Genomic DNA, 72,089 nt, shown 5'->3' with positions numbered 1-72,089 from the left:
CTGGCTCCCTTTCTGCTTGTCTGCATGTCTCTTTATTTGCTTGTCTTTCTGTCTACTTGTCTGTGTGCCTCTCTGCTTGTCAACCTGTCTGTGTGCCATTCTACTTGTCTGTCTATATGTGTTTGTGTGTCAGTTAGAATGACAAACTCAATTAACTGCCGAATATTTTCTTTTCTTTTCAAAAACTTTGATTTACAAGAAAGAGTCACTTCTGCTTTTCTCAGGAAATCAGCTTCTGAATTTGTATTGAAGTCAATGGGAGAGGTGGAGGGTACTCCCATCATTTTGAGGCTGACTGTACAAATTCTGTATGTATCTGTGCTTAGTTAGACATTTTCTACGAAAAAGCACAAATTTGTCTACTAAATAGGAAGCCATGATGTGTGACGACTGAAGTATGTGGCCAGAAAGACGAGTTACCCAGAATTTTTTTATGTGTTCTAGAGCTTTTCCCACCTAGCGATGATTATATCCACTTTAGCCTGGAACATTTGGCACAATATACACCCATTATAAACTCAAAAATGATCTGAAAAAAGCATGAAACTAAAACTGTCATAATTCAAAAACTGTTCAAGATATCAAAATGTTGAATACAAGTTTAATAGCTGAAAGGCTTGAATACAGTTTAAAGTTTGAATGAAGTCTGTTGCTGAAAGTATGCTGTATTAGTTGAAGTCCAAAGAGGCTGAAGTTTTCAGGGATTTGAACATCATCTTAATTCATTTGAATGGCAAAAACGTCACAAAAAGCTTAATATTTCAAAAATGATTAATAATACAAATGAGAAAGGAATAGCACGTTTTGATATTTGAATGGTCCTTGTAGCACAAAGTATGAACGACTAATTAGAGGCCAAACAAAGGCAGAAGATACATAAGAATAATAAAGATTTGAATAACAATAGTGTGAATGCAGACTTAGTATTCACACTAATAAGTATGCAGGATAGTAATATATGCCTTCGATGCTATTGCATTGCAGGCACATAATAATATAATATAATATAATAAAACTGTATACAGCAGTATTTACAAAAATGGCAATTTATGTTTTAAAGCAATTATAACATTGATGTTAGTTTAGGAAGTTCCCTAGAAAGAATTATGCAATGTTTATATTATAGATATGTTTAGATTTATATTATATTTAGACATCTATCTAAAACATTATAAATGTATATATATATATATGTGTGTGTGTGTGTACATGTATACGGGCTATACATACAGATTATATATAGCCCATTTCCCACTGAATATATTTATATGTATATATATATGTATATAATTAATTTACAGATTTATAAAACAACTGATGACATACAGCAGAAAGAGCTTTGATTACAGTTGTGTTATAGTTAAGTTGAACAAACAGACAAACAAAGAGAAAACCCACAGTATCCCTGAGGTGGCTGCCACAGATACAGTTTGTATCTGTAGTAAAGTCCATTAAACAGATCATTATTCACATTTTACTTTTATGTTGTAACAAAATATTAATTAAACTATTGTTTTCTCCTCCATATCTCTCCATGCAGATATTCTGGTACAACACATTACAATATAGTTACTATGAATACATTCAGCTTTCTCTCTGACTGATACACAGAAGACTCTGTCAACAGTTTCTCCAGAACAAAGTGTCTCTGAAGAGAAAAGTTGACATGATCCAGAGGGTTTCTATAAGTTTTCTATTTTTTAACCACAAACACACATGTGATGTGAGAGGAGGGTGGCGCTCTCACTGCTGCTGCATATAAGGACTGATTGTCATTCATGAATACTTATAAATCTCTCATGCATGTGTCCAACCCTTCCAAGATGCTGGGGAGTCATCTGCCCTATACGCCCTCTGCTGTGAGGAGGAGCAGGTCTCCATGCTGCCATCACACAGACACACAAAGGAGAAGTTGCTCCATACCTGGGTGTGTTAAAGACACAGGGTTCATTGTGGAGGGGCGGGGGGTGACTGTGACCCTTATTTACCACTTCTTCTTGGCGCAACCTTAGTGCATGGGCTAGCCAGGGTTGTCTCGTGAGGCTCGTTGGTTGGAGGCTCAACCAGGTTTGACCAGCAGTATTGTTGGTTTTCACAGCACCTCAGCCTAACTGATCTGGACTAGAACAGGTGACTGTTTCTTGACTTAATTTAGGAGATCAGGTGGTGTTAAGATGAAGGAAATCTGTTTTAAATTAAAGTAATATTGTTTTCAGGACCCACTGACCCCACCCCCTGCTACTTATGTATCTTTCCATGTTTGTTCCCCCATGACAAAACATAACGTAAGCGTCATCTACTGAGCAAAGGTTCTAACTTAACAGAACTTCACTGTGCATCACTTCACCGCAGTAAACTGTGAACTAGTAGAAACACTGTAGAAACAGAGCAGTAACACTGATAACTGTGTAATATCTGTGATGATTTAAAACACAATTAACGAATGTTCATCAATACATGATTTTTGTGGGTGCTCTTGTGTTGTTGTCATTTAGCCTCTTTGTGGTTATTATGTACCTGCAATACAATAGCATTGAAGGCACATATTATTAATCTGCATACTTACTGTAAATGCTGAGGCAGTCACACTATTGTTATTCAAATCTTTATTATTATTATGTGCATGCAATGCAATAGCATTGAAGGCATATATCATTATTCTGCATACTTATTATGTGCCTGCAATGTAATAGCATTGAAGGCATATATTATTATTCTGCATACTTATTATATTATATAGTTATTCAAATCTTTATATTTTCATATTATTATTCTTACTTCTTCCGCCTTTCTACAGTCTCTAACTACTCCTTCATACTGCAGCATACTTTCAGCTACAGACTTCATTCAAACTTTAAAATGTTCACAAGACATTCAGCTATTAAACTTGTATTCAACATTTTGATGTCTTGTAAAGTTTTTGAATGATCAGTTTTAGTTTCATGCTTTTTAAGATCATTCTTAAGTTTATAATGGGTGTGTATTGCACAAAATGTTCAGGGCTAGAGTGGATCACATCATCGCTAGAGTGGGAGAAGCTCTAAAATTTGTCTGAAAAAATCTGTGTAACTCTTCCTTACGGCCACATATTTCGAGCTTGACACATCATTTCTTCCTCATTAGTCGACAAATTCATCCTGTTTCATATAAAGTGACTACCTAAGCACAATGACTAATAGAATTTAAACACAATCTGCTGGGAGTACCCTCCAACTGTCCTGCAATACAAATCAGGAGCTTATTTAGGGAGAAAACCAGAACTGACCGTTTTTTGAAAGACGCTCATATTTCAACATTTTTGGCTCTAGAAACACTCCACACCACATAGAGGTGTGCAGTGGAGTCTTGTGGCACTGACCATGTGATAAGTTTGCTGATTTTATGCACCGTTCTGTATCAAATGGTAGGAGTTTGATAGGTTCGCTGACCCTTTTCTCCCATTTGCTCACAGAGCAAATGGGAGAAAACAGCCAAACTCTCTCTCTCTTACACCCCCCCCCCACACACACACACACACACACACACACACACAAACACAAGCGCACATAGAAAGTGCTACAAACTGCTCCAACAGTAAATAAAGAAAATGTTTTACTGAAATGTTTTAATAAGGAAGCAGACAGCAGTTAATTTCAGTTTGTCATTCTAACAGACACAGACACACACATACACAAATACAGACACACAGAGAGGCACACTGACAGACAGATTGGCATTCAAACACACACACACAGACACAGACACATGCACACAAACAGATACACACGCGCACACACACACACACACACACAGAAAGCTTTTTACAAATTAGTAGTCATAGAGGGAGATACCAGATCAGACTGGACAGAACAGTAAATACAACAGCAGACATACTGAATTTAACCTCCAGGAGCTGATTTCAGGAGAAAACCAGAGCTATTTCTTGTAACTCCCTCCTCTTTCTACATTTTTGGCTCTGAAAACACCAAAACCACATAGAGATGTTCAGGAGAATCTTGTAGAGCTGACCATGGGATGATTTTGCTGATATTATGTACCATTTTGTATTAAATGGCAGGAGTTTAGATAGATAGATAGATAGATAGATAGATAGATAGATAGATAGATAGATAGATAGATAGATAGATAGATAGATAGATAGATAGATAGATAGATAGATAGATAGATAGATAGATAGATAGAATGATACTTTATTTATCCCCTAAGGGAAATTCATGTGTCCATTAGTTCATTGTTGATAATAATAAAAATAATAAGACTGCAGCATAAAAAAGTACACTGGCGAACACTGACTGATTTTTTCACATCATTGCGGTGACTGTGTACATCCCCCCCTCAGCCGTCGCCGCTGCAGCCACAGAACAGATCCATAGTGTTGTCTCTCAACTCCTAAACCAGCACCCCCATTCCCTCCTCCTCATCTCTGGGGACTTCAACCACAGGTCCCTGTCCTCTGCTCTTCCTACCTTCACCCAGTATGTGGATTGTCACACCAGAGACAATAAAACTTTGGACTTGTTGTATGCTAATATCAGGAATGCATACACCTCATCCCCCTCCCCCCGCTGGGACGCTCAGATCACAACCTTGTCCATCTGATCACAGACTACACCCCTCTGGTGAATAAACAACCACCTGAGAAGAGGTCTGTGAAGGTGTGGTTTGAGCAGACCAGTGCCAGACTCAGAGATTGCTTTGAAATAACAGACTGGGAAGCACTCTGCAGCCCCCACGATGGCGACATCGACACCATGACCCACTGCATCACAGACTATATTAACTTCTGTGTGGAGAACACTGTGCCCTCCAAGTCAGTACACTGTTTCACCAACAATAAACCCTGGGTGACCTCCGAGATTATGGCCCTGCTGAACGAGAGGAAGAGGGTCTTTAGATCAGGGGACAAGGAGGAGCTGCACAGAGTCCAGAAGGAACTCAAACAGAAAATCAGGAAAGGGAAGGACTGTTACAGACAGAAACTGGAAGAGCGGCTGGTGCAGAATAACACCAGAGATGTCTGGAGTGGACTGCAGAACATCTCTGGCCACGGAAAAGGAGTGAGGAGAGACCTGAGCTGCGGCGACAAGAACTGGGCCAATGAACTGAATCTATTCTTCAACAGAATTGATTCTCCCCCCACTGGTGAGCACACAGCTGGACCCCCTGCAGTTTGCCTACCGGCCTAGTGTTTGAGGGTGGCCTCTTTGTGGTTATTATAGGGTGGACGATGCAGTGATCTACCTACTGCATAGATCACTGCTACACCTGGAGGACAGTGGGTGCACTGTGAGGGTCATGTTTTTTGACTTTTCTAGTGCTTTCAACACGATCCTGCTGCCACTGCTCAGAGTGAAGTTGGAAAGTGTGGGAGTGGACCACCACCTGGCTGCATGGATGATAGGCTACCTCACCAACAGACCACAATATGTGAGGCTTCGTCACAGTGTGTCTGATGTGGTGCTCTGCAGTACAGGTGCCCCCCAGGGTACGGTGCTCTCCCCTTTTCTCTTCACCCTGTACACCTCGGACTTCACACACAACAACAACACAGCCATTGTTGGGTGTGTTTCGGAGGGAAATGAACTGGAATATAGAACAGTCATCAGGGACTTTGTCAGCTGGTGCAAGATCAACCAGCTTCAGCTTAATGCCAGCAAAACAAAGGAGATGATTGTGAACTCCAGGCGGAAGACATCCCACTTCACACCAGTGAACATCCAGGGACTGGACATCGAGGTGGTGGAGAACTACAAGTTCCTGGTCAGAGTTGCCTTCACCTGCTGAAGAGACTGAGGTCCTTTGGCGTGTGTGCGGCTCTCCTCAGGACCTTCTACGACTCTGTGGTGGCCTCAGCCATCTACTTCACTGTGGTCTCACTGTGGCCTATCCCTGTCACTTCACTGACAAGGATAGGCAGAGGCTCAACAAACTGATCCGGAAAGCGAGCTCTGTCCTGGGCTGCCCCCTAGACTCCATTGAGGAAGTAGGTGACAGGAGGATGTTAGCTAAGCTGCATCATGAACAATACCTCTCACCCTCTGTATGACACTGTAGGGTCTCTGAGTAGCTTCTTCAGCAGCAGACTTTTACATCCTCGCTGTAAGAAGGAGAGGTTCTGCAGGTCCTTCATTCCAGCAGCTGTCAGACTCCACAACTCCTGCTCTTCCTGACCATGTGCAAACTTGCACTTTTTCATGTACATATCGTGTGTATTGTGTATATTGTATTTATTAGTGTATATTTGGTGTATTTTTGATGTATATTTCCATAGATGTTTATTCTATAGATGTTTATTTTTCTGCTGTGGTAAATGAATTTCCCAGTTGTGGGATTAATAAAGTTAATATAATCTAATCTAATCTAAACATGTGCAGCATTTCACTGCAGACATCAAAGGACCTGAGCCTCCTGAGGAAAAAGAGCTGGCTTCTCTCCTTCCGGTATATGGCATCTGTGTTCAGGGACCAGTCCAGTTTACTATCCAGGTACACACCTAGGTATTTATAAGTGTGTACCACCTCAATGTCCTTTCCTCAAATATTGACTGGCTGAAGAGTGGGCCTAGACCTCCAAAAGTCCATGACCATCTCCTTGGTCTTGGAAGTGTTCAGAAGGGGGCAGTTCTTGTCGCTCCATTCACTGAAGGCCATCATCAGATCCCTGTGATCCTCTTCCTGCCTGTTCCTGACATGCGCCACAATAGCTGTGTCATCCGATTATTTCTGGAGGTGGCAGGACTCAGAGTTGTATTTAAAGACTGCCGTATACAGGGTGAACAGGAACAGAACCAGAACAGTCCCCTGTGGAGCCTCAGTGCTGCTCATCACTGTCGCTGAGACAGTTACCAGGCCTGATGTACTGCAGTCGTCTTGTCAGGTAATCCACAATCCAGGACGTGAAGCAGGGATCCACCCCCATCCCTTCCAGCTTGTCTTTAAGGATGGGGGGTTGGATGGTGTTAAATGCACTTGAAAAATCAAAGAATATAATCCTCATGTAACTACCTGGCTCATCCATGTAAGAATGAGTCTGTTGGAGCATGTAAAGGACGGCATCATCCACTCTGATATGTTCTTTGTAAGCGAACTGTAGGGGGTTTAGTGCATGTTCAACCTGTCGCCTCAGAAGGTGGGGAAAGCAGCCGCTCCAGGGTCTTCATGATGTGTGATGTGAGGGCTACCGGTCTGTAGTCATTTATCTCAGCTGATCATCCTACTTTAGGTATCGGAACAGGACATGATGTTTTCCACTCCCTGTTTGAAGGCTTTGGTTGAAGATCCTCTGGGGAAGCTCACCCAGCTGGGCTGCACAGTCCTTTAACAGCCTCAGACACACACCGTCCGGGCCTGTTGCCCTTCCAGGACGTAGCCTCTTGAGCTCCACCCTCACCTCCTCCGCTGTAAAGGACAGGAGAATTGACCCCAGTGAGGAGGGAGTTGCAGCTTCAATGTCAGGTTGTAGAGGAGATACTGTAGGAGAAGCTGCAGCTGAAGCAGTGGGAGAGAGAACAGGTGAGGCTGTGTCAAACCTGTTGTAGAACAGGTTGAACTCATTGGCCTTGTCCACATCACCTGATGAGTTTGAGTTTGTGAGGTTCGCTAAACTCTTTCTCCCATAGAATTGTGTGACCACTGTGTCTTCCACAGCGAGACTCTCTCTCTCTCTTCTACACACACGTACACACATACACACACACACACACACACACACACACACACACACACACGAACACACACACACACACACACCCCCAGACACCCACACACAGAGACACACAGAAGCAGCCACACACAAATACACACACACACACACACACCTACCGACAGACAAACACAGACACAGCTGCACTCACACACAAATACATACACAGACACACATGCACACACAAATGCACAAAGCAATGTTCTGAAACCCACACTCACACAGACATACACACACTAACCAACACACCGACACACACACACACACACACACACACACACACACACACACAGAGACACATACACAAACACAGACAGACAGAAAGCTGTTTACAGGTTAGTACTCATAGAGAGAGATAACAGTTCAGACTGGACAGAACAACAGTAAATACAACAGCAGACATATTGAATTTATTCTGTTCCACTGGTGTTATACTCCAGATTCTCCTTTTACTTTCCTTTGGTTGTGAACTACTCCTGTATACTTTGTGCTACGTAAATCGTTCAACTATCAAAACATTCGGCTTCTTCAGGAGATGTATCCTGCCCTTCAAGTTTTAATAGTATTCATCATTTTTGAAATACTAAGCTTTTCCTGCAATTTTTTGTGAATGGACATGATGTGCAAATCCTTCAAAACTTCAACATCTTCTTCAAATTCAATTACTTGAGAATACTTTCAGCTACAGACTTTATTCAAACTTTAAACTATTCATAACACTTCGAGGTTTTCAGCGATTTTTTATCTTATTCATATCTTAAATTAAAATTCCTACTATTTAGGATGCAGTTCATCTTTCTGTTACTACAAATGATTACTTCTTCACATTTTTAAGGCATTTTATTCCTACTTCCACCTATGGCGCTAAAGAATTTGGCTTTCAAGCGTTTCAAAAACATGTTTCAGCTATCAGCTTTTACAATTATAAGCTGATAGCTGCTGATTTTATTTAGATAATGATACTTTACTGTCGGGATTGACCGGGAGATGGTTTTCTAATGTTAGCCAGCTAAAAGCTGATAGTTGACTTCAGCTCCCCTAGTTTAACATTTTGGCATTTTTAAAAATTTTTCTTTTCACTAATATTAGGGAAGCCGTTCACATGTTGATGTACTGACTTGCTGACATTAGTGTGGTGTCCCATCTCAGTTTCTGTTACAGGTAGAGTATATTGCTGCTCTGTATGAACACAGTTAATGTTGCTGTTTTCTAGAGTCTAACTATCTGCTGTACTCTGCTCCTTTCAGCGACTTTCACTAACTCAGCAGTTGTTTACATGCTGTTCAGATCTGCTAGTTACTTTAGCTTTGCAGTTAGCACTAGTTTCTCTCTCTCTCCCTCTCTGTTGCTAGCTCGTTGTGGTGTTGTTGTAACTTCCCTGTAGAGGATTGTGATATTTAGTACATCTTCAGAAATGTCTGTTGTCTTTAGGGCTAGCTCAATTCGCTAACCAAACCAAAATTTACTATAATTAATATAATTATTAATGTTATTAGCTGTCATTTCTATTTTTATCAGTAGGAACACTACAGTTGCCATTACATTACTATTGCTGTTATTGCCGTTACTATCACTATTATTAATATTGCTATTATTGCATTCTTGTTCTTTTCCTCTGTGCTCTGTCTTGCTCTCTATCTTGCTCTCTATTTCTCTCTCTATCTCTCCAACTCAACCGATCGAGGCAGATGGCCGCCCACCCTGAGTCCGGTTCTGCTCAAGGTTTCTGTCTCTTAAAAGGAAGTCTTTCCTTGCCATTGTCGCCTAGTGCTTTCTCTTGGTGGGAATTGTTGGGTCTCTGTAAATAATATTACAAAGAGAAGGTCTAGACCTGCTCTATTTGGAAAGCCTTGAGATAACTTATGTTGTTAGTTGGCGCTATACGAACTCTGTCCTGCATCACCCAGTTTTGGTCTCATTCTGACATCTTTTACAGTTTTTGAGGAAGTGATGGGATTACCCTTCACTTCTCCCATTGACTGCAATACAATTTCAGGAGAAGGTGTTACTGGGCAGAAATAGACAAAGCTGATTCTGGCTAATTAAACTCATTAATTCTTAGCCTTTTAGCTCAGGTATGAGAGCAACTCTACAATAAATCAGCACGGTGTATTTGCGTGTACTTGTGTGTGCGTGTTGATGTGTGGTTCTTTGCATGTGTGTACATGTCTTTCTATAATTGTGAGGACAATTTTGGTTAAAAAACAACTTCAAAGAAAACTTAAAAGGGCTGTTTGTGTTAAAAGACACAAACTCCATCACCATCATATGGATATTAACTGTATAAATGTCTCAACCTGGTAACACAAGCATTTTGGAGGGTCTATGGTAGACAGCTCTACTGCCACACACAACAATACACACGCACATTGACAGACACACAGAAACAAAATCTTACTTTTTTAATATTCACCTTAAAAAGAACTTACTGGAGGTTCTGTTGTGCAGCTCAACTGCTACACACAAACACACACACACACACACACACATATATATACATATATATATGTTGACAGAAAGATACAAACTCCATCTCCACAAATTGGATTAACCTTCAAAATAAAAGTCTCAACATGGTAAGAGAGAATTATTGGCTCTTTTGAACAAAACCTTATGCAATTTACGCTGCTAAACACAGAAGCATGGACACTTTCAAAATAAGAGTCTCAAAAAGTTGAGAGTTAAGGTAGGTCATAAAAGTTCAATTTTAGAAGCTATCATCTATATGGGGATATAGTGGTATAGCTTAATTTCAGATCAACTTCTGTACATGTGTGTATACATGGCTTGCTATGGTTGTGGGGGACATATTTGGGTTTGAAAAGATCAGTGTGAGGTTATTTTGGCCAGTCGTGACAGCTTCAAAAGGCTTTTTGAGGGACACCTGCAGTGACTGAGGTCAGTGTCAGGATACGTCTCTACGTCATAAATGAAACTGAAAGTAACGTCCAAGCAGCAGGCACATTCCAAATGTCTCCAGGAATTTTCTAGTTAGATATACATCCTGTGCTGCCATCAGGACAGTCACCGTGGAGCTCTCCATGGTGCTGGACATCTGCTCCTGACAGGTGTAACTGTCAGAACACAGTGACAATGAATGGAGCAAGCTCTGACTGAACTGGACTGAAATTCTAGAGAGAGTGTTTGTTTAATTATTCTGTCACCTGACCCAGTTAATGGAGAAAAAAGGAGCTGACTCTGTTCAACCTGTCACTTCCTAGATGTGCAGAGCAGATCATCTGAATCATCTGAAATGAATTTCCCAGTTGTGGGATTAATAAAGTTAATCTAATCTAGTCTAATCTAATCTAGGGCTGGGTATCTCCATCAGGCCAGTGAGGGGAGGAGCTAAGGGGGCTCTCAGGGGTGTAGCTTAGTATTCTTGACCCCTTTGTGGCAGGTAGATCGATCACTTGTTCCCCAGTCAACATTACCCCGTGTGGTTGATTTGGCACATGTGCAGCCCAGAAAGAGGGGGGAGGACACTGTCTCCAGTGGAGTTTGGGAGAAGGTAAACAGTGACGCCTGCCAAGAGGGCCCAAGGGAACAGGCCTAATGTGGCCGGGGTGGTGGAGCAGGGAGATCCTGTTCTGTCCCTGGGGGATATGAATGTTGATTAAACATGTGCTCAGCCTTAGATATTGAGTAATTGGACATGGAGCAAATGTCAATTGTTTGTTCATTTTAGTGTCGTGGGGGTTTATAGTCTGTGATCAGTGAATTGAGCCAGGCCGGGGGCTGATGAGGCATGACACACACACCCTGGCTTTTATAAGGCCACCTTCTGTGTCCTTGGTGGTGGTTAAAATTCAACAACAATGTAACAATATTCTGAGTAAGAAGTGCTTGGTGTGTGTCTGTCTGCTACACCTCCAGAACTGAAGCAGCTCCCACATTTGTAGCTGATAGGTGAGAGGATCAGTGTCAATAATTTTTACTTGAGGATGAACTCAGATGAACAGCTCACAAACACCTGAACGTCAGCACCAAAGTTATTTGTCAGAGAAGGGTGATGGTCATGGTTAAATAATCCAAATTTGGTTGTGGCTAGGAAACGTGAGTCTCCAGTGTTAATGTCATATGGCATCATCTCTGTAATGACACAGTATTTCCACTCCTGCCACACGTACACACATACACACACACACACACACAACACACACACACACACACACACACACACACACACACCCCCAGACACCCACACACAGAGACACACAGAAGCAGCCACACACAAATACACACACACACACACACACCTACCGACAGACAAACACAGACACAGCTGCACTCACACACAAATACATACACAGACACACATGCACACACAAATGCACAAAGCAATGTTCTGAAACCCACACTCACACAGACATACACACACTAACCAACACACCGACACACACACACACACACACACACACACACACACACACACACACAGAGACACATACAGAAACACAGACAGACAGAAAGCTGTTTACAGGTTAGTACTCATAGAGAGAGATAACAGTTCAGACTGGACAGAACAACAGTAAATACAACAGCAGACATATTGAATTTATTCTGTTCAACTGGTGTTATACTCCAGATTCTCCTTTTACTTTCCTTTGGTTGTGAACTACTCCTGTATACTTTGTGCTACGTAAATCGTTCAACTATCAAAACATTCGGCTTCTTCAGGAGATGTATCCTGCCCTTCAAGTTTTAATAGTATTCATCATTTTTGAAATACTAAGCTTTTCCTGCAATTTTTTGTGAATGGACATGATGTGCAAATCCTTCAAAACTTCAACATCTTCTTCAAATTCAATTACTTGAGAATACTTTCAGCTACAGACTTTATTCAAACTTTAAACTATTCATAACACTTCGAGGTTTTCAGCGATTTTTTATCTTATTCATATCTTAAATTAAAATTCCTACTATTTAGGATGCAGTTCATCTTTCTGTTACTACAAATGATTACTTCTTCACATTTTTAAGGCATTTTATTCCTACTTCCACATATGGCGCTAAAGAATTTGGCTTTCAAGCGTTTCAAAAACATGTTTCAGCTATCAGCTTTTACAATTATAAGCTGATAGCTGCTGATTTTATTTAGATAATGATACTTTACTGTCGGGATTGACCGGGAGATGGTTTTCTAATGTTAGCCAGCTAAAAGCTGATAGTTGACTTCAGCTCCCCTAGTTTAACATTTTGGCATTTTTAAAAATTTTTCTTTTCACTAATATTAGGGAAGCCGTTCACATGTTGATGTACTGACTTGCTGACATTAGTGTGGTGTCCCATCTCAGTTTCTGTTACAGGTAGAGTATATTGCTGCTCTGTATGAACACAGTTAATGTTGCTGTTTTCTAGAGTCTAACTATCTGCTGTACTCTGCTCCTTTCAGCGACTTTCACTAACTCAGCAGTTGTTTACATGCTGTTCAGATCTGCTAGTTACTTTAGCTTTGCAGTTAGCACTAGTTTCTCTCTCTCTCCCTCTCTGTTGCTAGCTCGTTGTGGTGTTGTTGTAACTTCCCTGTAGAGGATTGTGATATTTAGTACATCTTCAGAAATGTCTGTTGTCTTTAGGGCTAGCTCAATTCGCTAACCAAACCAAAATTTACTATAATTAATATAATTATTAATGTTATTAGCTGTCATTTCTATTTTTATCAGTAGGAACACTACAGTTGCCATTACATTACTATTGCTGTTATTGCCGTTACTATCACTATTATTAATATTGCTATTATTGCATTCTTGTTCTTTTCCTCTGTGCTCTGTCTTGCTCTCTATCTTGCTCTCTATTTCTCTCTCTATCTCTCCAACTCAACCGATCGAGGCAGATGGCCGCCCACCCTGAGTCCGGTTCTGCTCAAGGTTTCTGTCTCTTAAAAGGAAGTCTTTCCTTGCCATTGTCGCCTAGTGCTTTCTCTTGGTGGGAATTGTTGGGTCTCTGTAAATAATATTACAAAGAGAAGGTCTAGACCTGCTCTATTTGGAAAGCCTTGAGATAACTTATGTTGTTAGTTGGCGCTATACGAACTCTGTCCTGCATCACCCAGTTTTGGTCTCATTCTGACATCTTTTACAGTTTTTGAGGAAGTGATGGGATTACCCTTCACTTCTCCCATTGACTGCAATACAATTTCAGGAGAAGGTGTTACTGGGCAGAAATAGACAAAGCTGATTCTGGCTAATTAAACTCATTAATTCTTAGCCTTTTAGCTCAGGTATGAGAGCAACTCTACAATAAATCAGCACGGTGTATTTGCGTGTACTTGTGTGTGCGTGTTGATGTGTGGTTCTTTGCATGTGTGTACATGTCTTTCTATAATTGTGAGGACAATTTTGGTTAAAAAACAACTTCAAAGAAAACTTAAAAGGGCTGTTTGTGTTAAAAGACACAAACTCCATCACCATCATATGGATATTAACTGTATAAATGTCTCAACCTGGTAACACAAGCATTTTGGAGGGTCTATGGTAGACAGCTCTACTGCCACACACAACAATACACACGCACATTGACAGACACACAGAAACAAAATCTTACTTTTTTAATATTCACCTTAAAAAGAACTTACTGGAGGTTCTGTTGTGCAGCTCAACTGCTACACACAAACACACACACACACACACACACATATATATACATATATATATGTTGACAGAAAGATACAAACTCCATCTCCACAAATTGGATTAACCTTCAAAATAAAAGTCTCAACATGGTAAGAGAGAATTATTGGCTCTTTTGAACAAAACCTTATGCAATTTACGCTGCTAAACACAGAAGCATGGACACTTTCAAAATAAGAGTCTCAAAAAGTTGAGAGTTAAGGTAGGTCATAAAAGTTCAATTTTAGAAGCTATCATCTATATGGGGATATAGTGGTATAGCTTAATTTCAGATCAACTTCTGTACATGTGTGTATACATGGCTTGCTATGGTTGTGGGGGACATATTTGGGTTTGAAAAGATCAGTGTGAGGTTATTTTGGCCAGTCGTGACAGCTTCAAAAGGCTTTTTGAGGGACACCTGCAGTGACTGAGGTCAGTGTCAGGATACGTCTCTACGTCATAAATGAAACTGAAAGTAACGTCCAAGCAGCAGGCACATTCCAAATGTCTCCAGGAATTTTCTAGTTAGATATACATCCTGTGCTGCCATCAGGACAGTCACCGTGGAGCTCTCCATGGTGCTGGACATCTGCTCCTGACAGGTGTAACTGTCAGAACACAGTGACAATGAATGGAGCAAGCTCTGACTGAACTGGACTGAAATTCTAGAGAGAGTGTTTGTTTAATTATTCTGTCACCTGACCCAGTTAATGGAGAAAAAAGGAGCTGACTCTGTTCAACCTGTCACTTCCTAGATGTGCAGAGCAGATCATCTGAATCATCTGAAATGAATTTCCCAGTTGTGGGATTAATAAAATTAATCTAATCTAATCTAATCTAATCTAGGGCTGGGTATCTCCATCAGGCCAGTGAGGGGAGGAGCTAAGGGGGCTCTCAGGGGTGTAGCTTAGTATTCTTGACCCCTTTGTGGCAGGTAGATCGATCACTTGTTCCCCAGTCAACATTACCCCGTGTGGTTGATTTGGCACATGTGCAGCCCAGAAAGAGGGGGGAGGACACTGTCTCCAGTGGAGTTTGGGAGAAGGTAAACAGTGACGCCTGCCAAGAGGGCCCAAGGGAACAGGCCTAATGTGGCCGGGGTGGTGGAGCAGGGAGATCCTGTTCTGTCCCTGGGGGATATGAATGTTGATTAAACATGTGCTCAGCCTTAGATATTGAGTAATTGGACATGGAGCAAATGTCAATCGTTTGTTCATTTTAGTGTCGTGGGGGTTTATAGTCTGTGATCAGTGAATTGAGCCAGGCCGGGGGCTGATGAGGCATGACACACACACCCTTGCTTTTATAAGGCCACCTTCTGTGTCCTTGGTGGTGGTTAAAATTCAACAACAATGTAACAATATTCTGACTAAGAAGTGCTTGGTGTGTGTCTGTCTGCTACACCTCCAGAACTGAAGCAGCTCCCACATTTGTAGCTGATAGGTGAGAGGATCAGTGTCAATAATTTTTACTTGAGGATGAACTCAGATGAACAGCTCACAAACACCTGAACGTCAGCACCAAAGTTATTTGTCAGAGAAGGGTGATGGTCATGGTTAAATAATCCAAATTTGGTTGTGGCTAGGAAACGTGAGTCTCCAGTGTTAATGTCATATGGCATCATCTCTGTAATGACACAGTATTTCCACTCCTGCCACACGCTCACTGGAGGTTTACACAGTCAGGAAGGTAATTCCTAGGCTTTTGAAACAGTGACAGATGCTGTTGTTTGCTTCCTTCTGCTGGTTCTTATTTTGTGAGAGCTTCTATTGTGAAAGATGTGTCCAACCGTGAATGCAACACAAAACTAAAACTATAAAGACTCAATATTAGCCTCACTCCTGTTGCTCTCAGGATGGCAGTGTTTGGTCCAGACTAAGATATTAAATGGATGAATTCTTGTACACACATTTAGTGAATTAAACTTTACTGACCCCTGACCTAAATATACATCAGCAGGTCAGTCATTCACCTCAACACCTACTGAATGGATTTACACCAACACTGGTGCAGACGTTGATGAATGAATGTTTAGGTTCGGTTTCACAAAGACACACTTTGACTGTGTCTTAGATATAACAAATAGTCAGACTTCAGATAGTCTGAGTCTAAATTTATCTATTGCATAAAGCAGTTTAGATCTTGACTGTATAAAGTTGGACTGTCAATTCAGGGTACAATGAATTCTGGGTAAATTAAGACATTTTTCAATGTAAAAAAAAAAAAAAAATGGCAGTCTGAGAAAGCACATCCAACCTCTCAGCTCTGTTTACCCCAGCAGAAAATGTTATGGAGGAATTTAATTGTTACAAGAGAGTATGAAGAAAGTAACAATAAAAAAAAACCTGCTTCAGTCTCTAAAAACCCTTTCCCTTCTGTTTGCTCACTCCATAACAATGTTAGCAAACCACAAATCATGAGCCATGTTTTCCTGTCTTTTGTTGTTGGGTGCTACTGGTCAGTGCAGGTGTCACTGATTGTTACCCTGGTAATGTCAAGGATTTGCGAGGTAAGTAGGACCCAAATGCAGTCAACTCTTGGGAGACAGTGCAGGCAGGTTTATTTAATCAAAAATCCAGACGTGAACGTGACATGGACAGACATGAAGACAATAGGACGTGAACAAACCCAGAACTAAACAGACAAACCGACACGGACAAAGGGGAGCACAAAGACTATATAGACACAGGAGGCAAGGTGATTGCACACAGGTGAAACACATTAGGGCGGGGCAGACAATTACTACACAGAAACGAGACCAAGACAAGAAGCAAAACACAGACACACAAGGAAACCAATACAAAATAAAACAGGAAGTGCAAAAGTCCAAAACAAAACAAACAAAAAGTGTCTGCCATGGCAAAACATGACAGGTAACATTGGTCTTATACCTGAGTTAGTCTGGGGGTAAGGTTTCTAATTGTTTTTGCTTAAAATGAGTCAGTCTTTATTTTTGCGAAACAGTCTGATTAACATTATACTGATCTATGAGCAATGGACCAACACCACAGATCAATCTGAAATATCTTTGTGAAACTGGCCCCCTGAAGTGATGTGTTTGCATGGAAACTCTTAGATTCCTAGCTCTATCTGTGTTGAGGCCCAACTCTGTACAAAGCTTAATTTTTCATGCTAAGCTAGGCTTCACATGTCCAGGATTTATCACTGTAAAATCTGTGAACAGATGACTTTGGTGGTAAGGTCACACACAGACTGTGGAAGAAAAAGTGCTTTTGTATGTCATATAAATTAATATAATTAATCCCAGGTGTGTTTAACACAATGGTGAACATGTATGCTGTTTGTGTTTGTTAATCCACCTGGATCACAGGAGACCCTGGGCCGTCATCCATCTTGAAACTCCACCTTTCAGGACGAGAGATGAAGGTGGAGGAACCACCAGTTCTCTGATTGGACTCTGCTTTGTGAGTGGACTGTCATTGTCCAATCAGATTCAGGTGTTAAAACTGGATCAAAATGTGTATTTGTAACTTCAGTGTCACACACAGTGTAGGAACTTTGAGCGCTCTGTATGTGTATGTACATGTTGTGTCTATGTGTGAACAATCTCTTTTACAGGTTTACAAAGGTTCTTTAACAAATGTTGGGATATTTGTGCACATTAAATTACTGTATATATGTCAGGAGCTCTCCCTCTCTCTGTATCCTGAGGTCCACCAAACAAGAGAAGCTCTGCTCGTCTGCTTCCACATTCTTCACGTTTCCATCCTCTGTATTTTCTCTGTGTGCTCTAGATGAGAACCCTGCGCTCACTTTATTTCTCCCAGTCCAATCTAATGAGCATTATCTCTGTCTGGGGATGCTGGCTGAGGTTCACCAGTCTCCTTTGTGTGGCTGGACAGGTGTCTAACCGAATGATGAATGACCCTGTTTCTCCGCACATAATTGGCTACTCGCTGTTTGGCCTCAGACTGGCTACATTTTTGCTGGGCAGCCACCTCCATCTGTCAATCACCAACCTGCTGCTGCTTGGCTGGATCTCTGATAGCGATGCTAATGCACAGTCCTCACACCCCATTGGCTGAACCTGTGCTGGTCCAAGCTAATCCATTAAAGCTCTGACAGTAATAATCTCCCCCCAAACACAGGGTTCCCAATGTGCTAAACGTTATTTGACCGTTCCTGTCACGTTGGTGCTGCCAGGCAAACCAGCGAGGTGATGGATGAACCTGGCCCCGGCCCGCTCATTCATCACCTGCTGGCTTGTGTTTGTGTGCTGTTTCAATAATTTCAAGGTTTCTGAGATTTTTGATTGGTTTCAATTAAGACGTGTCGTCCCTCCTTAGTGTTACTGTTGAGCTGTGAAGCTGTTTCTTCATTCATCTGTAGGAACGGAGCAGATGGTTATGTGATGAGATACCAAGACCAGGACTGATACCAGACAGAGACCCTGATCAGAGGAACCAGGGGCCACACCAGAGGGACCAGAGGAACCAGTTAGTTTGCCTAAGGTCATAAAACTGAACTGTGTCTGAATCTTGTTGCAGTTCTTTAAAAAGTCTTAATGACCTGAGTTTTATATTTAATCTTAAAGAAATTTGAGTTGTCTACATTTAAAATGTTTTAAGTTTAATACCTAAACCTGACCTCTGCACTGAACTTTACACTGAGCTGCATTGAGAAGCAAATGATTGGTCCTAAACAAGAAATAAATGTCTTAGACAGTTATAAAATGGAACTGCCTTATAAACTGTTAAAAATCTTATGTTTCAAAACTTGTTCCTTGAAAATCATTGGTTCCTTCCATGATAGAACTTTCCAGGCAGATTGAGTTTTTACAGATTCTTTTTGTGACTAAAATTTTTATTAGTTTTCACATTTTTCATGTCACAACATGAGGACTGATACAACACAATACTTCAGTCCAGAACATGATATTTACAATAAACAGAAGAGAATCATACAAACACAGACATAACAGAAAAGCACAAATAAATAAAATAAAATAAACAAAAATAAGGGAAATAAATATATTCAATCAAATAAACAAGGACATAAATAAATTTTAAACAGGAAACTGTGTACACTGTATTGAAGGTTGTAGTCTTCCACTGTTTACAGATAGAAAAATTAACAATAGGCCCCTGAGGCTGTGAGCCTGCATCGCCACACTAGGATAAGTCAAGTTCGGCCAAGTCACTCATATTGTGACCACAACTTTCCGTCCATGAAAGTCCAGGCATCACTACCAGACACAGTAACCGGCTACCTGCTTGAGCATCAAGGTCCTCTAATAAGAGCTATATATTTACCCCACTTGGCATGATATATGTCTGGTCGGTTGACCATCCTATAGAGTTTTTACAGGTTCTAAAAATCCAATTGACTAATGTGACTGGACTTTTTATATTGTTTAGAATACATTTAGGGTGCCTGTCATCTGCATGTATGACACAGACCTGGTCCACATATCAGTTTTGGTGTTTGTGGAGCTGAATATCTAAAACATTTCAGAACCTCTGGTTTGTCTGACGTGTTTATTTTAGGGAGTAATTGTGAAACATGTCATCAGCATCAGACTGTCTCACCTTACGAGCAAATACACAGCCTGTGCACTCTGGAGCACACCCGTTAACTGCACTGGTTTACTTTCTCTCTCAGCAGCTGTGGACAAACTGTTCTCTCATAGATTCACAGGCAGTCCTAACAGTCCTCACACTTGTTTGAGATGCAGGTTAAAAAACAGCTGAACCCCACATGGTGTGTGTGCTGCTTGCTTATTATTTTACTTGACAAATCTAAAGTTGTTAGTCATACTTGCATTTAATGAGATTTATTCTTGAGACTTAACCAGATAAACCTTCGTTTGCATCGAGGACACTGACCTTTAAAAAGGCTCATGAATATATTTTTCACCTCCATAGTTATTTTGCCAAGTTTGTCATTTTTGATTGGTTGAAGGTCTTAAGTGGGTGGGTCCTACCTAAATGAAGTAGTGTGTGTGTGTGTGTGTGTGTGTGTGTGTGTGTGTGTGTGTGTGTGTGTGTGTGTGTTAGCCAGAACTAGTGATAGAACTAGTGATAACCCATAGAGGGCAGCACTGAGGTAACTATCACTGCAGTTTTCATTATGAGCGTCAGGAGACTTTGATGAAACTGAACATGATGAAGATGTACATGTGTCATTTGTGTAGTTAACATGAAAATGAATGGCCTGTGGCAGTTTAGTGTACACATTTGTGTTATTGCTAACAAAAGGAAGAGGTCAAAAACACTAAATCCTATTGTTTACATAGTCAGACTGTGTGAGAGAAGAAGTGAAGAAGTGTTTTAGAAGTTCAGAGTGGGTTACATCTACTCCCATAGACCACTATAACTTAACCAGCAACAATTCAAAAACAAGATATCAAAAGGCTGAATATAAGATCAATACAGTCTTATTACCTGTTTAAAACTGAATTGAAGTCTCTTGCTGATAGTCTGCAGAAGTTATTGAAATTCAAAGAGGAGAATGTTTTAGAGGATTTCAACATCGTGTCCATTCTACAAAATACAACAAAAAAAGAAAAATAATGTAATTGTCCTGAAAAAGCTAAATGTTTTAACAATTGAATGGTGTCTGTAGCTAAAGTATGCAGGAGTCTTTAGAGACAGAGAAGAAGAATAAGTAGAAATCACATTTCCCTGAAGAAAATGCAGCGTGAATGCTGAAAACTGAAGTAAACTGCTGAAAATGACTTAGAAAATAGATGAACTGCTGAGTCAAAACCATTGTTAACCTACTACTATAAATTCAAAGGCTGCAAAAATCATAACATTTTCTGCAATATTTCAAAAACTGTACAATGTATCATACTCCTGGACATCTTTGAAAGGCTTGTGACCCATTTAAAGCTGAAAGAAAACAGAAGTAAATGAATTTCAAAATGGGGATTCATTCATTTTAATTCATCCAAGCTGAATATTTTAAAGATTATAAATGATCTAAAACAAGGAAAATAATATATTTTTCCTGAAAAAGCTGAACGTTTTAATAATTGAATGGTTTCTCCTGTAACCATAGAATTTACTCATCTTTCTCAATCCTCTTCCTGTTTTCATAATTTATGGCATTGTAAGGTTGTTATACTGAAAACAGAAATATGTGAGTGTCACCATCTATTCAAACACATTACCAAGAATAAATAAATAAAACTCTAAACCATAAATGGAAAAGACTTTTAATCAAAGTGTAGAAGTCTGACAGGATCAAAGACATGAAGAGGCCAAGTTAAAGGCATAGTGTTTAAGCTTTGTTATGGCGAGGCCATACAAATATTCTGTAAGTCTGTGGCTGGCCTGTGAGAATTATGTGATGCAAGTGGTCAGGGCACACTTCCTGTCTGAGATGAGCCTGTCAGGTCATTCGCCACCAGTTAGAGATTCTCACTGAGGATTGTAAAGCCTAATTTTTTCCAGCACGTCCACCCTTGACTTCATGAGTTGAAGCCTGAAAAGCTCTGAGGAGAACCGGCTGTTTCTACATGTCAGAGTCACAGACACACACCACTTCCTGTGTCAGAACCATCTACAGTCGACTCCAGTTAGAACCTCACTTCAGATCACACTGTTCTCGTCAGTGTTGCCTGTACGAGCAACACTGTGATGTGAGGATGGAAAAAAAACATCATGGGTTTATAAAGCCTCAGCCCCTGCTCCTTCCCCTCCAAAGAGCCCTGGACCCTCCATCAGACCAGACCCGAGCTGAGCTCAGCCAGGGACCTTGCTCTCCTCTCTCTTATTTTACCTGAGGGAGGATCACAGTGAGGGGGTCAAATGTCTCAGCCAATGAGTCTACAGTCACAGTGGACACTTACAGACATTGTTGTGCTGCTGTTTGGAGCTGGACCAGAAAATATATCACCTGTTTTGTTAAGATAAGATAAAATAAGATAAGAGTTTATTAATCCGAAAGGGAAATTACTGTTCATTTTGTTACATTCAGGATTACCTTCCCATAAAAGTTATTAAGATCAGATAAGATAGAACACTAATAAAACAAAGAGAACCCTCTGTGGAGGGTTTTGTCTGTGATAAGTGTGAGGAAAGTGTAACATGAGGAGATCCTGTAACAAAAAGGGCACAGATTTAATCCCCACACTGTGTATTACCTGGTTGGTTTGGATGAAAGTATCTGTAAAATGCATAAAATCAGTGTGAAATGTGGAGAAAATCCTGGACGGAATGAATGGTGTAATAATGAGTTCAGATCCTGAGAGGAATTCAAATATCTGTCAACACTTGTCGAAGCCCTTACAGTGTAAAAAACCTCCACCTTGAACCCCTGAAACATTCAGCGGCCTGTTCATCATGGAGCAGGCGATACTGTGCCTGAACATGCCTCACAGTTCAGCCCCCTAGCCTCCCTGTGATTGTCCCGACAGCCTGACTGTTTGTGTCACATACAGTAAACAGCGTTCTGTAATCAAAGCTGTATGCCTGGTCTCAGAATTTGCCTCCTGCTCTGACCTTTAATTTCTCATTAATTTATGCTGACATACAGTAATCTCATCTGTCAATTCAAGGCACAGCATTCCACGTGGGAATAATTAATTCACATGTTAGATGCTAATTTCAAACCCAATTCAAGCTGCAGTATTTTAAGTATATTCTTCAAAGCTGTGATTAATGGTGGACAGGTTGCGAGTGGGTGGAATAATATATAATGTAAAAGAAAAATATGATTTCGTTAGAAGTTATTATTATTATTATTATTATGGACAGCGTTTGTGGGTTTTGGAGGTGAATCACTGGGACTGCTGCTTCCTGAACACAAACTAAAGCACTGGGAAAACTTGACAGGATGTGATGCAAAGTGGAAGATATTCATCTGCCCTCTTTATATTCTTTTTTAATTTTGCAATTGCTTCCTTATGTGTGTTGGGTGTTTTACTTCATTTTAGGCTGATTGAAGACCAGATGGACTGCTGCATCCTGGACCATCTGTAAAAGGGTTTCACTGTGTGAAGGTAGGCCCACCAGAAGAGCCCTGCAGTAGTCCAGGTGAGAGATAACCATGTGCTGGGTGCAGTACTGAGTCAGGTAAGACCTGATGGTGGAATGCAGATGCACCTATCACCATATCACCTCCTTCAGGTCCTGATCTGAAACCTTTAGGTCTGCTGGGTCTTTTGGTCAGTTCATCCTATAACAGCTGAAACCAGGACCTAATCCAGACTGACACAGAGGTAAGTTAATGCAGTGATAATACTTTTAATAACCAAAGTGAAGAAAACCAGGTGTGTGGTTGATAACCAAGCAGGTGACTTGCAAGACAGCCATAGACACAGAAGGTGATGTAATTTCAAAATAATAACAGAGTCTAAAATGGAAATAACTCAGATGGTGGATCAAGACAATCCATCTTGATTTTACAATAATTTATGCGAAGCAGGGAAGTACGTTGTACGACTGGTCTTTTGAGAACCTACTGTGATGGGTTTCACAGCAGCTGCACACTTAACCTGATGGTGTTCTTCGTACCAATAAATCATAATGACATATGAAATTCTCAATTAGACTGCTCAGTACTCCTTTTAATGTAGGATGAATGATTTTAGAAGGTGTCTTGGGTTTTATTTTTTGGGTGGTAAATTGATTGGTTGGTGGTGAATTTCCTGGACTTTAGCCTTGACTCTCCATAATGCTCCATGTTTTATTGTTGTTCTGTCTGTAGATTAATGTGCTGCTGCTGTCTTTGCTAGGCCCCTCTACAGAGCAAACCTGGCTTATTAAAAGGTCTGAATGGAACTATATGGACATATTTGACTTGTGTGCAGAGTGCCTCTGTAAACAAAACAACCAGTGTTGAATTTCTCTACTCATGAGGAGGAGGAGGCAGGGAGCTGGATTGGTGGGTGAGGGCAGCAAGGTCATGGGTTGCAGAGATGTGCTAACTATAATGTGAGGGGCTGTCACAAAGGCTGGACAACAGTGGTAACAGAAATGTCAGGTGAAAAACCTGGGACGACATGTGTCACTTTGATTCCAGAGCATAGGCCAGTGCTGCAAGTTCAGTGTCCAGCATGCCTGTCCGAATCCTCCTCTGTCTCCCCCTAATCTGGTGGAAAACACTTCTATCCAAAGCCAGATGGACAGGGCTGGAGGGAAAGTAGAGTCTGACTGACAGAAAACACTGATTTCTTTGTAAAACTAAGGGAGCTGGACACTGACGGTCTTGTTTAGATGAGAATATCTTCCACCAAGAAGACGCTGCTGCTGGATGAAGCTACACTACTAATGAACATACTGATGGTCTGACTGCTCTAACTTATTTATGCATGTGAAAATTACTGTTGAGTCAATTATTTTAAAGGTTTAAACAAAGAGCAAAGATGAAAAATAATGTGTTTTCCATTTTAAAAAATCACTTACTCTAAATTCTTAAAATGAAATCTAGGTTTCAAGTTTCCACATCACCACAGAAGGTGACTGTGTCTCAGTAGAAAGATTGGTGGTTGATCCCCGGCTCCTCCAGTCTCTATGAAGAATTGCCCTTGGCCAAGATACTGGACCCAAAAATGCCCTTAAACCGTAATCTCCATCGATACTAACACACCTGAAAATGGATATTACATGACCATTCATGTATTTAAAACACCAACCAGGACTTTTCAAACCAAAAGTAACATTTCTGAAAGTCTCTGTTTAGGAGCTTGAAAACTTTTTATTGAGCTTATAGTTTTTTTTCACTTTCTCATTTCTTTATCTCTAATCACTTTGTAATTATTATTATCATTATTATAAACTTGCCGACACCGGATGTTAAATTATGAAAATTTTGTACTGGCAATTTTGCACTCTGCAATTTATTGCTACTACAATGTAGTTGTTCATGTATCTAAATGATGGTTCTGCCCATTTTACACTGGACAAAAAAAACTGCTAACACTTGCTAACATCTGGCTTCTGTCGTTAGTGTGAAAAGGTACAATCAGCATTCACTCCCAGGTCACATGACTCTGCAGTAGCGTCAGGCATTTATCAGCTCTGGTTCCAATCAGCAGTGATGTACTAAATCTCTCCCCTAGCTCTTCCTGCTGTGATGTCTTTCAGAGCGTGCACACTGTAAAGACATCTGTCACCAGAAACACCATAGCTACACCTTCCTCTGATAGTGAGCTGCAGGCCTGACATAAGTTTTAAAAACACATAATCACTTACTAAGGCGTCTCACACAGAGGTTCCAACGCACAGGAGCACCAACCCAGGAATGAGTTGTGGTGGCAAATCGTTTTAATCAACATGTATAGCAATATCTATGATTTGGAGATAGTTGGGTGCAACTATCTGCAGATATTTCATCTGTCATCCAGCACTTAAACTAAACTAATAAACTATACTCTAAACTGGCAAGACTGGCAAGACTTTCAAGACTGCGTCTGTGTGTGTGTGTGTGTGTGTGTGTGTGTGTGTGTGTGTGTGTGTGTGTGTGTGTGCGTGTGCGCAGTAACTGCATGTGATGATGTTGCTCCCTGTAGTAGTGTATCTGTGTCCTCTCTTGACAGAAAGGAAAACTCGTCAGCGGAGGAGTCTATCCTCTTTTTTCACTGCATTTAAAAAACCTTGTTATACGTGCTAAATTTGGTGTCTCACTTCAATTCAAAATGAAACACTGCAATCAAAACCTGACAACTCTCTTTCAAAAGGGAATTTCTCAGACGAAACCATACACACATTCACCATCTGAATGATTCTTTCAAAGCAGCAACAACACACTGATGAACTTAACACAAAACACTGCTGTCTTTACAACTTTATATGTCTTTTTAATTGTGTCATGCAGGCTTCACACAACACAGAAATATTACATTTTCAGAAAACACTTCATTTTACCAGAAGAGAGTTTCACAGAACAGTAGAATTTACAGGTTGTAGCTGCAACAAAGTCCAGGACTCTGTCACAGAACATGTGAATATGCTGTTAAGTAACTCTGGTGTAAAAAACAAAGGATTTCAATGTCTAAATTCTCATACAAGAGGGGGCTGGGGGTGGGTTGGGACAGATAAGCAGATACCATCACAGACACCACCCCCAGAATGGGGGCACTAGTACAGGCCACATACATTTTTGTCTGCATGTATACATTGACAACACAACACAATCTGCTGCCATCACTCTATTACTCTATAGTACTGTCATACTTCCACATATTCATACTGAATGTCTTTGATTCTAACACTGTTCCTCTGGAAGCTTGTACAGCAGCTTCATCATCAGGTGGTGTTGACTCAACATGTGGCATGTACTGTGTACATGATGAGTACTGAAAGGAACAGTCTAGAAAGTTGAAGACCTGTTCTCCAGTCTCAGTGTCCATATTATGGATCCTACTCTATAGTGACTGAGGTTGGGCTGGACTCTCTGCTCAGCCTTCCTCAGTGTCAGGCCATGATTTATGACATTGTCCACAAAAGTGGATCTAATGTCAGCTGAAATATGTGTCCGTCTATTGCCAGGTCCTCTTTGTTCTGGCCTTCATCCTCCACCTCCACTCTGTCTACCTCTCTTTCCCTCACTTTCACTACTTCCATGTTTGCAAAATTCTCACAGCTCACATGAGGTCTATCTGTAGCACTAAGGCTCAGACTGAGCCTTCTGCAGAAGAGTTTTAGTGTGCTTTGCAGTTTGAAAAATGAGTGTTTTACCAATGATTGTAAGATTTAAGTTTCGGACAAAGTGTCCAATGTAAGCTTTGTTTAAGGCATGGTTTCAAAAGTTAAGGTTTTGATGCCTAGGTCTAAGCATTCACTTTTAGTGTGTAAGGACTCGCAAAAAACTGCAATGCCATGAGATGTTTCAAAGATGATAGCAGAATAAGTATATAGAGAAACTGACACATCAAACATGGCTGTCAGCCTCCCAAGAAGCCTGCACACTTCCCCTTGGTTACTCTCTCAACTCTGACCTTTGACCTACTGCATGTATTACTCCAAATAAAACTGATGTGAAGACCCCTCTTTGCACATGATTCCCCTTATTCCCAAACAGTGAGCACACTCAGCCCATGAACTGTCCTGGCATCCATCCATGTCGACAAACGCTCAAAGAGTGGAGCGGGCGAGTCAGAGGGAGACGACATACATATGTCAAATTGTGTTTGACAGAGCTGACCCAGAGATTTAGTCACGCCATGTCTCCAGACATTACCCCCATTCCTTCTACCTGCCACCAAATGCAAGGTGAAGTGATCAGGGAGCATGTGTAAGTCAACACTTTCCACAATAACATTTACTCCCGTTAGTGTAGAAGGTATGAGAAGGTGGAACTGAGGGAATTTAAACCTCTGCTAACACCAAAAGGAGTGAATTTTCACTGACAAAAAAAGTTTGTGTGATTAAATGATAACATAAAAAAACCCTTTCGCTCATCCACTGAAAGAAAGAAAGAAAGAAAGAAAGAAAGAAAGGATAGGAGTGAGCCAGAGGACAGGATCTGGGGTTGTGATGGTGCACACACAGCATGTATTAGGTAATGAGTGGGGCCAATGTCAGCTGTAAATATCTGGGACAGTGGTTGACAGGATGAAGACATGATTGAGAAGATGAGTGTTCTGGGGAGGACTGAGGCACCAGCATCACCATCTCTCTGCCCCTCCCATCTTCACTGAGGACACCATCTCTGCACCCATCTATGACTCACTGAGGAACACACAAGAGGGCTGTACAGTCTGTACTTCTTCCTTTAGTGAGTGTGTGTCTCTCTTTGTGTTAGTCGTTGTAAAGATTTGGGATGCTAATGGGATGTAATAATACACAAAAAATTGTATTACTACTTTTATAGTTTTTTTCAGTTGTTAACACACTAAAATGAGACACAAAGCAAAATTATTGAAACTGACACTCAGCGAGCAAAACCTCAGTTCACGTGTCCAGAACTTTAAATACATTTTCACGTTTGCACCCAAATTGTAATTCAACATAATACTTTTTGCAATGCACTGCACACAGTTCTCTATGTAAAACACAGGAATCTGACATAGTCATTTGTTTGCCATTTCAAAACACTGCTATTTAAAATGCTACACCCATTGACCACCTGGTCAAACATCTAACTGCTTAATTATTGACTCATCAATCAGGATGTAAGCACTTTGAAAAGATACATTTTTACAACAATGGAAGCAGCAGCAAGAGGAAGAAGTGATGAGAGAGTGAGAGGTGGAGGAAGAGTGAGAGGTAGGGGTACAGCTGGAGGGGGAGGATTAGGACAAGCTGGAGGGGGAGGGGGAGGACAAAAGGACAAAAAAAGGCACAGCTTTCAGATGAAGTCCAGGCAACATCAGTCATAAGTTGACAATGACAGAGACTGGACAGAGGGTCCAGCCCAACATGAGCTCATTTACTGTTGCTTCTGTCATCTGGACATCTAGGCTTGACAGAATACCATTCACTCTGCATAATTCAAGATTCCACCAATCATACTGTGTCCATCACTTCTTGGTCACATTGTTCACAGAGCCATTGTAGATGGCGTCCTCCATTGACATGCTTGGTCAATACAACACCGACCACATTCTCCCATTTTTTGACAGACAGATCAACTTTGTGATGCCGTATGGTTGATGCAGAGCAGCACTGATATGTGCCAGTATGGGACAATCTCAGCCCTGATCCAAAACTGTTTTGTTGACCACCCACAATTTCTTATTCAGTACCTTCCATCCTACTCTGCATTTCTCAGCTCAGTTGAGTTCTTCTCTGCATGCCAAAGGAAGGGGTATGACCATCAGCCTTATGTGCACATGGCTCTTCTGTAGGCAATGGAAGGGGCATGTGATGATATTTATGTGGGTGCTGTCCAGGGCTAGATATGATTCTTCCCTCGCTGATCTTGATGAGGTACTGTAGCCAAACACAGTGAGGTGGACAGATGCAGCCTAAATATTTACTTTTCTTTTGTCTTGAAATTTTTTTCTGTATAGTTTCCCCTCAAATTTTCTTTTTCTGTTTGTTATAATGATAGAAATTGTTTTTTGTTCCTACAACCATATTGTAGGATGTACTGTGCATATGATTGATTGATTGATTGATTAATTGATTGATTGATTGATTGATTGATTGATTGATTGACTGACTGATTTGATTTTTTTTTTTTTTTTTAACAGTATTTATGTTTCTCAACATATACAAGACCACCAAAGATGAAAGTGCTTTGGATTGAGCACAACAGTGTGTAGTAGATTTAACAAGAATTGGATAATATGAATGTAGTGTTTGCCATTTGCTGAGTTTGATTTTGATAAGAGTTTATGTAGTGAGGTGTTTTGCATTTTGAGTGTTTGGTTTTGTGAATTGTGTTAAGTGTTTTGAAAAAATTAGCTCTTTTTTCAAAATCGTGCCTAAGCAATTGTAAGAAAATTTGAGGTCATCAGTGTGTTTTGCCGCTTTGATAGATGTCATACTGTCTGGAGGAAACCAGGCACCGCTAATCACCTGAACAACACCATCCCAACAGTGAAGCATGGTGGAGGCAGCATCAGGCTGTGTTGGAACAGGAAGACTGGTTAGGACTGAGGGAAAACTGAACAGATCAAAGTGCAGAGAGATCCTTAATGAAAACCTGGTCCAGAGCTCAGGACCTCAGACTGGGCTGAAGGTTTACCTTCCTCGGCACACAGGAACAACACAGGAGCGATTTAGAGACAACTCTGTGAATGAATCCTGATTTGAACCCAATCCAACATCTGGAGAGACCTGAACATGTCTGAAAATCCACAAATCCAGATGCGTAATTGGTTGTGATCACATCCTCCAAGAAGACTGGAGGATGTGATCACTGCTAAAGGTGCATCAACTAAGTCCAGAGTAAAGTGTCTGATGTGACTGTGATATTTCAATAAATTGTTACCTTCAGCTATGTAGCCAGACTGACAGACAGACACACTCATGAGTTGAGCCATCTATTCCTTTAACACGCAGTAGTAACGACTTCATGAGCTTCTTTACAAATATAATTGTAATTGTAATCTGTTCCCCTTCCCCACAGCTGACACAGTATAGACCAGTACAGTAACTGATTCATATTTAGCCTGCTTCACTCCTGTAGATCTTTCTGAGCTCACTTCAACAGTTTCTTCATCTAAACCATCAACTTGTCTTCTAGACCGTGTTCCAACTGTTCAAGGATTATCTGAGTCCTGAACCAGGCCTTATTTATGCTGCCGGAATTTCGGCACATAACTAGTCCCGCAGCTTTGAGAAAACCCTGCCAATATATATCAAAGCGTGCTGCTCTATCGGAATGGTGACTGTGACTTTTCTTAGCGATTTGAGTAACCTTGGCAAAGTGAGTGGCAATAAAAGGCGAAAAAATTCCCATAGAGAATGAATTGGGAGACTTCTTGAAAATGACCAACTTGAGACTTGAGAGTCTTTTGGGTTAAATCGGTATTTTGACAACTATTATGGTTTACACAAAATCACATTTTATGTTTTGTGTCATTTTTAGACTGTTTCAGACTTTATAATGGGTGTGTATTGCACAGAATGTTCAGAACTAGAGTGGATGACATCATCCCTAGAGTGGGAGAAGCTCTAGAACTCCTCTAAAAAATTCTGTGTAACTCGCCCTCGCAGCCACTCAGTCTTCACACATCATGGCTTCCTTGGTAGTAGACAAATTTGTCCTGTTTCATAGAATGTGCAGAGACTTACAGAATTTGAACATGAGCCTCAAAGCGATGGGAGTACCCCCCACCTCTCCTTTTGACTGAAATACAAATTCAGGAGCTGATTTCCCCAAAAATGCAGAAGTGACATTTTTTTGTAACTCGCTCCTGTGTCCAAATTTTTGGCTCTACAAACACCAAAACCAGAAATGCAGTGCATGAAGGTCTTGTGCCGGTCTTGGTGTGCTCATGGTTCTGATAGGCATTACTGTTTTTTCACTAATAACAGTCGTTTAAGAGGCTTACTAAGCCAAAATCTCACCCAGATCTGTGTCAGCTCTGTCTTCCAGCTAGACAGAGGTGTTCGAATCAGCTTGTTAAGAGGCTCTTTGATCTCTGTGATGTTTACAAGAGATGCAGAAATTACAGTTCAGACTGGACAGTACAACAATAAATACAGCAGCAGACAGATTGGATTTACTTTGAGCTTTGAGCTACAGGAACTGTTCAACCATCATAGTAGCGCTCCCATAGACTGCAATACAAATTCAGAAGCTGATAGCAAGCAGCAGGTCTCAGGTCTCAGCAGGTGCTACTATGTTTAAATGATGCGCTTGCAACAAGCAGCAAGTCTACATAGCTTGTAGTTTTTCTGCAATATATATGTATATATTAGTATATTTTTGTCGGTTGGTGTTTTTTATTCTACGTCGTTGTTTTGTCTGACGGCTGAGCTGATGAAGCCATACAGTGGATGCAGAGCCGGGGCTAAGCTAAAGGTTAGGAGATGGAGATATAAGCCTTTTGTACCATCGATCCTAATGGGAAATGTCAACTCTCTGGCTAACAAGTGTGATGAACTGGAGGCACTCATGAAGAACCAGCAAGCATATCGTGAGTGTAGTATCATGTGTTTCACGGAGACCTGGTTAAACGACCCTACTCCCAACTGTTGTGTGAATTTACGTGCAGACAGAGAAACCAGAGAAAGTGAAAAGAATAAAGGTGGAGGCTCTTCTTGTGAACAATACATGGTGCAAGCCCTGTGTACTGAGGCAGGCTGCAACCACCCAATCATTCAGGAACTGGACCTCAGAGGCCAGTGAGTGTCTAAAAGACTGTTTTGAGTGCACAGGTTGGAATGTCCTGTCGGAGTCACAGGAAAATGATAAAATGGTTGAATATACCACAGACTACATTAACTTCTGTATAGGCACTATAATACGAGCAAGAACTGTACACTGCTGTCCAAACAACAAACCCTGGATCACCAGTAACATCAAGACGATCGTCAATGAGAAAAAGGAGGCCTTCAGGGATGGAGACAGGGAGAAGCTCAATTGTGTGCAACATGATCTGAAGAGAAGATTAAAGCAGGCGAAAGAGGACTACAAAAAGAAAGTAGAGAGGAAGCTGCAGCACAACAACACCAGAGAGGTGAAGAAGGGGATGAGAACCATCACTGGCTATAAGGACAAGAACAGCCAGGCAACATCAGGTGATGTGGACAAGACCAATGAGTTTAACCAGTTCTACAACAGGTTTGACACCGACTCACCTGTTCTCTCTCCCACAGCTTCAGCTGCAGCTTCTCCTATGGCATGTCCACCAAAACCTGACACTGCAGCTGCAACTCTGGTACCTAAAGTAGAACGACCGGCTAAATGACTACAGACCCTCACATCTCATATCAAGAAGACCCTGGAGCAGCTGCTTCTCCACCTTCTGAGGCCACAGGTTGAACATGCACTAGACCCCCTACAGTTCACCTAGAAAGAACATATTGGAGTGGATGATGCCGTCCTTTACATGCTCCACCGGGCACATTCTTACATGGATGAGCCAGGTAGTTACATGAGGATTATGTTCTTTGATTTCTCAGTTGCATTTAACACCATCCAACCCCCCATTCTTAAACACAAGCTGGAAGGGATGGGGGTGGATCCCTGCTTCACCTCCTGGATTGTGGATTACCTGACAAGACGACCACAGTACGTCAGGCAGGGTAACTGTGTCTCAGGGACAGTGATGAGCAGCACTGGGGCTCCACAGGGGACTGTTCTGGCTCTGTTCCTGTTCACCCTGTAACCGGCGGACCTTATATACAACTCTGAGTCCTGCCACCTCCAGACATACTCGGATGTCACAGCTATTGTGGCGTGTATCAGGAACAGACAGGGAGAGGAGTACAGAGATCTGACGATGGCCTTCAGTAAATGGAGCCACAAGAACTGCCTCCTTCTGAACACCTCCAAGACCAAGGAGATGGCCATTGACTTTTTGAGGTCTAGGCCCACCCTTCAGCCAGTCAACATTGTCTCTCCCTCTCTCTCGGTGTGGTGTTGTTACGTGATATTTATTTTTTAACAACTTCAGCAATGACGCAATCACTTCTGCTCTTCAGCAAGGGCTACGAGACTAAAGCAGGAGGGAGCGTAGACTCACTGGCATGGCATTGTTGACAGTAGTGTTGTACACACAGGAGTGCATTGTGTACTCCGTAAGGCACCCCTCGAATAACTGCAGCGATTCTGACACCTTATCGTGGAAATCCTCCACAGACGTTATTGCGCTGAAAGCTCTTAATTTCCAGGGAAGTATTCTGGACGCCGAGCACGCCGACGCCGAGCAGACAAGCGGGCAGGCAGGTCCTGGGTCTCTGCTCCATAAGCCTCTATACGCCGCCGAAAAGCATCACACTTCGCCATTTGTTTTCCTTTTAGTCCTGTATTTTTTTCTATGTCCCATACGCCCGTCTGTCCTTTCTAAAAACCGCGACCAGGTGCAGATCCAAGCTAGAGGTAGCTTACACCTCCTACACTCAAGACTCATGAACATCAACTGAGTCACAATGCCGCCAGGGAAGCAAGAGCACACACGAACGCTTGGTCGTCCCATGGGGCTGGCACAACTTGCAGTCATTCTACTCCTGGCCGGCGATGTGGAGATAAATCCAGGCCCTGTACTGCTTGGTGCAGCTACCGTTAGCCTAATCGGACGTCAGCCAGCTACTCCACTTCAATTAGCCACGCTAAGCGGTGTAACGTTAGCTGCCGCAGCTACACCGCCTCAGCTAGCAATGCTAAGCCAGCAGCTAAATCGGACCTCACAACAGGCGCTTTACCTGCCTTCCCTGCACTTGGCCTGGCCCGCGCAAAAACTGCCCTGGCGACCCACAACATCGAGGCTACAGCGGCGCAGCAGCGGTTCCTCCAGTGCGCCCCAGAAACCTCGTTTTCAAAAAACTACGGTCTGCAAACCTATACAGTACTCTCAACCAAGCCAAGGTAATCTGGGACCCACACTGTAAACCAAGAGGTCTCCTTGGTGGACATTTAAATATTAGAAGTATGTTGCCTAAGTGTGACCAAGTTAATTATTTATTAAGTAACTCGAACCTGGACTTCTTATGTTTGTCTGAGACCTGGTTAAATGTAAATTCACCGTTGGCTGGGCTGTATGTACCAGGCTACAATATATTTAGCAAAGACAGGGTGGGAAATCGGGGTGGAGGGGTAATGTTTTATGTAAGAGAACACTTAAAGTGCACACAGATAGAATGGGTCTGTGAACACAATCTTGAATGTATCGGTCTTAAATTAGCTCTCTCTCCACAAATGTCAATAACACTGATTGGGATGTATAGACCTCCATCTGCCTCTAATGCTTTCTATGCTGAGCTTCAGGCACTACTTAAGGAATGTGACACGAAAAACGAAGTTATCTTGCTTTGAGATTTAAATATCAACTGGCTTGACAAATCCAATCGGAGAAAGTTAAAATCGCTAATAACCAATTTTAACTTTACACAACTAATCAACGACCCTACTAGACAAACTACTTCCTCTAAAACGTGTATAGATCTTGTCTTTTCCAATAAATGTGAGAGAATCCAGAAGACGTTTAATTTGATCACAGGTCTGTCAGACCATAACCTCATTCTGTTCTCAAGAAAGTTAACTAAAAATAGATTTTCCTGTACTAAGAAACATAGGCGCTAAACAATATTGACTGGGATAATTATCTCACTCATAATCATGTTAGTGACAATTGTAATGTATTCATGACTGTGATTCAAGACACAGTGTCTGCATTCACAAGAAAAGTTAAAGCAAAACCATCGAAAAAGAATCACCTCCTGTGGTTAAATGAAAACATACGAACATTATTGAAAAAACGAGATCATGCTCTTAAAGTATCACTTAAAATGAAAAGAATGAATGACAGACAGGCATTTACTTCTCTTAGAAATAAAGTGGTGAAAGAAATTCGATCCGCAAAAGCTAACTTTTTTATTAATATAATCAGTAATGCTAAGGAAACGCAAAAGAGATCTGGACAAATATTAAAAAACTGACGGGTAATAGTATAGTGCACAGAGAGATTAGGGAATTACAGCTAGAGGAGAAAATCATCCAAGATCCAAGTAACATCGCAACAACTCTGAACGATTATTTTATAGATTCAGTTAAAGATATGACGCAAAGCAACCACCTTCAGAAAGAATATTTCTTACTAATACCACTGAATACCAACAAACCCTTTCTTAACTTGTGTGCAGTGTCTCAGTCTCAGGTTGATAAAACTGTGTGTGGTCTCAGAGGCTCTAAAGCCAAAGATGCATTCTGTATGGATGTAACATTTCTAAAAAAATCACAAAGAATCTTTCATAGCACCGCTAACTACTATTATAAATAGATCAATAAACGAAGGTTCCTTCCCTGAACCCTGGAAATGCTCTGTCGTAACACCAGTATTTAAATCAGGTAATCCTGCAATAACCAGCAACTACAGACCAATAAGCATACTTCCAGATACTGTTGACCAAACTGTCAAGCTTTAATTTCTCTCCAAATACTCTGAAATGGATTGAATCATACATATCTGCAAGATCTCAGTGTGTTAGGATACAGAACATGAAGTCACCTTCACATAACAACAATCTAGGGGTACCGCAGGGGTCGGTCCTAGGTCCACTGCTTTTCAGTTTGTTTATAAATGATCTGCCAAGCTTTTGTCCTTTGCATGTCACCTGCCAAATGTTTGCCGATGATGCTGTTCTGTATCTCCATGCAAACGATAAAAAACATGCTGCACAAGAACTGACGGATGCTATGACAAATGTGTACAATTGGCTTGAGAAATCCCAACTGTACTTGAACATATCCAAAACTGTATGCATGTACTTCTCAAAGAGAGCAAATTCTGACAGTGACCCTAAAGTTTTAGTACATGGTAAAACAATCGAGGTGGTACAACAGTTTAAATATTTAGGAGTTACTCTTGACTCGCATCTTCTTTTTAAACGACAGATAAAAAACACTGTGAATAGAATTAAGTTTAACTTGTCCAATTTCAGGTTTATTAGAAATAACCTAACCCCTGAGGCAGCTAAAATGTATTTTGACAGTATGATTATGTCACACCTGTCCTATTGCGTAACAAGCTGGGCATCGGCTTGTAAGACAACACTAAAGCCGACTGAAACAGTCTATAAACAAGCTCTGAAAGTGTTAGACAAAAAAACGAAAACGTACCATCACTGTCAGATATTAAAAAAACATGAGCGCTTAAGCTGGGACAATATTGTTAAACACACTGATGCGATTTTGATTTATAAAATTTTCCACGGCAAAGCACCTTCTCCATTACAGGAATTTGTGAAAAATAAAGCCGGTTATAGAGGTGACTGTGTTGTTCATTTTAGAAAAAGTACCTTTAGTCAAGCTGCTTTTTCTTTTCGTGCATCTCACACCTGGAATTCAATACCAAGCATGATACGTGAACTCCCGTCTCTGACTTCTTTCACCAAACATGTTAAAGCTTGGCTACTGAAAGATCAACACTGTAACCGCACCTTAGCCTAAAACTTGTATAGTTGCTCAGTGTTAGCCAATTGCTGGGGTACCATCCGCAACTCCCAATGAGTGCATACCCAGTATTGTGCATTCAAAATAGGGATTATCTACTGTACAATCGGGCAATCTGCAATATAAGTATGCACTTAACACTTTAACACTATAGCACTTTGCACTTTAATCAGCTCTCTGATATTTATCTATTTAAGTTTTTAGTATCTAAATACTAGTGAAATACGTATAATACCCCGACCCTTGGTCTGTATGTTTCATGATCTACAATATTACTGTATCTTTTTTTGTCTTCCAATTGCCCTACTTGTTGTTACTGTTGTTTATTAGTGCCACGGGTGCTCAGCTCCGAGGCACTCCTCTACAGCTAAAATAGCTGAGAGGAGTGCCTCTGGCAGAGTCTTGATCCCGAAAGAGGTGCTATGACTTTTGGTGTTAAAATTCCAATTTTTCCCAAAGTTATTCCCAAAATACTGGGAATAAATAATGCATTAGGAATGCATTGGAATTTTCTTTAAAAACCCACAAAATTTAACCTTTTTTCTACAAAATTTCACCTTTTTTCTGAGTCACCCAGCTCTCTCATACCTGCACCTAGAAATGTGATTCAAACTATAAAACGGAGGAAAACTTCGGCTCGCTCCAAAAGACAACTGTTTTTACATAACATGTAAACTTTTCAAACTATGAGCACTCAATGGAGGAGTGGAAATCACTTTTTCTTCAAAGTTAGAGTGACAGCGTCAGTTGGCTAGAGTGCGTGAAGCAGTAAAAAATAACCTTTATTTTTATTTTTAACTCGAGCTCACGGCCAAACCGTAAAAAGGAGACAAATCATTCTTTCTCAAAATGTAGACATAGTTGTTGGGATTCATAAACGGTTTTCTCATAATTTGCAATTGTTTGAAGCCATGTAGAATCCAAATTCTGGGCAGATTTTCACATTGCCATGGCAACGGCAGCTCCTGACCTGTGTGCGTGTGTGCGCCTAGCAACCAGATAACCAACTCTCCAAGCTCCGCTAGCTTTACATTAGCTGCATGTTAGGTCTTAAATTACATTTAGTTAGGTCTTAAATATGTAAGTCCATTTACTGCTTCCTTCGTTGCTTTTTTTTTTGTTTTGTTAAATGAGTGAATAAAGTTGTGACGGTCTCCACTGAGACAGAGGAGAGGAGAAGCTACTAGCCCTCTCTCGCTGTCACTTCTAGTCGTGTTGCTCTCCTCCCCAGTAATGTTAAATTTAGCACCAAAAAAAACATAATAGTGGTAATTTAAATAGCGGTTCATGGGATTTATTAACCCTCAGGGGTCCCTCTGTCCTTTTTTGGACATTTTCTTCACTTTTCTTTTTTGATTTGCTGATCATTTTGGCTGTGTTACAGCTGAAAGTATTGATTTCTGCAAGAAAGTGTCTTTTTTGACATATTTTTAAAATCTAATGTCAGTTATTGTTACAGGTCTATTATACACTGGTAACACATTTTGTACCCTCTGGGGTTCCTCACGTCCAAAAAAGGACACACAAAAAAAATGCTATAAAATCATCATATATCAATATTTTTTTTCAGTTTTTCTTGCATACATCTCTTAAACCACTTCAGTTCTGCTCAAACCTACCAAATGTTTATTAGTTTTCAGGATTTTAACCCTTTAAATGCCAGTTTGAAGACATGTTGCCTCATGTTTTATTAAAAAAAACAACACAGAATATGAGATATTTCCCACATAATACATGATGGAGGGATGTGACATTGTTTTATATCAGAGTCTTTTATATCAAGACATTTCTTAAAACCAGAATATGATCAGGGTTACTTTTGAACACTGGAAATAAATCATGTACTCATCCCGGCAGTAGCCCCCGTGGCACTCAAAATTTCCCTGGAATTTTCTAGTTGATTTTATTATTTCACGTTGTTAACATCAACCTGCCAAAGGGACTGCAGCTGGAAATTAGCCGCTTGGCTATAATCTGGCATATTTACATGTAAATGTTCATTAATATGTACTGTCCCTTGTTTTTAAATAAATAAACTCCAAACTCCAATGTCTGCTGTCTTTAGGCACAGCTCCATTCACTAACCAGAGCTAACTGCACACTCTAACTGCCATCTCTGAAAATTTTCCTCAAAAAAGTCAAACTCAAAGCTCTTTTAAATCCCACAATTTCCAACCTTCATTGAAAATTTTTATATCAAAAATGTTTTTGAGGAAGTGATTGGAGTACCCTCCACCTCTCCCATTGACTGCAATACAAATTCAGGAGTAGGTGTTACTAGACAGAAATGGGCCAAGCTGATTCTGATTGGCTAATTAAACTCATTGATTCTTAGCCTTTTAACTCAGGTATGAGAGGTGTATTTGTGTCTGCTTGTGTGTTGATGTCTGGTTCTTTGCATCTGTGTACATGTGTTTGTATAATTGTGAGGACAATTTTGGTTAAAAACCATGATTGAATTTGTCATGACTGGCCAAAATGACCTCACAAAGGGCTGTTTGAAGGTCAAAAGACACACAAACTCCATCACCATCATATGGATATTAACTGTATAAGCGTCTCAACCTGGTAACACAAGCTTTTTGGAGGCTTTATGGTAGACAGCTTTACTGCCACACACAACAATAAACATACGCACATTGAAAAACACACACAAACAACATCTTACTTTTTTTTGATATTCCCCTTCAAAATAAGAGTCTCAACCAGTAAAAAGAACTTACTGGAGGTTCTGTTGGGAAGCTCCACCGCTACACACACACATATACACACACACACACACACACACATATATATATATATATTGACAGAAACACACAAAAAACATCTCCACCAATTGGATTAACCTCCGAAATAAAAGTCTTAACATGGTAAGAGGGAATTATTGGTTCTGCTGTACAAAACCTTATGCAATTTATACTGCCAAACACAGAAGCACAGATACTTTCAAAATAAGAGTCTCAAAAAGGTAAGAGCTAAGGTAAGGTCATAAAAGTTCGATCCTAGAAGCTGTCTAATGGTATAGCTTTATAGCAGATCAACTTCTGTTAGGGCATGTTCATATGTGTATACATGACTTGCTATGATTGCGGGGACAGATTTGGGTTTGAAACCATCAGTGTTAGGTTACTTTAGCCAGTCGTGAAAGCTTCAAAAGGCTTTTTGAGGGACACCAGCAGTGTCAGGATAAGTCTCTACGACATGAATGAAACTGAAAGTAACGTCCTTTGTACAGATTGAAACGAGAGGAGTGAGGTTCACGCACCAAGCAGCAGGCACATTAAAAATTTCTCCAGGAATTTTCTAGTTATTATTATTATTATTGTTATTATTATTAATAATAACAATAATAATTAATAATACTAATAATATTTCTGTTGTTGTTTTTGTCATATTAATTGCTGTTATCATTAATAACAGTATTACACCTGTCAGTATCAATGTTATTATTACATTACATTACGTTATTATTACAACCAGCGCATTAATATGCAGCTGTTCCTGGTCTCTCTCTGCTTTGAGATAACGTATGAATATATACGCAAACACAGAGACACACAAACACACATATGTGTGTGAGTGTTCGAATTGAGTTGAATATAATTTGCTGATTCTGTGGTACCATTTTTGAGGCAGATTTCTTGTATTTGAAAATCTACTTGATGATAAACCTGATTCTTTTGACTGTATTTGTGTTTGTAGTATTTCTATAGAATATCACCATATTTAATTTAATAATGATATTATAGAGAACATTGATGCAGTGGTATCATGCCTAATGTTTGAGTCAGATGTGAGGCTCATTTTATATTAGTGTATATACAGAACCTGTAGTGACTGTTCTTCATTCTATCCATTTTTCCTGTTGTTGGTCAGTCTCCATAATAATTCTGTAATATTATGTATGTATAATATACAGTGACATTATTGTAGGCTATTGTATTTGAACGGACTGTACATTAACACAGAGCTTGTTGTAATGTTTCTGTATCTAAACCGACTAGCAGACACTGTTCTGCTGTGCTGTTGTTGGGCGGGATTGTGAGTAAAAAGCAGAGTTTGTGCATCATGTGATGCATCTTTCTGCGGGAGCTCTGACCCATATTTCATACGGATCGTGCCTGTTTCCGGCAGCCTTCACAACAGATTTATGTTCAGTCGGCAGGGCTGAATGAATCAGGCCTGTTAGAGAGGAGCCCCAACATCAGCCCGTTCTCCGTTTATTCTGTGGCCTATGATGATGAAGGTGATTTTCGTTAGTGGCATTACAGGATCCAGTGAAGAGTGTTTTATCCGCTGAAAACATGAACCAGAGACTCTTAGAAAATCGAATTATCAAGTCAAACAATGCTGCAGACACGGAGAGCAGGAACCAACCAATAAGCCTGCCAGAAATTTTTATTTTGATAGAGAAGAAAGTCGATTCACTGATCATATGATTTTATTCGATTGCATCAAGCCAGTCCTTCGTTAGCAGAATATTGTTTTACATGCATTTTATTTGTTACCATGTAAAAAGCCACAGCGGAGAGAGAGGCCCGGCGCTCCTGGGCCCAAGGCTCGGACAAACCCCGGCCTGCAAGTCTCCGTTTACAGCTGCAAGTCGCTGTTTGATCCGAGTGACGATGATAACGGTGAATGTGACAGAAAAAGAGAAAGAGAGAGATGTTGTTTATTAGATGACAGTGTGACAGCAGCTGAGGCACAACCACGCCTGTCATCGGACTAATTCTTCTATATAGTATTATTATTATTATTATATTATTATTATTATTAATAATAATAATAATAATAATAATAATGATAGTGATTAATGATATGAATATATATATATATATATATATATATATATAACATTATTAATAATAATAATGTTATTTTTATTTATTTATAAATTGTAAATGGTAGGTTATAAAGTCAAATCTTCCAGGTTTTAACTCACAGAGCGCGCGATCATGTCGGTCGGTTGTTGTTAAAATGAACATTTATCAATAATCATAAAGGCTGAACTGGAGGATCGTTACCGGCTGACAGTGATTAATGAGACGCTTCATCTGTTTATTATTTTCTCCTGAACGTTGGAGACAAAGAAAAAAATATCGGTGAAAACCAGGAAATGTATTCTTCTGTAGGAATCAACGGGATTCTTCCTCTATTCTGTATTTCAATTTTGTCTACATTACACACACACACACACACACACACACACACACACACACACACACACACACACACACACACACACAGTGAGTAAAAGCTGCCGCCTTGGCTGATTTTGTGTCTCTGGCAGCTGGGCCATTCATCATCCCTGTCACCATCCACCCAATAAGAGCAGACAACCGCAATCGAAGTGGAGCTACGTGACCTGCTCCACAAACTAACGCGGTTGCTTTAACAACTGTGTCCGCTCTGACCTTTGTCCCTCTAATATTTATAATAAAACTCTGTTGCTTATGTCTTCCTCGGGTACGTCTTTATTTTGTTGTAGTGCAGACCCGACCTCTCCTGTAGTGCTACCAAACTATTTAAAACATTGTACAAAATGGACGTGAGTCCGCCTTCTAGTCATGGTCCCTTAGCCTGTTCAGTCACAGGTTTTAAGAACAAGTGGATTCAAACGAAGACATAGGTGCAGTGGAGAACAGAAACAGTCACATCATCTTTCTTACAAAACCTTTTAAAACATGTCGGTGAAATTCATCTAACGTCTAATGATCACAAGCCAAACATGGACAGAAACAGCCAAACGAAGAGCACAAATCTATACACAACGATTATACGTCTCACCGACTCCACACGTGCCCCACAGTGTTGTGTCCTGTGAAGAAAGGGATGTGATGGGGCAGAGCTTTAAAAACGAGAGAAACAGGGAGCTTCTTCCCCCGTCGTAGAAAAATAAATAAATAATTTAAAGGAAATGGAGGAGACGTGTGACACTGCTTCCTTTCTCCCTGCGCGCCTCGCACCCTGTCTCTTTTCACTGTAAAGTCCAAGTCTGTGGGGCGGCCTCTCGTGCAGGAGTTAGGCGTGCCCATGGTGATCCTGTACACCCGCGCACCGTGCGGGCTCGGGCAAGGTGAGGTGGGAGTGGTCAGGTGGGTGTGACGTGCAGCTGCAGCAACAGCTCCAGATCTGAGCTCCACTGCCTGATGGAAGAAGATCCCTGAGCCAACCATGGAGGCCTGGACAAAGGGACAGAGGACAGAGGGTCAGAGTACAGAAAGTCAGAGGACAGAAGATCAGAGGACATAAAATAATAGGACAGAAATCAGAGGACAAAGGGTCAGAGGACAGAGGACAGAGGATAGAGGGTCAGGATGTCCCCACCACACACCAAAATGACTTAATGACCTAATATTAAACCGGATTAAGATTTTTCTCCTCTGGTCCAGAATCTCATCAGTGTAGTAAAAATCGAGCCTTTCTTGCTGATGTGTTAAAATGAAAAGATCTCAAGCTTGTACTGAAGCTCTAATCACATCTTACAGTCATCTCTGGTCATCAGCTGATTTACTGTAAGTATGGAACTTATTATTATGCAATACTTCATCCAACCACTGATGAAGCCCATGGGATGCAGTTTAAAGCTTCTTTGTACCTCTTTGATCTCTGACTTCAGCTCAAAATCATTTTATGATTAGGAACGTGATCCTGGCTTCGTTACACTTCCATCATGTTGAAACCAACTCTTCCTCTTTGACAAACAACCAGTTGAGATGTGCAAGACACAGTTTAATAAAACATATGGTGAGACAGCTGTGTTGAACAGAGAGGAGATTCACTCATGTTTTCCAAAATGACTAAATGTTATGGCTCAGGCTTTATTGTGCATGAACACATGACTCCAAACGTGGAGCTCGTCCCTCTCTCAGTGCTCGGAGATTTACTGTCAGTCAGCAGACGCTCTCACCATAGACGAAATAGGGGAGGCAAAAAATGGCTGTAATTCTTCAGCTATTGTTCAATGAGAAATATTGAGATTAAACACTCTCCAAAAACATATAGGCAGCATTTATTCTTGCTGGAGCCATCAGCTCTGAGAGCATATAAGATCCACACGTATTTGTTTATTATTTATTATTTTGTAGATGAAGTGTCTCTATCTGCTCTTTCAACTTCATTAGCAGAATCAGGGGAATTATCAGACAGGGAGGATGGGGCTGTGTTGCCGAAAATTGGCCCCGGTGAAAAAAAATGAAGTAAATGCAGCTCCTATTTACATATAAAGAGCTCTATTAATCAAGGTAAGTGTCATTACAGGGAGGCTCATTGAGCAGTGGAGAGTGGGTGTTAAATAAAATTCTCCGTGCTCCGGTGCCTCCGGCAGCCGATACGTCTTGATTTGAGAACTGTCAGCAGTGTTGGGGAGCTGATAGAGGCTGGAGGGGGAGGGGGGAGTATTATCCCCATTTGTAATCAGATTGCAGGGGGGAGAAGAGATGGAGGAAAAGAAAAATGTAGGAAGAGAAGGTTAGAGGGATGGAGTGGAAAAGAGGAAGTGATGTGGAGAGAAATATTTGTTTCCCACACACAGAGAGAGACCAGGTAGAATAATTTTAACTTTATTCTAATGGATACAATATCCCATGGACAGCAGAGTTCAGGTGATCACTACAGTCTCTTCTCTGTGATGATGATTTATTACAAGTTAGGTTTTATTTTCCTTGTTTTGTCCCCCTTCCTTTTCCCCTTACACAGGTTTCTATCTCACCTGCACTTTATAAAATATTTGTATGTAACTGCCATAAAAATATATTTATATTGCCATTTGATATGTTTTGTTTGAACACATTATTTAAGTTTTTTATTTTATGATATATGATTATATAATATATTTTCTTTTATTTGTATTGCCTCTATGCAGGATGTAGGAAGTAAGTTTGCACGTGTGTTGCAAAGAGACACTTTATTGTAACATTTTCCTTCAGAAAAACAAATGAATGAAAGTTAGTTTTCTTCACCTTAAGTTAAAAGTTGATGCACCACCTGTTTTTACGATATTTTGGTCTATTCATTTCCTCTTGGTCATGTGCAGCCAGTGAGGTGTGTTTATTTACTTGTTTATGTGTTGTTGTGTATGTTTATATTTACGTTTCTGTAGTTTAGTTTAGTGGGTGATGATGGTGCCGTTAGATGTGCAGAAGATGAATAAATCCATCAGTAACAGCAAATCGTGGTATTATCTATTTCCTGGAGGGAGTGCCACATTATTTATAATGTTTTATGAAAAAAATCTGATCAGTCACTTCAGCTGTAAATAAAATTTAACATCACAGATGTTGCTGCTGTTTCCTTCTCTGCCCTGCAGGACTGGTCTAAACTCTGGTGGAGAAATAATGAATCATATCTTAATCATATTTTAACTGTAGACCACACACAGGTTAGTAAAACGTCAGAGTTGTTGTACTCAGCCATCAGTTCATCACAATGTTGGACACAGGTTCATTCTGAGGCTCATTCTGAACTGACTTTTGATGTCACTGACAGAAATGATCAAAACTATGGATACAAGCCAAGCTGTAATAAAGCAGAATGATCCTTTAAGTAAAGGTTGAGTTGTCTTAAATCAAACAGAGACACTGTCATGAGATGTATGAATTTGTTTCCAGCATCAGCATGACAATCTTTAGACTGTGAAGAGGAGGAGGAACAGAGACAGGTGGAGGAGAGACTGAGACGTACTTCACCCTGTTGTTCAGGCTCGCCTCACTGGAGTGGATTTACATGTAGTGCCACTGCCCATCCATGCCCATGTTCATGCCCATGCCACCCATGGGTCCTGGAACGAGACATAAACACAGTGTTCAACAGCGACAACATGACGAGCTGATGCTTCCATGATAACAGACCTTCAGCCACACTGTTAAAGTCCAAAGGTCATCCTGTTCTTTAGATCATGTGATGACATCATATGATGACATCAGGTGATGACATCATGTGACCACCACCTCACACTGGGCCTCTGAATGAGGCTGAATAAAACTATGGAACTAGTAGAATTTCAGGCGATGTTCACAGGTTTAAATTCAAATGTTTAAATTATTATTGTTTGATCAGAATTATGTATGTTTTTCTGTGTGTGTTAATGTCACTGCCATGCGGAGCATTAATATGAATGCTGGTCTATGTAAAAGCAGAGAAATCACATGACCTACACAGTATACAGCATATGTCACTTTAATCTTTATCTTAAGCTGAGAGTTTAAACTAGTTTACACTCTTCACTTGTTGGTTTTAGATTTGACTGTACTGAGCTACAATCGAAGATTTCTCCTCTATAAAGTTTTACACACACATGCTAATGCTGATGTTGGTTGATTCTGCAAAACCACAGGATAACATTAGTTAATCAAAGGAACATCTGTGGCCCAACTCTGTCCCATAGGACAAACAATACATAAGAACAGACAAGGTGAAAGAAACAAATACTTCCAATGAAAACTCAGTGTGGTTCAGGTTCAGTAAAGACTGGGGCTCTGGTTAAATGAAATACTTATATTAATTTCTGGACTGTAACAGCAGGTGAACTTTGGTTGGACGTGCTAAACCCCCTGCACCTCCACCTCCGTTGTCTGTTGCTTATGCTGTACAGCCATCATCTTGGAGACTGTGCTACAGAGAGTGTATGAAGCCTAAAAAGCATCATTCTTGTGTTTGACTTGTTTGTTTTCAAGGATTTGATACACGTGTGGGAGACTGCTCACCTCCAGGTCGGAGACCCATGTGCTGCTGCCCATCAAGAACGAAGCCTCCCATTGGCTGGCCATCCGGACTGTAAGCTGTACCCTGACTCACTGTGAGAGGAGAAACAGAACTATCAGAGTAACATCACTCTCCTTCAGACCTCCTCCTACAGTCTCATACTGTCTCCAGCTGATCTGGATCATCTAGTTCACTGACTACTGGATGAGGTTTTACCTGCTCTGTTGGACTGGTCAATCATAGGCTGGACTATTCTCCTTCTTGCATTAATAAACCTGGAAACAAAGAACATTATCGTGAAAAAAATACACATTCTGAAAAGCTGACTCTGATTCTTCAACATGAAAACTCAGGGGTCACTTTCTATCTTTTGAAAGTCTCTCATAGTCTTTTTCAGGTGTCATCCTGTTCCTCCAGTGACAGAGCAAATTACAGTCACTAAATAAGGCCATGATATATTACCAAAAGCCTTGGAAAAAAACTAGGGTGTAAACGTTGAGTTTAGATTTATTAACATGCTCATGAGTAAAAGCTGAACAAGAATTTTAACATTATAATGTTTTCAGATTTGTGTCACTGGTTGTTTCTGAAGAAAGAAATTCATCCTCTAAAACATCACATTTGATTTGGCAGCTTCTGGAGCAGTGGGACCTCACTGTGTCTCCAGGGATCAAACTAATAATCTAGTTTATTCCTGTTGACATAATCTGGGGCATTAGCACAAAGTCTCACATCTTCAAATCTATTGATTTGGGTTTAGCCCTGAAGCCTCGGGCTGTGGTGGGGCTAACCACTTTGCCAATGTTTGGCCATTGATACAGAGCACTGAGCCTGCAGGCTTTGATATCTGTGTTGGAGAGAGTGACTGAAGCCTGTACTCGTGTCTCAGGTCTGATGGAAACTTGATACACTAAACAGCAAACTGTGGGGAATTTCAGAGTGGGGTCAGAGCAGCATTATCATCATAAATCCAGATCTGAACCCTGCCAGTGGAACGAAGACATGTAGAACTAAATCTAGAAGGTGAGGTGGTTTGATTGGACCTGCCTCTTACTGAGATACGACCAAACATGCTTTAATCCATCGTGTCATAAAAACAAGGCTGTGAGGAGGAGCTGGTTTCTCTCCTCTTTATCCCTTCATTCACTGTGGTCACTACACACTGTGTACCGTTATTACACATGTTCAAGGACAGGTGATGTCCGAAATTATAGGGAGATAAACTTAGTGTTAATTAATTAACTAATTAAATCATTGGTGTAACTTAGGGAAATGAAGGATACATTTTTCAAAAATTTTATAATATAATAATATTTAGTGAAATTTAATACTTCACACTAATAAACAACACAAATAAACTCCAACCAAAATAATAATAATGATAGTAATTTGTGTTTTTTGTTCTGTATTTCCACAGGTACTGATACGTAGTTTTCGGTGGTTATATGAGCACACACTGAAATCCAGCATTAAATATGTCGGCTGGTTTGACCCTTCTGTGACTGTGACAAACCGAGATAACGATATGAACTTTATTAAAACATGTTCGATGGAGCACAGGCCTGGACTTTGTGAGGGGGTGAGAGCAGTCAGATTTATGTGACAATCTGCTTTAGAGTCTTACCAGTTGTTCACTTGAAGAATGGTGAGGCCTGTATCCTGTGCTAACTGCTTCTTCTGCTCCTCTGAGGGGTACGGGTGCTGTAACAGACAAAAAGATAAGACAGTCAGTGAGTAAAACTAAATAAATGTCAAGGCCTGCATGTACAGAGATAAGTGGCCCTGAAGTACACGAGAACTCAGGAGATGGACTCATATTTGGTCTCTCTCAGGCCCAGTCATTCCTTCAGATGAGTGGAGAAACAGTGACCACATTTTGGCCCTGAACACTTGAGGCTGAAAGCGCGTGGCATTGTGTGACAGTATCTGACATTATTTGACATTGGCTGACAAACGATCGGTTGGGACATAAAGAGGCACAATGTTGGCTTTTGTTTGCCCCCACCACCCCCCACCCCCCACCCACGTCACCCATCAACTCCTCCCCGCTTCGCTCCACCCCCCTTCCTGTCCGGTCCGATCCCTCTGTCGACTCTGTGTGAGACAGTGGGAGGGGGGCAGCAGATGGCAGACAGAGGTGACCTGTGCTCTGAGAGCAGGGTCGGGGGCCTGTCCCCATTCTGTTGCTGTCAGACCAGCAGCCGCCTGTGGTCCTCAGTGAAGGATGAGCTTCAAGCATATATATATATATATATCATTACACTTGCATATGCAGACACTCATAAAAGACACACACTCATGAATATACCCATGCAACCATGCACTGTACATGCAGTGCACTATTGACTGATTAGCAGTACTGATCCTCCAGATCAGCTTCACTGCTGAAGTCTCTGAACTTTCCTGGAGGCTCAACACCATCCATCATATTCCCTCATGGTGTTTGATGATGATAGTGGAGACTGCTGTCTAACACGTTGCTCCAACACCTCCCATAGTTCACCTGGACTCAGATCAGGTGACTATGAAGGTCATAGCATATGATTCACATCATCTTCATTAGACCATCATTGACCCCTGTGACCTGAAGAGACCCCTCCCATCAGGATAAAGGTGATCACTTTGACTAACTTTGTATTGATCTGCAGTGACCCCTCCCCCTGGATCCCCCTGCAGCAGAACAGAGCCAGTGGGCCCCCTCTCTGTGGGGGTCCAGGGTTTAGACCTATACCATTTTCTTGGTCACATCCATGATCACATCCTCAGTCGCCTGTTCTTCTTCCACGTCTCACTAATATCCAACCCTGTTCACCGACGTCTGTCCCATAGATCTAAATGAGGATGTCACTAGTCTCTATTGCTATGGAAACACACTGATGAGCATCTCTGCGACTGAAGCTCCTGCTCCATGTCCCAACGTCTTTCAGAGTCACTCAGGTATATATTATCTGTTTAACTGTACCATGTAGCGCAGCTGTGTGGAAGCTTCTGCATCTAGATTCAAATACAACCCACAAACAGAGTAATGCACAATAACAATAGTGAGGAAACAACTTGTGCACACACACAGAAGTTGATATAGACACACAGACGTGCACTGTGTGGGATAAACATGCTCTGTTTTAGTACTACAGTTCCCATGATGCTTTGCTTTATAATAATAATAATATAATAATAATAATAATAATAATAATTTTGATATACTGTCTCTGAGTTAGCTACACTCAATCAGCTGTGTCAAACATTTATCTATTTACCACCATTCACCCCCAGTCCCACTGAAGATCTTGCAGTTCCTGTTTGCACCAACCACGATGACCACAGGTCTGAAAGATCTAAAACGTGTCTTTTGTATGTACTTGTAATAAACATCAGAGAACGTTCAGTTGATTCCAGAAGAACAAGGCTGAGACAATTTTTTTTGTTTACACTCATAATAATAATTACACTCATAGATACATGAGCATCACATATAAACAAGTAATGAAATCTTTTATCTCCACTGACACAACACTGTGACCTCCAGTGGATCCGGGTTTGCTCCTCAAACTCAAACTGTGGCATGGATCTCTCACTGTGGATAAATGCAGGAAACCAACAGTTACGACAGGCTAATGGCCCCATAATGAATAATATAATGAATCCAAACCTTTCACAGCTGCTTTGTCCACAGTCTCCTCAGAAGGGGATATTTTAAGGGTCTGCAGAGCACAGAATACACGACAAAAGCAGGAGGCTACGGCTGGTGGTGTACAGAGCCCCCGCCCCCCAGTGGCCTCACACTGAAACGTCTGACAAAACATAATCCCACTCCTTTCACACCCTCAGCCACTGGTGAATGCTTGCTCGCTTGGGTGTTGCAATAGGCCTTTCAAGGGCCAAAGTCCCCTTGCACTCTCTTCATGGGCACATCCTGCCACGGCAAACACTTGTGCTTAACAAATTAGGCCTGAAAGGGGATGGGGAACAGAGAGGGGATAATTCAATTATCCTCCTTTTTTATCTGGAAAATCTAAAGGTGGGCTGTAGAAAAGAAGGGATTACTCCAAGTACAGGACCTGTGTGGGCTTTTTACAAACTAAACAACTGAGGGGTTGCACCACATCTAAGAGCGGCAGAGGCAGAAAGGGCTAGGAGGAAGCGGCGGTGGTATCTTTTGGACCTTGATAAAAGGTAACGCTCTCTTGGTTGGGACTTGCTCACCCCCTCTCACAGCACTGTGAAGCAGTGCTGCTGCCTCTAAACAGGAGGCTTCTGATTTCTCTACAAACGGAGTGGGTTTCAAAAGGACCTTCACACGTTCGTTCTCTTACAATAGAACAAAGATGAACTTGGTTTCAAGATGCTTTTGGGAAATCTAGCCTGGGCTCATTCCTGGGCAAAGACAGAGGGGCTAGGGTTAGACAACAGTCATTTCTAGCATTATGTGAGGACAAATGTTGTGTTTGTGAATAAGCTACAGCTGGATGTGGCTCATATGGAGAAGCAGCTTCACAAGGTACAGATTCTCTTACCGTGAGGTGCTGGAACAGCCACGCCCTCATTATGTTTGTGGCCACTTTGGGAAAGATGCCTCGTTTCTTCTGCCTCTTCTTGTCCTGGTCGTCCTCGTCTCCCGTGCCTGGTGATGCCAGGCTGTTGTCGAGGCCGTCTCCTGTGATCAGAGACAAGAGGAGCATGAGAAACCTTTAATGTGGCCGTGTCGCCTTCATCCTCCTCCACAGAAACGTGCTGTGAAAGGGGAGACGGAGGAAGATTGCCTTCCTCAGTGGCACGGCAGCACAAGATTCTTCCTCTCACCTCTGCTTGACTCCCTGGCCACTGGATAATGAAAAGGAGTTTGTAGTGTGGGAGCTCAATAAAAGCAAGAGCTATTAATTCAATCTGAGCCACGCATTTGACATGAAGTAATGAGTGCAAGATCTGTGTGCCTGACATGAAATAATGAATGTTCAGACTGCAGTTGGACTCAGTGCCATGTACTCATATTTATATGTGACCTCTGCTAGAAATAAGACTAATGATTTCCTTATAAGTAAAGGATGAAAAAATAAAAACAGAGTCTGGGCTGTGAACAATCCCAGCATTAAACCCTGTGCTGTTTGAAGTCAGAAGTCAGGCGTTCGCTCGGGGTACTGAGGTAGAGTGACTGGGTGTGGTTGGGTTGGTCAGTAGGACATGAAGCCATCATCCTTGTGCTCTCATGTGATCACTGACCCCCCTCCCCCTCACCAACAATATTTGTGTTGGATTGTGTGCAGCGCAGCGGCGTGCCGAGCTCTGGATCCTGCCATTAGCAGCATGCCTGTTTGATTTCGGTAGGAAGCTGCTGTGGATGGAGATGGGAGGCTTCTTCTAAGCTGAGATTTCCGCCCCTGCCAGATAAGTCTCTCCATCTCACTACACAAGGGGCACTCCCATCCCTTTCCCTCTATGCCATTAATTGTGCATCAGCCGAGATGATTTACTTTTAACAGTGGTGGTTATTTTTCTTGCCCTCTGGGCAGAGAAGCCTTGAAAGCCTGCCTGGAGGGCATGTGAATAATGCATCTGAGAGACTCCTCCCCAGAGGCGGGACAGAAACCCTACTTTTCTTAAGATTTGCCCAAGCATGTCTTTTTGTTTTTAGAGATGCATCAATCAAACGCGTCTATATGAGCCATATTCATGCATAAATATTTCAGCTAATGAATATTGACATTGAAAAGGATGAGTTCTAGGGTCGGGTGCTCTGGGGGTTGTGGGAGTTTTGACTGATGGTGTCCAGCCCTGACTAACAGACACAGTTCACACTGATTGTCCTCCACTCTGTGCTTCGTCCTCCACCTCTCCTACTGTTTGTTGGTCAAGTTACTTCTTTCTGGGGGCAGATTCACTCAGGTGGTGGTGGTAGGGGTGTTATTAAAATCACTGTATTCATTGTATTATTGTATTCCTGTCTGATGGTATCGTACTGTGTGTATTCTGTTTCATGTTGTTCCAGCTCTTCAGATCTTTGAGTCTTTTCTAACTTTGACATCTCCATAAATAACCAGAAAAAAATTTTATGAAGGAAGAAGAGGAGTTTGAGGACCGTCCTCTCTCTTCTGTAAATGCTCTAAATTCAATGGCAGAGACACTAAAGTTCCACTGTTGTTAATTTAAACTCAACCTGGTTCCAGAAAAACTGACGTGTTCAGGTTAAGACAGAGGATGTCTGAGACCTCACTACATACATCAGTGATTAACAGAATAGAAACTCTTCAATCAACACATCAGTATGATTGAAGAGCATATAATCTATAGAATTCTTATATATTCTTTATATTCTTATATATGCTTATGTAATCTATAGTATACATATCTTCTTATATATTCTTTATATTGTTGTATATTCTTATGTATTCTTACATGATCTATAGCATTGTACATTCTTTATATTGTTGTGTAATATTATATAAACAATAGTGTTCTTATATATTCTTCATATTCTAAGAAAATTTCTGTAACACCTACAAGAACGAAAAGAAAGAAAGAAAGAAAGAAAGAAAGAAAGAAAGAAAGAAAGAAAGAAAGAAAGAATGAATGAATGAATGAATGAAAGAAAGAAAGAAAGAAGGAAAGAAAGAAAGAACAAACAGGACTGGCTTGGCCTAATTATATCTAAGGAAGCCCCCTACCCCCCCACCCCCACCCCCACCCCCGTGTGCAGCAAAGAGGGGAAGCCGCGGGGCAGATCCTCTGCTACACTAATCTCTTCTGACTGTTCCACGGCAGCTCAACTGATCTAACCAGTGTGTGACGGTGCAGTCTCAAAGTCGTACACCCATGCTAGTCTCTCATGCCCCCTTCACCTCGCCCGGCTCTTCTCTCTCTCTCTACCCCCCACTCCCCCCACCCAGTCCACCCACCATGGAGTATTGACCCGGGGCTAAGATGAAAAACAGAGAAAAAGCAGCACCCTGAGATATGAAGAGAAGTCTTCCTGTCCTCTGTACTTGAGCTGCTCTCACACATTTCAGTCATCTTCATACTGTTTACACTTACGTCAACCAAAAGCCTTCAACACATTCAGAAGAAGAGAGACACTGTCAATGCTGCACAAACTACGTTTACTGATGAATGAGGCCACACACTTTTAATTCTGCAGTAGGCTCACACTGAAACACTGGAACCTGAACCTGCTCTGACTGTCTGCAACAACAACAACTGTTACAACTATAACAAACACTTACACTGAGGCTTTGACACAGTACTGATCATTCTGTGTGCCTTACACACTGTAGTCTCTTCTTTTCTCTTTCTTTCTTTAGTTCATTCTGAAAGACTTCTTGAATTATTATTATTATCAGTATTATCATTATTAATATTATATTGTACTTCCTCCCATCCTTTTTAATTTCATTTAGCACCAAATTTCATTTTATTTTTTCTGATACTGAAAATCTAGTAATGTATCTGTCCTGCGTGTGCTTACATATCTAATATTATTATAATTACTACCTGCTCCTCACTGGAACTGGTTCCTTATATTAGATGGTATGGAAATGGGGTAAACAAAGTAATTTGTATTTACACTTAACAGTTTCTCAACATGTAATTATGTTAAAGGTCCTTGTAAAAATATTCTTTTTTTTTTCTTATCTACATCTTAAAAAGTCCCTGAAAATCTGCCTGTGAGATCATTTGACCTGAGTCTGACAGTTTAAATAAAATATGGAAAAAAAAAAAAACATGCTGACATATTATCCTGTCTGTCAGTCAGTACATTTCTTTCCGTTTGTTGTTTTTTGTAACTGAGCTGTTTCATCTCCCTACACAGTTCAGGCTTTCTTTGACTTTGGTTCTGTTCATTTTAGACGTCAGATATTCTTGACATTTGAAAGAGTATGTTTTGAAATGTAGTTGGTTCTCCATCTGTAGCTCGCCTGTTACGCTGGCTGACGTGTCCAGAAAACAAAGTGTGGAGCATCTAGCAGAACTGATTGCTGCGCTCCCAGCTGCATCAGTGATGCAAAGCCAGCACGGCCCATCTAATGAGCTCAACAGGGCTCTGATCCATCATCAGTGACATCTCGCGGCTCCTCCCCTTATTAGACATGATACAAGACTCTAAATGGAGCAGTTGAAGGTTTCCAAAACATGGGGAATCCTCTGTGTGAGGAGCTGAACATGATGATTAGAAGCTGCTGATTGGAGATGCAACTGTTTAAAGTACATGCTGACAGCAGCAGACAACAGTAAGAGGTGCTGTTTGACAAACTATTACTGCAGGGCCCAGAAATCCACAGATATGTGGACTGAAGAGGGTTTCTGAATCCAGTGAAGGGGACCGTTTCACTGTCAGGTGATTCATCAGATTGGAAGTGAACGTTACACACCTGACTCTTCATTTATTACACAGATGACTAAAGTAGACTACAGATGAGTGTCATTTGGGCAAATGGAGAATTTACAGCTAAAGGCAGGAAACCTGCTGTGTTTCTTTATGACAAACCTTCATTTCATACAGTACAACTGGAAAAATACTTTCTCACTTAGATCCGGAGGTGAACAGATTTTTTTGTGTTTAATAAAAATCTGCAGTAACATTTTTTTTCAGCTACTTATGGTCTGTGTGCAGGTCACACCCTCCCCTCTACAGTCACTGATGGGAACATACATGCTGTTTGCACTGTGGACAAATAGCCAAACAATCGACTAAAACAGCTGCTTCTTACAGTCCTGATCATTTGGTGCCATTCAAAATCTATTCAGAGATGTAGGCTGCACAGTATTATCAAGAAACAAGAGTTTAACCAAAAGACATCTTCTCTTTTGTTTGACAAATTTGCTGCAGCAGCCTCTAGATGATCACCCAATGAGAAGAAAACAACATCAACACTGTGTTCCCTGTGTGCTACCAACTAATTACAACTAGTGGTCACACAAACCAGGAGCCAAGCATCAGGCTGTTGCATGTGCTGGGTCAGTGGGCCAGCTGCAGTCATATAATTGAACAGGATTGTGGGTGAACTATACAGTAGCCCTGTGGCTAACTGTAGCTACTGTGGCTAACTCATAAAACAGGCATTCAGCTGTTGACTGGCTCTGTTTCTTCACTAGAAAGCCCTACCGGTGAGAAAAATTCACAGTAAGACTAAATGTCATTTTTCAAATGTGAGCACAGATGAATTCTGCTGACCTCCACTGTGCTAAGGGTGGACACAGAACCAATGTATACACACCAGCAGAGCTATGTGAAAACATATGACTATAATGTGTTCTGGGTGAACTGGCCCTTTAAGAGTAAAATATGTCCAGTTATGAAATATGTAGATGATGTCTTCTGTCTTTCTCTCCACGCAGTCAGCTCTTCCTCTCTCTCTGTCTTTACCTTCTTTGTTAAATCAGGTCTGAGATCCTCGGTGTGCCAGATGCTGCAGGGATATTAGCCCACGGTCTCAGTGACAATGTGATGTCATTGGCATGTCAGCACCTCCACCTCGCCTCTCCAGGCTCTGGATGTGACAAAAAGATGCAACACATCCTGTTCCTCACATTCCTCTTCTCAACACCAGTGTGCAGGATCTCTCTGAGTCACCCCCACTGCCTTTTGTTTTATCGGGCTCTTTGTGATGGACATTTCAAGCCTCCTCCTCCTTCTCCCCCAGTTCCCTTTCCAAACATTCCTAGGAGAGCTCAACCCCTATAGCTGTGGTCACCAGCAATCCCCCTGGGGGTTGAGCTATCAAGGACAACCCTCTCTGCACATCACACAGCTTACAAGTCAACAACCAGAGCCTGGGAGCTCACAGAGGAGCCAAACCAGTAGTAACACAGATCCTCTACCTGTGGTTAGCACAGTGCCACCACCTCAGTGCTCCCACATGACAGTGGCTTTTAAAAGGTTTCCTCAGAGCATGGAGGCACAGCTGCTGACAGCTGACTGCAGATGCACTTCCTGTCCTCTGTTGATTTTCAGAATCATCATATAGTGTCTTCTTCCTGCGGCTGAGCCTGAGATTTCCTGTGTCATAAGTATTTCAATGTTCTCTCATGTTGTTCAACAAGGTGAAAATCAGGCACAGTGCAGAGCAGCTGTGAAAAGGTCAAGTGGATCAATTAACAATCAACATTGTCATTAACATGAGCGTGTTCCATCAGCGTACAGTGTGGTTGTGTTTGACCAGCTCAAAGCACTTAATGAAGATTGTGGTCTTGGTCAAATATTGAGAAACACTGATTTGGTCTTTGGCCTGAAAGTTTGATGTGTCAGGGTTAGACCACCACCTCATGACTTTTGTATGAGAACATTACATATCCTGAATCAGCCAAGACAAACCTGTCAATGAGCAGCAGGAAGTAATTGTGTTGTCAGAGCAAACTGAACATATCACCAGAGAGGAGGGAGGACACTCTGGGATTTGGAGGCAGACCGCGGGAGGGTGGAGCAACACAAACCTGGCAGGCTGTTCATCAGGTGCATATGGACCTAATCTGAAAGATTTTTTATTTTAAAATGAAATCACAGAGACATGTGGGTGTTCCCTGTGTTCACTCTCACCATTGACCATCCTGTGATCTCAATATCAATGTGATCATGTCTGTATGAAAACGATTGCAGCTGTATGGAGGCCATCTACCTGGTCCAAAAGGGATTAGCATGATACGCCTCGACTGTGCTTCCTATCCTTTCAGGTTGTGTGTTTGACTGAGAATAGACCTGAGGCCCGGGGAGAAGCAGCAGGTAGCATGCAGCAGATCCTGCTGCAGCAACCACAGCTCTGATCATTCTGCCCTCTTCTTTTCCTTTGTTCCTCATACATAAAGTGCTCTGTCCTTACATCCCTACAGGGGGCATTCTGCACCCCCATCCTCTATGCATTCTCTCCCAGGTCAAAAGGGCAGGGACCTTGGGTTTTCCACCCACTGTTGTTTAAAAAAAGCTTTAAGGAAAGAAGCTATTCACACACTGGTCTTTCTCAGCTCGCCTCAACACAGTCCTGGATACTGAATGGGTGAATTAAAAATTTACCATGCATACATGTCTCACTCTTAGTGTATGCTAGCTGAAATGGAGAAACCAGGATTATTTTCCAAAGCAGATCCAGAACCCTCGGTCTGTTTCTGATTGTCTCCTAATCTCTTGTCTTGCAAAGCATCCTCCTATTGTTCTCATCAATGCTCTGCTCATTGATGCCTGATGGGCAGAGGGTGGAAAGTTGCTTTAAAGTCCATTCTATTTTTGCTGTGGCCAAAGGGGAGAAAAACAAAAACAAGCCATAAAACCCTTATAGCCTCCAATTAGCACATCAGAAATCGCATTAAGAGAAGGAGCAGGGCTGGATGGTTTCAGAGGGCGAGGAAGCAGAGAACAACAAGATCTCAGCACTGACTGACCTGGAACTGAGAACCCATACAGGTTGTAAGTCAGGGAGCCACAGGTCTACATTAATACCCCTTCTGCTGTTGTTACTTCAAGTCAAACCCCACTGTGTACATTTAAAAATGCACCAACCAGCACTACAGCTTTCTGAGAGTATGACCTTTAAGAGCATCAAAGGACACATGTTGTACATAACACAGCCTGGATGTTAGAAACAATGAGGACCTAAATCCTGAACAATTATATTTTCTGTAGCTACCAGGACTGAATTCTGGTGGCAAACCCTTCATCTGTTAGTTCTTCTTATGCTGTAAAACATCATCAAATCTAAATATACTCAATCTAAAATAATCAACTTATTCAGTTTGTTAAGTCATCTGTTAAATCATCCTCCAAGTCATAAAAGCCTCAGTCTCCTCAGAGGCAGCTACAGCCTGCAGTCCTCCTGGTTCATGCTGAGAATGTCAGTCTTTGAAAATGGCTCATAAAGATCAAATCAAATAAAAACTCAGCTCCTTTTAACAAATGTTACTCAAACAGGTCTGAAAAAACTTTTTCCAGACTGATTGACAGTTACAGTAATGTCCTCACTACATTAATGATCTGTTTTGATCAGTGTAATGAAGAAAGTGATTAGTGAAGTGATCAAATGATGACCCTCCTGTCAGCAGGCAGCAGAGAGAGGTCACAGGAAAGTCAAAGCTTTGATATGGAGGAGGACGCAGGAGGCTCTTACCGAGTTCACTGGTGTTGTCTCCACTCTGGGAGACGTGTCCCCCACTGGATGGTCCCGGGGTGCCCACGGAGGGTGTGGAGTGGGCGTCGTCCATGTCTCTCCAGGACGCTGGGTTCTGAGAGGTCAGGGAAAGTTCCACACACCAGGGGACAGGAGATAAGGAGAGAGGAGAGGAAGAGAGGAGAGGGAAGAAATAGATGAGGAGGGTCCAGTAGGTCCAGTATGAGGTCCATTATGCAGTTTCCCAAGGACACAAAGACAGCTGTGTGGCATGATTAACATAGTGAGGAGCCAAGTTGTCAATAACATGACACAAGAGAAACATTACCATTCTGTTTAGTTAAGACAGAGAGGTTTAAATCTGGAGTTGAGAGTTCAGCAGGCCTGCAGCATGTGGACCCTCCTGTGTCCTGGTCCGTCTGAGACCACGGCTGAGGAGAAACCCTGTATTTATGGGGCCGAACAGCCTGGCCACTCAGACGGCTCTAAGCCCAAAACAAACAGCAGATCTCCCTCTTGAGTCTCTGCGTCAGCTGTTTGCCGGATGGCGATCAGATGAAGAGCACAGCAGATGACAACAAGAAGTGTGGGGACAAAGGCGCAGTGTGAACGAGGCCCCTCAGTGATGAGCCTTCTTTTCTTATCCAGTCACACAATGATTACAACTCCTCAGAACACAGCTCCTGAAAGAGACGCCATGTGTGTGCGCGTTTATCAAGCTAATGAAGGTCTTATGTCCTTACAGCCCATCTGTTCAAACCCAGGTAAAAGGAGTGGAGGGTCCATGGTGTTGGATCCACACACAGGTGAGGACTCACTGTGAACACATTCCTCCACCAAATGACCAGCAGCAGCCAAAACGAGCTGTTCCCTCCAACATGGCAGAGACTGAATGTTGGTTCAGCACCGTCAGGTCAAACTGGGTCTTACATTATTCATCTGCTACTTCTGCTATCTTAACAAAGACAGCAGCATCCTACAGACTCATGACCCTCTACCAGGAGTGAGCTGACAGTTTACATCAGGAAAGGACTGAGAGAAACAGACATTTAATCAGAGGAGAGAGAAACCAGATTCAGGAGGCTTCAGGACAGTTGACTGTGCATAAACGTCTTCAGGTACATGCTGGTCTAACCTTCACCTGTCACATATGTCTTTAGATTAGTTTCAGAGATGTGTTAATAATATCACATCGCTGCGGTCAGTGGACCGCAGCGATGTGATATTATTAATACTCTCGATCATCTTTTAAGAATTCAACTCAATTAGGCTTTTTAAATGAGGAAATAATCGAATTTACCAAATATCAGACACTAGCAACTGGACTCAAATCCAGTTTTACTTGTTTGATTGTTTTAATTTTTTAAATAGTGTCGAAAGAGATTTCCTTTCACTCTAGGTTTTTTTTTAATGAGTGTCAGTATCTCTGCACAGGTTTGAACCAAATCATATTTTATAATAATAAATGATAATTATAAAATATATGAAGATAAAATTCTTTTAAAAAAGCATATGAAATTGAACCTGATCAAGTGTAATCACAGAACAGGATTTTTTCTCTGCCCTAAAAACATCAACTGTCAGAGCTCAGTGTGAGGAGTCACATTTTTAAAACATCACATTGATGTTAGGCATTATCATGGTGCAGGTACAAGATACACGCACACAGAACTGTTTATGATTGTAGAACCTGCAGCAACATGAACAGCTGAATGTTGAGTGTCGTTGGTCCATGAGACTCCACTGACACATGGATGAGTTACAGAGTGTAAAACTATAGACTGTAACTCTGAGTCACCATCTGAGTTCGCATCTTTCTAAATGAACACAGGTTCAAAAATAGGAAGCGGTTTTGTGAAGCACACAGTAGGGTAGCAGCCTAACAAAGTCCCCCTCCACTTGAGCTGTAATAATCCTATTGCCTGAGAAAAAAACAGTCTGAGAGGGACTCTGAAGCCGGACAGCAAACACAGCACTGGCAGCTGCAGCGTGAAGATCATCATCATCATGTCCATATCTCATATGTACATATGAGCATGTTCTGTGTGTGTGACAGCAATTTGCACATCATCCATCAACCAGCAGCGTCATTCATTTATTCATTCATTCATTAATAAGTGTGTGTGTGTGTGTGTGTGTGTGTGTGTGTGTGTGTGTGTGTGTGTGTGTGTGTGTGTCGCTTGAAAGCTGTGAATAACAGAGGGGAGGATGAGACCGGACCAGGTACACAGCTCTTATCCAAAATTAAAATCAGGGCTCCTTCAAATTCGTGAGGTGAGGTTAACTCACGTGATCTGCCAGGTTCGTGGAGGATCCTGAGAGGTCGTCGAAGTCCGACTTGCAGACATCTCGCTCCTCTATGACCAGGTCAATCGGCATTTTGCCTTTGAGGCAGCTGATGTACCGGTGGCAGAAGTTATCACAGAGCTCATGGACCTGCGGAGTCAGTCAGAGCCTTTAGATTGAACTGAGCTAAATTATAAAATGTGAAATGAGTGAGAGAGAACGTTACCTTCTCTAACTCCAGCAGATGAAACCGAAGCACCTGAATCGCTTGAATCATCTGAGACAGATAATTTGAAAATCAGTCGCTGTATGAAAATTATAATGACAAACATCATACAAATATGATTTTCTTTCAGAACAATAATAAAAGTGTCTTTAATGTATGAAGTTGCCTCAGGCCAGTCTGCGGGTTCACGCTGCGCCCAGAGGCCGGGCGAAGAGGAGGCCCTCACCAGGTTATCCAGCTCCGGGTTGGAGGAAAATAAAGGTTTTTCTGCTCGGATCTGTGACGTGAAAAAACGGAGAGCACATCACACTCACTTTCAATCCTTCAGTTGGTCCCAGGAAAGAAATTGTAGCCTACTTCCTGTATTTGTAGCACTTGTACTCACCTGTTTTGCAAACACGGCTATGTCTTCATTGAAAGAGTCGGAGGAGCAGACGTCTCCTCCCGCCACCCCGGGCTCTCTGGGCGTGCAGGTCGCCAGCTCGCACTTCTCGAACACCAGAGCAAGCAGAGGGAACAACGGGTGGCTGCAGCACAGAGGATGGGCCGGTTAGACTCTCTGTGAGGCCTGGACATGAACTGTTAACTACACCCTCTGAGATTTCATCTACAGAAGCTGCCCATAACGTTTATTTAGTCCTTCTTCGTGCATCGGAACTAAAGTCATTTCACAAACACCTGACTCTCCGTCCACTGTGCTGAGATCAGCTGCTTAAATATACTTCACCTGCATCGATGTGACTGTTATTGTAAAACACACATTTCTATGTCACAGCTGAAATAAAAACGTGGTTTTGTATTTATGAAATAACAAGAAAATCAAAGACGTTTCATTTATTATTATTATTATTATTATTATTAATTATTTCTATCAGCTAACAACAACAATAAAAAGCAAGAACTACAACCACAACGATTCCTCTAATCTTCTTATTATTATTAATATTATTATTGTAAAATTGTATAATGACATTTTTTCTTCTTCTTCTTCTTCTTCTCCTCCTCTTATCAGCATTATCATTATTATTATAATCGTTATAATATCGTTTTTGTTCTATAATAACATAAAAATAATAACAGTAATTAACATTATTATTATTGTATATTATATGGTATTATTCATAATAATAACAAGTTATTACTATAATTGTTGTTATTATCATTATTATTGTTGTATAATAACATTATCTAAAAATAATTATTTTATTTATTTTATTTTAATAGTTCAGTTATTATTATTATCATTATTATTGTACAAATATCAATATTGTTATTATCATTGTATAATAATAATATTATTATTATTAACATTATTATATCCACACCCGTAGATCTGGTCCTTGTCTCTCTTCAGTGCGTCGTTCACGGCGCTGCCCATGCTGCTCGGCATGATGTTGTGCGGCGCGTGGGCTCCGTAGTGCTGGGTCGGGTGCGGGGGCGGCCCGTGGTTCAGATGGTGGACCTGGGGCAGGGGTCGGGGAGCGTGCGGGTCACCGTACATGGAGGTGGGCACTCCGACTCCGTCCATCGCGCCTCCGTAATGAGAAAGCTCATCGTACTGAGGTGACAGTTGCAGGGGACATTAAGACATGGACAGGTGGCGGGAAAAAAACAAACTTTTCTGTCTAAATTAATAAGAGAAAACCTGGGATAGTGTTGGTTTAACCGCCAACAGGATCAATGATTTACTGGAGTTAGACCTGGAACCCGTTCAACACATGAGCACAGTACAACATCATCTTCCTCTTCGTTTGTCTGCATCACATTTCTCATTCACACACCAGCCTACAGTTAATGAATCTGTCTGAAGGATGAAAAAATATGTAAATGAATGAAAAGAGACGCACCCTTTGCGCCATCTCCGTGCGCAGTTTGCAGCCGTATAAAGAGAAGTTTGAAGAGGAGGAAAATCCAAGAAGAGATTATAATCCGCTCCTGTTCTGTGGAGTCACTGAATCCTGAACTAAGTGCACGATGATGTGAACAATGCAGAAAACAGCTTTGGTCCTCCCGTGAGCGAGAGCGCCAAAACACACACTGACAGCCGGCCGAGTGCTTCCCAGCGCTTCTTCAACTGAAGGATCAGTGATCTTGTGTAACATGTGAGGGTCTGATGGCGGGGGCACTAACGGCACTGACGGTCCGAGGTCAGTCTGCTCTCACTCTGTCTTCGTGTCCATGTCTCGCGCGCCGACTCGCTCACTGTCCGCTGGTCTGCTGCGGAGCCGTTTATAGGCTGATGACGGAAGGTGGAGGAGCAGGGTGGGTGCAGCCAGCCCCGGCCTGCTAACAAGTTAGTGTTTTCAAACTTTGTCTTCCGGTCATTGGTTTCAAAATAAACCAGTAGGTTAACGACCTGTTCTATCGATCCTGTAGGAAAGTGTGTCGGCACCAAAACGAAGCGCACAAACACAGTATGAAACTGTGTAAAATGTTTAATGTTTACAGTTTTTCTCAATCGCTTTCATGTAGTTCTCACATCAGAAACATCATTCTCACAACTCTCAATGCAGTTCTCTAACAGTTCATTCATCATTTCCACACGCATTAGCATTTCTCATCGTATTTGTACAAACTTTCATCGTGTCCACACATTTTTTATGTTAATATATTGTGTGAATTTACATAAGCTTTTTTTTTTTGCTATTTTTTTGTGTGTGAACTGCTTTCACACATTTTCTAAACCAGGTCTCAATTTTTTTCAAAACTCTACACACAAATCAAAAAATTGCAAAGTGCCACATATCTGCTGCAAAATGAAACACTGCATTGAAAATATCATTAACACATCTAAAAATCAAGTATTTGCATCAAATCCCAAACATTTTTTTCATTAGCGTACATAATGATAAACCATGTTCTAAATCTAAAGCTTTTCTCCTCTTCCACAGGCTTGTATTTACATTTCCATACAGTATTATAAAGTGACAGTACAATAATCTGTTGAGAGGGGTTGAAATGTTCACAGTACAGTAAACACCAATGCTATTTCGAAGCAGAATATAGTTATTTTTCCAAAATGTTACTGTTGTAACTATAGTACATTGTTGTGTCTGAACATATTTTGCTCTTTTTTTTCTGCAGTTCTCTTTTTCTAAAGTCAGTCTAGTTTTTATCAAATTATAAAAACATTTGATGTCTAAGTCTTGAAGCTCTGGTGAAAAGGTTTAATTTATTGGTGACATCGTTGTTCACGTGATTGACTGACATTGCATGTTTCGACACGAGATCAAGGTTTTGATTGTTTTAGAGGCTTTTGCACATTTGAATCGGCGTTATGAGAAATGCATGAACTGTTTAGAAAACTGTGAGAAAGATGTTTCTGATGTTTGAACTGCATCAAAGTGATTGAGAAAAACGGTAAAGTGAGGCTGATCATGTGTTTGATCCCCCCTTGAAACAGTGTTTGATGTGCAAAACATGCAGAAAGATAAATTTATGGGCTTTTAGTTCATTTGAACACTGAGCGCCTGTCCATAGTCTGTCAGCGCTGTCGAGCTTATGCAGCTAAAATACAGTCTGTCAGATGTCAGCATGTTGTTGAATATTGAACTGCAAGGGCTGGTGTGTGACCATGTTTGTGACTGTTCTCATAACAGACAACAGAGTCAGTGTCCACCAGGTAAGCGGAGGTAAAGAAACTCAGGGGCTGTAAAATGTTTTCACGTAATGTTATTGAAAGTTATTGTGTTCATGTAAACTGAGCAACACTAAAGTCTTTATTATTTCCAACATATGTTGGCTTCATACGTCAGTTAATGCAAATTAAACGTCACATTGTAAAACTGGAGAATATGCTTAGAGTTGTGTTAGAGTTTCAGACACTCTGAAATCTGTTCATTATATGTTATATGTTTATTATTTGTGTGTGATGTCTGTCTATGTGAGATGCTGCTGCCCATACAGAAATGTAATATACAACATATATTTCCAAAAAATAACATCAAAAGTGATGTCACCTATAAGGTGATTTATTATTATATTTTATTATCACTTATATACATCCTCTGATATATGGAAATATCAGTTTATAACATGTATGAAATACACATAATTGTATATGTACATATATTAAAAATATCTATGATGAATTTTTACATGTTGCAACCATATTTGTTTGTTAGGTTTATAAAAACAACATATACAAATTCTATATGTTTTTATTATTAATTCGAAACATGTCCCTTCTCATTCTGGGCAAGTGCTTTCAGACTTTTGGACTGTACTTTATATAAGATCAACATATAGATCAACAATAGGTTTTATATATCATTTTTATTTTCTTTCACATGAACATATATCATATTTGCTTATGAGAAGAGATTATATTCTTTCACTCAGCACTTGAATTTGGATAAAGAATGAATGAACAATAAAGAAAATCGGCCGTAAGTATCTTTTTTGAGGCTGAAGAACATTTACCAACCAAGTGTGTAAATTCTATGAATATAACATATAACATAAATACACAAAGTTTCATTATGCCCTCCTCCAGCGGACACTTCAGATGAGTAAAGGTGTAGGGTGGGGTGATGTCAGCAGACATCTTGACGGACATCCTGCTACTAGGACTGCTAGGACCAGATCAGAACCAGGATTCAATACACCCTGACTTGGACCATGCAGGAACTATCTGCCTATACTTTGTCCTCAGCTATGCCATCTTTTCTTTACTTTCTTTTCTTTCTTTCTTTACTTTCTTTTCTTTCTTTATTTTTTTTTCTTTCTTTCTTTACTTTCTTTCCTTTCCTTTCTTTTCTTTTGTTTCCTTCTCTTTACTTTCTTTATTTTCTTTTATTTCTTTTCTTTGTTGTTTTCTTTACTTTCTTTTCTTCCTCTAATTTTTTATTTTCTTTCTTTACTTTCATTCTTTTCTTTCTTTTCCTTCTTTCATTTCGTTCTCTTCTTTTTTCTTTTCTTTTCTTTCTATTATTTTCTTTCCTTTCTTTTCCATTGTTTCTTTCCTTTCTTTCTTTTCTGTCTTTTCATTCTTTTCTTTCTCTTCTTTTCTTTTCTTTACTGCTTGTCTTGTCTTTCCCCTGTGATACAGGTGAGTGTGATACAGGCGATGTGTGCCATACAGGTGAATATTATACAGGTGAGTGTCATACAGGTGACTGTCATACAGGTGAGTGTCATACAGGTAAATATCATACAGGTGAGTGTCATACAGGTGTTGTGTGTCACACAGGTGAGTGTCATACAGCTGATGGTGATGTGTGTCATACAGGTGAGTGTCACGCAGGTGAGTGTTTTACAGCTGATGTGTGTCATACAGCTGATGTGTGTGCTCACAACAAGATCTCATTAAATCACTTCAGCGTTTTTATTTTGGTGTTCCAAATTGATTTGACTGACAACCAGACCTTTTTACATTATAATAATTTAACTCTTAAATCACTGAATAGTGAGCAAACTGAACAGCTGTGTGAAGCGGTTGACAGAATCCACATCAACACAGGAACATTAGAGGAATATAACAGCAACTCTGTGAATTGTCTCCACACTTGTTGAAATGAATTAAAATGAAAAACACATGTAATAAAGTCACACTAAAATAATAATAAGATCATGTAAATGATGCTTTTTATTTCCTGATCGCTTCTCTCTGTTTCTTCTCTTTAATGCAGAAGTGGAATATTTCCAGCATGTTATTTTTTGATCAGAAATATCGTGCACACTTTCCTTTGATATGCTTCATGTGTGAATTATTAAAGGCATATATTTGAATTATAAATACACTAACTATAAGGAAACAGGCCAAACATGCACCATGCCCCAGGCTACATCTCTCCTCATCGCATATCATTTCCATGTAGTCTCTCAGTGTTTCCTCCTCTCCCTGCTTTCTCCTCCTTTGTGTTTACCTCCCCCTCCCTCCCCTCCAGCGCACACACCCTCCCACCACCCGGGCCAGCCGATTTGATCTGAATGGAGGCTGATTCAGGGTGTCAGGCCCTGTCTTAAATGTAATAAATTAGCATTGAATCGGAGAACGGTGCATCACTTCCGACACATCACCAGAGAAGGGTCCTGTGCACCACCATCCTTGACTTCCTCCTCTACCCTCACCCTCCTCACACACACAAACACACACTGACACACAGTCCTCGCCCTCCAATTCACCATCTACACCCCCTGCCCCTCCATCATCAGCCCTGGTCTGGCTGGCTCTGTCACCCGTCATCCTGTGCCCCACTGAGAGTCATTAGTATTGTCAGAACTGGCTGGGAAACGAGGCCAGCAGAGACCTAGGTGTGTGTGTGTGTGTGTGTGTGTGTGTGTGTGTGTGTGTGTGTGTGTGTGTGTGTGTGTGTGTGTGTATGTGTGTGTGTGTGGGTGCGACTATGATGTATGCATATACAGGAAGGCTGATCAGTGATATGTTGCAGGTCTCAGGGAGCTGGGAGTGGAGCTGCTGTGTGAGCTGAGCTGTGTTGATGAAATGTGCAGAAATGGTTTATAGGTTAAATGTACAGGGCAGAGCTGAGACTGATCACTGTCACTTTGCTGGTAAAAACAACACTGTGGTCTTTAACTTTCTATTCCAACTTATTTTCTGAGCTTTTTGTCATCAGCTGTGATTGTTGAGATCTGGGAGCATGCTGTCATCACTACTGTACATCACAGAAGTCTCTTCAGATGTGGGACATGACTTGTGTCCAGTGACAGTGACCAGGTGTGGATCGTGGATGGGGCTTTACACATCCAGAGTCTTTCGTCCATCACAGTCCAGCAGTGAGGTCAACCACTGTACACAAACCCCGTCTCCCACACACAATTAGTTCTACCACTTCCTTCCACAGCTGATCATCATCTGATTGATCACAATAGAAAGATGAATCCAAAATAATTACTTCAAATCTTAAGTTAGAAGGATTTTTTCAACTCAATAAATGATCAAATTAATGAAAATATAGGTGCCATGTTCCGATAAAAACACCATGTAATTGAAGTCCGGGTCCTGCAGTATCTTCTAACATCAGCATTCAGAGGTTTTCCATGAGTCTGTTTTGGATCAGGTCCAGGTCTCTGGAACCCTGAAGACCTCTGAGTCTGACACATCAATACGAGCAATCAGATTATCAGACAGGTTAGAAACAAACTGACAGATTTTCTTCAAAGTGACACCTGATGTCACTTTGATGATGATGAAACAGCAAATGGCTCAGTAAACTGGATGTTAACATCATTCTGGGTGATACTTGGTTTTCTCTCCTGAAGACGATTGGTTTGTTTCTAGCCTGTCTGATCAGCTGATGCTGTCATATCCTGATCTGAGATTCAATTGTCGCCTCTGTCTCTGTTCCCATGTGAATGTCCACCTTGACCTTTCTCTAGTCGTCTGCTGACACCTTTGACTCTTCCAGTGGTTGCCGTGAGTGGTTTTAGTGTTTTTTGTATTTTGTCTTTTGTCCAGGATTTTCGCTGTTTCACTGATGATGAGTCCCAATTCAGGGGCCACATCCTTCAGAGGACACAGTCTATGAGGGTGTGGGCCTTCGTAGCTGTTTTAGACCACAAAGACCCAACAGGTCTGGTCTACGGAGGATTTTTGCTTTGCGCCAATAGCTATTCCTGCCCTTCAGTGGCAGATTTAGATATGGGCAACATAGGCAGCAACCCAGGGCGGCATCTTGTCGTTACATTTGTGCAATTGGTGTTCGATCACTCGTGCTCATCACGTCAATGACATCATTATATTACTTTGAATACAGACATGTAGTTTCACAAATATCATTTTTCATTGTGTGAAATCGTGAGGAATAATTAACTAGTCTACACATGTGTGTGTATGTATTCACACATAAATTTAGGCCTGAATATACATATATACTGTATATATAGTGAGAGAGAGAGAGAGAAAGAGAATTTTTAAAATTTTGGTACTAATTGATGACTTTCCATCAAGGAAAGCAAGAAAGGTCAGGCTTTGGATTATAGTTTTGCAATTTAAAATGTGTGTCTTGTTTGAAGTGTGCAATAGTGTAATAATTAGGTTTCTTAAGTGTGTTAATATATTGCAATCAGGAGGAACTAATACGAAGAACAAGAGAGTATAAGAATTAAAATAAAATTAAATTTATTTTGAACAGAAGGAATAGACTTTGGCACTTAGACCCCGGCAGGAAGTGGATCACCATGGACAAGATCCATAGGTTTAAGGTCCTTCCAATAAGAGGAATCTTCCCCCAGAGTCTAGATACTAGTGGTGGTGATGAGAAATGGAGCTCAAGATTGGGAACGTCTTCATGAGCGAAACCTCTTATTGGATGGTTTGATTGGAGATGGTCTGGCGTCCATGGTTGAGGTGGAGAAGGGGTAGCGGTGGGTCGCAGATTCTTCATGGTGCTGAAATGACAGTTAAATGACAACAGAGAGGGAGACAATTTTTTAAAGTTTGACAGCTTACAGGTGATTGGCTGAAGGCCACTGCGGTAAGGTTGTGATTGGGTGAAGATGTGAATGAGTGGGTCGAGCTTATAGATAGCTGGAAACAGTGCATGTGACTTAGAAGGCATACACAAGGAGATAGTCTCCCTGACTGAACTTTCGCTAGGCTTCATTTGTGGGATGTATGATTTGAGCAATTTAGTAGTTTGATTCTCTATTTTATTCTTATTACTTTATTTTGGTATTTATGATTGTATATAATTGGAATGTATTGGTATTGGGGGGTGGGGGGTTTGCCATGGGCACCATACACGCTAGAACCGCCACTGCAGTGCTTCTTATTGTGTCGCAAAGCGCTGCTCCTGTTGCCTAGCAACCTTGACAACATGTAACTCTTACTTACTAAAACCTGAGGTATTAAGGCCCTTGGTTTTAACAGTTGTACAGTTAACTGTTGAACATAACTGAAATCCAATACTTGCATTTAACAGCGTAATCTTCAGGTTTGCTGTCATATTATTTTCATTACCACCATGCAATGAATTTTGGGATAGGTTAGACCACAAAAGATCCACCTGTTGGAGCCTTTTGTTGTGATACAGTCATTCAAATGCAGCCTCTGAATTGTCACATGTCATGTCATGAGGATATCATACACCACTCCAGTCCTCCCGTGTTGAGGGTGGCCCAGCACAGATCTTGAGTCGCTGGATGGTTTGTGGTCAGTGCTTTCTTCTTGGTCCTGATACAGTCTCAAATTCAACCGCATGTTCACCAACAATACATGTACATTCCTCTCACTGCGTTTAAGGCAGTAATTATTGAGCCTTCATCATTTCCATAAACCATAAATCAAAGCTTACTTATTATAAATCTGTGAGCTAATGCAGCCTGCACATGCCATTAATCTTTCTGATAATCAATTCTCTGCAGCTATTAGTCATTACACTGCAGCCTGAAGAACCTGGTCTGTTGTTCTGTCTTTTCATAAGGCTTTGATTCAGAACTGGATTACAAACAGATGCATTTATTCATTCAACTGTCAAATCATGTTGTGTAGAAACAAACTTTTCATGTTTAAGTTTAATGTATCACAGTCTCCAGATCATTAAATAAGTAGGATGGGTTGGAGCTGAGCCCACAGCTGAAGGTTAGCATAGCACATAGGCCCTGAGTCAATTCATGAGACAAGTGACATGTTGATAAAGGGGAGACTTGGATGGTTGTAACATGGGTCAGTTGTAACAATTCCAATTCCTCTTATCAGGAACAAGTTCTGAATCACCTGATTCACTCTATACTTGCTCAGTTTATTCCTTGTTCCACATGTGAGGAAGTAGCTCCCTGTGACAGACACAGACTATTTTAGAAGGAAAAAAATTATTTTGAGGTAAGAAAGTACCTTTTTTTACTTAACATATTTTTGTAATGGCATTGCCTGCTTTGTAGTTAAACTCTTCAAACTTATGTTTATTGTAAGTCTATGTCGATATTTTCATGCTAGTTGTCAGTGCTAATGTTTTAGCTGTTAGCTGTAAGCTATTTCATGGCTACAAGAGTCTGGTACATAGACTTGTGTGACACATAGACACACACACACACACACACACACACACACACACACAAACGCATCCATTGTTGAAGCTGGTGAACATTTACAGTTTTTGTTGAGTTTTGTATGTTCAAATGTCTTATCACTATGACTGACAGTAACTAACAAACTTTGCTCTCTCTCTCTCACACACACACACGCACACACACAAACACACACACTAATTATGCTAAAAATTTAAGTTTGTTTTGTTTTAAGTTCATTTAAGTGTTGAATAAAAAGCTCTGATATCAAGTTTTTGTCATAATGTTACATTTCACCCCTGTGTATGTTACATCTAACCCGGACTATGAGGTGAATTGTAACATTTCACTTCTTGTGTTTGAGAATAAACTAGACATGTTCTGTTTGTGTTGTAGAGATAACAGCTACAACATCTACTGTATAGCAAATGCATGGAACTAGTTTGTATTAAATTTTGAACGTACTGGCTTCAAAGATACAGACAGAAATGTCGAAGATGTTACAGCCATCCTCGGTCTCCCCTACATTGGGTAGGGGTTCATAGGAGCTCATTGTCCTCAGTGGTAGCTATGGTCCCGTTTAAAAGACAACTCCAGTCATTTAGTACGACACTCCCTCAAAGGTGGAGATATCCTAATAAAGATATCCTGATATTTAGTCTCTAATATGGGTCACACAGGCAGGAGGCAGGAGTGTCAGTTCAAAACTGTAAAACCTATAAGTTTAAACATGGTATGTAAGTTTGCATGAAATGAACTTGGATGATCAATTTCTATCATCTGATGCTGAGATTAAAACTAGACAGAGAACAGTGACATCAACTCATATTCACACAGTATGAGCCATAAATCCGTGATGAGGATCCATGTTGAAGCTATGAAGGAATCAGAGGAGGTGAGGAGTCAAACCATTTGCATAAGTTATGATTTAGTGTGAATACTTTGTCCTGTGTGTGGAACCAGAGAGAAGACCCACAATGAGCCTGTGTGTGTTCTCCTCTAATGATTAGCCTTCCATTGTTGAGTGGT

The 72,089-nt window shown here is 41.0% G+C and overlaps 1 protein-coding gene across 1 annotated transcript; it reads right to left on the bottom strand.

Annotated features, from left to right (window-relative positions):
- Window positions 1-41,679: 41,679 nt before the first annotated feature.
- Window positions 41,680-63,295, bottom strand: meis2b (Meis homeobox 2b). The gene is made up of 13 exons (XM_056405634.1): window positions 62,939-63,295; window positions 62,417-62,649; window positions 61,477-61,618; window positions 61,318-61,368; window positions 61,092-61,142; window positions 60,869-61,015; window positions 58,580-58,694; window positions 51,011-51,150; window positions 48,121-48,197; window positions 46,713-46,771; window positions 46,499-46,588; window positions 45,477-45,573; window positions 41,680-42,976 (listed from the first exon to the last, which is right to left on the bottom strand). Exons 1-12 carry the CDS (start codon window positions 62,948-62,950, stop codon window positions 45,515-45,517), a joined length of 1,176 nt encoding a protein of 391 aa, XP_056261609.1. The 5' UTR covers window positions 62,951-63,295; the 3' UTR covers window positions 41,680-42,976; window positions 45,477-45,514.
- Between the last annotated feature and the right edge of the window lie 8,794 nt (window positions 63,296-72,089).

This window comes from Seriola aureovittata, chromosome 19 (genome assembly GCF_021018895.1).
Source record: "Seriola aureovittata isolate HTS-2021-v1 ecotype China chromosome 19, ASM2101889v1, whole genome shotgun sequence".
Lineage (NCBI taxonomy): Eukaryota > Metazoa > Chordata > Actinopteri > Carangiformes > Carangidae > Seriola > Seriola aureovittata.
Note: the sequence above shows the minus strand (reverse complement) of the source record. Positions and strands in the feature narration are given on the sequence as shown.

What these genes read in the sequence shown, in the direction of transcription:
- meis2b (XM_056405634.1), bottom strand. An exon ending in GACAAGGACCAGATCTACGG is followed by an intron (nt 61,619 to 62,416) that starts GTGTGGATATAA and finishes TCTGTGCTGCAG; the next exon opens with CCACCCGTTGTTCCCTCTGC. An exon ending in ATCTGCTGGAGTTAGAGAAG is followed by an intron (nt 61,016 to 61,091) that starts GTAACGTTCTCT and finishes CTGACTCCGCAG; the next exon opens with GTCCATGAGCTCTGTGATAA.